Below are 72,089 nucleotides of genomic sequence, written 5' to 3'. Positions count from 1 at the left end.
GAATTCGGCGTCTCGGAGTTCGTCGACTTGCCGTTCATTCCACTATTGGAATTGATCGAGCGTCGGTCGGATCCGTTCATCGTAACCTCATTCTGCGACATGAACTTTGAGATGTTTTCACCGAAAAGCGACGACAGGACCGGAACTCCACTTCTCTCGGTTCCGCAACGTACTCCAGCGACCGGATTTATGTAAAACAGAAGACAAAACGCGTGAATTTGTTTTTTTTTTTCTACGGACGGTAAACAATGCCGACCATTCAGGTTGCAGTTGCTGCCGTTCTGCCCGGATGCTGCCAACTTGCTAAAGCCGGGCCGCTAGTGTCCTTCTAGATCGGCACAACGCGGCGGGAAACCTGCTTACTCCTGTCCGGGTGCCCCGTTTTTGATTTCAAATCGACGATCGAGTCCGGTGACGGAGAAAAAAATGGCAAAACAAACTGCTCGACTGATTTGACATCGAGAACTGTCATTTGCTCTTGACAGTTCTCGCTGTCAAAAATCGAGCAGTGTGATGCGAAAACGCAAGAAAAGGTAAACGAAAAAGCAAGTTAACGCGGTTATCGCAAGTTCCCACATTAACTCAGTGCGGACGTTACGCATCGGCGGCCGTTACTGATCGTGTGGTCCGCCCTAGAACCGCCCTGGCGGACCTAGGGCGGGCCGCCTGGGCGGTTGAAATTTGACATTTGAAATTTTTCAATTTCGTCCGCCCTCCATCCGCCTTGGTGTGCCATGGGCGCATCGCCTGGGCGGTTCAAACTTATCGCTGAAATGTTTCAATATCGTTCGCCCTCAATCGCCGCGGCGAGCCAAAGGCTGATTGCCGTGGCGGTTTGCATCTGAAGGAATTTATTTCAAATTTGACATTTCAGTCAGTTTTCAACGAGCTTCGGTGGGTGTTGTTATTTAATCGGCGGCTGCTGATTTTCGTTGTTAAGTTTGTGTTGGGAGAAGTGTTGTGTTGTTTAGATTGTTAACTTATGTAAACAAACAGTTGAAAGTGCGTTTGAAATAGTGATTGAAGGTTGTTTTGCAAGAATAATCGTTATTGTTGGTGTAATTTATGTGACACCCTTATAAATATTGTTGGCAGATGTGCAATCATTTGGAATACTTAGAATTTGATATGTTTCATTGTTGTTATGATTTGATTTATTCTTTTTGTATGTTTGTATGGAAATTTGGTGTACATTTTGGTAAAAGTATTTCTTTCCCAAGGAAACCTCTTGAAGAGTATCGAGGTGGCATTTACAAAGCGGATTTTGTGCCAATGTTTACTCAATTAATGTTAATGTTTTTTTGTGTGAATGTTAACACTCCAAAGGTTGCGGGTTCAGTGCCAGCAGTGGAGGCAATTAGTGGTGCAGAAGCGATTTTTGTCTTTCTTTTGTTTGACGTTTTTTATGTGTGCATGATGCAGGACGTGGGTAGGAAGTAATTTCAATTATTTTCAATTATCAGTTCAGCGGCAACAATATCATTTAAAATTGTGTTTAATTTTTTTTCAGCTTCCTGGATCATTTATAAATGAACTGCTTATATGTATTTATCTATTCTTCATTTGATTTATTTTAATGTTTATATCATTCCTATTCCTTGTCCTTTTTCTACCATTCCTCCATGCCATATATGATTAAATTTCATGAACTAACGACAGTTACTGAAATAGCAATGGAACCGTCTGAAGAATTTTTCTTTAAAATATATTTATCTTTCTTCCAGCTTCCGGGAATCTTCTTCAATTTTAATGCCTACATTTATCTATTCACTAGATGATTTATTTAAATGTTTATATCCTTCCTTATCCTATTCCTTTTCTTTCAGCAATGGAACCATCTGGAGCATTTGGCTTTTTAATTATAGTTGTTTGTTTTGCAGCTTCCCGGAATCATCTTTAAAATTACTGCTTATTTGTATTTATCTTTTCACTGTAAGATTTATTTTTATATTCATATCTACCATTCCCCATACAATATATGATCAAATTGAATGACAAGAAAGAACATGGGGTGTAATCTACTAGGATACTTTCTTCGGATTAGCTGCGCTTGTGTTTGATTATATTAGAGTATGAATTGTTAACATTCAATACGTTGCATGTTTATATGTAAGTACCCAAGTAACTGTCCAGCATTAAAATAAATCATAAATTGGCTGGTAACCAGCATTCAACAGCACATCAGTCATAAAATAGCTGTACTCAGAGCAAATCAGCTCTAAAAGAAGTGCTCTGGAAGTAGCTGAAATAGTGCTGATTAATTGCTGCTACTAGCAACACTGCTAATTTTTTTATTTCTACAAACTGGCAACACGAGATTGAGTTGCGTAAGAGCGAAAGAGAGAGCACTATAAAACAAAACCAAAAATAATTCTTGCTCTCTCATCTATTCAACATAAACAAACCAGCGGAGAAAAATGGCAAAAATTTGAGGATTTATGTTGTGCTTGACAAACAATCATTTTTGGATTTTTTCAACTGTTATTTTACCAAATAGGTAAGTTTAATTAATAGAAATAATAAAATAAATATTAAAAGAAACTTAATGGTTTATATTTATAGGATTACAAAAAGGCATATTTCCTCCTATCTAGACCGTTCCGGAGGCGAGCGGAAAGGGACAAATCCGAGGCAAAAATTTGTGTAATGAAGTTTTCCTTGATCATCCTGGAACATCCGGCTTGGTGTTTCTGCCCCCCAGAGGATGTGCTGACGGGAAGTGGCGATGTTTTGGCGGCGAAAATGACGGTGTACGGATGGAAGGATTTAAAGTTTTGGGCATCAAGACCAGCAGTAATGGAGTGTTCGCTAGGTTGCAGGTCCAGGAAAAGTATTGGGCGTAATAGGTTATGTATAAAGTGCATTAATTATCAAATAATAAATTGTTTCCAGTTGTACAAAGTGTATTTTCTTTGACGGTGGAAAATTTCATAACAATATTCAGCAACATGTAAGAAACATGGATTTAGAGCGTGTTCGTGATCGGGTGAAACATCACCTCTTGTTGTGCAATCACGTACGTAAAGCACTTCCCAAACAGGCGAGACGGCACGGGCTCAGGAACCAGCGAAATCTACTGAAAACTGCATGATCAATATCCCAAACAATGTTCCTCAGAACAAAAAAATCACGGTCCATCAGCTGTGTCGGCAACGTAGAATGAAAACAATCCGAAAATAGAATGACACGAAGGAGAAAGGAAGGAAGAGAGAGAGAGGAGCTACTTTTTTGCCTTTCTCTTTTGACATTTTGTAGGGGTGGGACACTAACAGTAGGGGCCCTGCACTAAAACAGAAATATAAAGTCCAAATCCAGCTGCAAATCCGCTGTAAAAGCGCTTTTGATGCAGATGTGAAAACACTTTAGCTTTTACCCGCAGCTGGAAATGCGCTGTTAGTGCTGTACAGTGACTATATTTAGTGCTGGATGGTTACTTGGATACCAATAATACATGAACATTTTAAATAATTAAGTTTTTAAGAATTATTTAAAGAATTATTTTTATTTGCAGGAAATGGAAAATCTTCGCAACAAGTTTGCTTATCAATATATTATTTTGTTTCTTTATTTTTTTTTCATCATTTCACCTCAGTGAACTAACAACGCACGTAAGATGTATTGAGAACAAAATTATTTTGAAAATTATGTTTTTTTCATATTTTTGTTTTATTTCTAAATTTCAGCACACAAGAATCTACAAAGATCTGCATTTCTTGTATATAAGGCACTTTGTGTTTTTTTTTCAGTTTTAGATGAACTTGAAAAACACTATCAGAATCCTGAAGGAACCTGAACGGGTATTCTGCTTGGGCGGATGAAATATGTGGGTAATTCTCCGCCAATTCACACAGCAGTTACCCCGACCCTCTTCGATTTGCGTGAAACTTTGTCCTAAGGGTAACTTTTGTCCCTGATCACGAATCCGAGGTCCGTTTTTGATATCTCGTGACGGAGGGCGGTACGACCCCTTCCATTTTGAACATGCGAAAAAGAGGTGTTTTTCAATAATTTGCAGCCTGAAACGGTGATGAGATAGAAATTTGGTGTCAAAGGGACTTTTATGTAAAATTAGACGCCCGATTTGATGGCGTACTCAGAATTCGAAAAACGTATTTTCATCGAAAAACACTAAAAAGTTTTAAAAATTCTCCCATTTTCCGTTACTCGACTGTAAAAATTTTGGAACATGTCATTTTATGGGAAATTTAATGTACTTTTCGAATCTACATTGACCCAGAAGGGTCATTTTTCATTAGAACAAAATTTTTCATTTTAAAATTTCGTGTTTTTCTAACTTTGCAGGGTTATTTTTTAGAGTGCAACAATGTTCTACAAAGTTGTAGAGCAGACAATTACAAAAATTTTGATATATAGACATAAGGGGTTTCCTTATAAACATCACGAGTTATCGCGATTTTACGAAAAAAAAGTTTTGAAAAAGTTGGTCGTCATCGATCATGGCCGTTCATGGTCACCCGCGACAGACACGGACGACGAAACAAAGAGAAACGCAAAAAGTAACTTTTTCAAAACTTTTTTTCGTAAAATCGCGATAACTCGTGATGTTTATAAGGAAACCCCTTATGTCTATATATTAACATTTTTGTAATTGTCTGCTCTACAACTTTGTAGAACATTGTTACACTCTAAAAAATAACCCTGCAAAGTTAGAAAAAACACGAAATTTTAAAATGAAAAATTTTGTTCTAAATGAAAAAATGACCCTTCTGGGTCAATGTAGATTCGAAAAGTACATTAAATTTCCCATAAAATGACATGTTCCAAAAATTTTTACAGTCGAGTAACGAAAAATGGGAGAATTTTAAAACTTTTTAGTGTTTTTCGATGAAAATACGTTTTTGAATTCTGAGTACGCCATCAAATCGGGCGTCTAATTTTACATAAAAGTCCCTTTGACACCAAATTTCTATCTCATCACCGTTTCAGGCTGCAAATTATTGAAAAATACCTCTTTTTCGCATGTTCAAAATGGAAGGGGTCGTACCGCCCCTCCGTCACGAGATATCAAAAACGGACCTCGGATTCGTGGTCACAAAAGTTACCCCTTAGGACAAAGTTTCACGCAAATCGAAGAGGGTCGGGGCAACTTTTCCCGATTTCGTGTGAGTTGGTAGAGAATTACCCATGTATGAATGGCGAATCGAGGGCGGGCCAAGGCGGTTGGGGCATTTTGGGCGGATGAACTTTATATAGGGGCGGATCGGGAGCGACCCGCTGGCGAACCAACCTATAGGGGCGGCCGAACCGTATATGAGAGGCGCATCAAGGGCGAGCCAAGGCGGATGGGGCTTTTTGGGCGGATGAATTTTATATGGGGGGCGTATCAAGGGCGACCCGCTGGCGGACCAACCTACAGGGGCGGCTGAACCGTATATGAGAGGCGTATCAAGGGCGAGCCAAGGCGGTTGGGGCTTTTGGGCGGATGAATTTTATATGGGGGGCGTATCAAGGGCGACCCGCTGGCGAACCAACCTACAGGGGCGGCTGTACCGTATATGAAAGGCGCATCAAGGGCGAGCCAAGGCGGTTGGGGCTTTTGGGCGGATGAACTTTATATAGGGGCGGATCGGGGCGACCCGCTGGCGGATCATCTTACAGGGGCGGACGAACCGTATATGAAAGGCGGGTCGAGGGCGAGCCACGGCGGTTGGGGCTTTTAGGCGGATGAACTTTCTATGGGAGGCGTATCGAGGGCGACCCGCTGGCGGACCATCCTATAGGGGCGGTTGAACCATACAAAACGGCGTATGTGGGGCGGATGAACGGCGGGTGAAACATTTCAAGGCAAACCTGGGCGACCCGGGGCGAGTCGCTGGCGGACCAACGTCACGATAAAAACTGATCGTGCGCCAAATTGTTGCAAATTTTATCCGCCAGCGGGTCGCCCGTGGTCCGCCAAATCAATCGCTGGCGGATCGCCAGAGCGGTTTGGCGGTCCGCCAGCGAACCGCCGGCGAGCTGCCCAGTCAATGTGGGTATCGCTCGGTCAACGCGGAAGTGTCATCCCCTCGATTTACCTCATTCATCTTTATAATGTGATGACTTTTGGTTTAAGAAAATCAGCCCTTGGTTTGTGAGGAAAATAATAAGTTGAGTTTTGCAGCATTTGGAGTAATTTCTCATTCTTTCAAATAAGAATTGAAATTATCCAAGCTTTTGTAATCTTCTTGTGATGGCACGAAGGCTTCTACCTTTGGCGGAGATGCTTGTATCATCAGCAAAAAGTGATTTCTGACATCCTGGGGGCAAATCAGGCAAGTCAGAAGTAAAAATATTGTATAAAATTGGACCCAAAATGCTTCCTTGAGGGACGCCGGCACGTGCAGGTAGTTGATCAGATTTGCTATTCTGATAACATACCTGCAGAGTACGATCCGTCAAATAATTTTGAATAATTTTCACGATATAAATCGGAAAATTAAACCTTTTCAATTTTGCAATCAAACCTTTATGCCAAACACTGTCAAATGCTTTTTCTATGTCTAGAAGAGCAGCGCCAGTAGAATAGCCCTCAGATTTGTTGCTTCGAATTAAATTTGAAACTCTCAACAACTGATGAGTAGTTGAATGCCCAAGGCGAAATCCAAACTGCTCATCAGCGAAAATTGATTTTTCATTAATGTGTGTCATCATTCTATTAAGAATTATTCTTTCGAATAATTTACTAATAGATTAAAGCAAACTAAAGGGCCGATAGCTTGAGGCTTCAGCAGGATTTTTATTCGGTTTCAAAATCGGAACAACTTTGGCATTTTTCGAACTACTGGGAAAATATGCCAAATCAAAACATTTGTTGCAAATTTTGACCAAGCTACTTAAAGTTGCTTCAGGTAATTTTTTAATTAAAATGTAAAAAATGCCATCCTTACCAGGGGCTTTCATATTTTTAAATTTTTTGATAATAGATTTTATTTCATTCAGATCCGTATTCAAAACTTCATCTGATGAAAATTCTTGTTCAGCAATATTCTGAAATTCTATTGAAATTTGATCTTGAATAGGACTCAAAACATTTAAGTTGAAATTATGAGCACTCTCAAACTGCTGAGCAAGTTTTTGAGCTTTCTCCCCATTAGTTAATAGAATATTATCACCATCTTTTAAAGAAGGGATTGGTTTTGAGGTTTCTTAAGAACCTTTGAAAGTTTCCAAAAGGTTTGGAATAAGGTTTAATTTGTTCGACATCTCTTGCGAACTTTTCATTTCGCAGGAGAGTGAATCTGTGGTCAATAACCTTTTGCAAATCTTTTGAATTCGCTTCAGTGCAGGATCACGAGAACGTTGATACTGTCTTCGGCGAACATTTTTCAGACGAATCAGAAGCTGAAGATCGTCATCAATAATGGGAGAATCAAATTTGACTTGGACTTTAGGAATAGCAATATTCCTAGCATCCAAAATTGCATTAGTTAAAGATTCCAAGGCTGAATCAATATCAGCTTTGGTTTCTAAAACAAAATCATGATTTAAATTGTTCTCAATATGATGCTGATACCTGTCCCAATTAGCTTTGTGGTAATTAAACACAGAACTATTGGGTCTGGTAACTGCTTCATGAGAAAGTGAAAAAGTTACTGGAAGGTGATCAGAATCAAAATCAGCATGAGTCACTAAAGGACCACAATACTGACTTTGATTTGTCAAAACCAAATCAATTGTTGATGGATTTCTAACAGAAGAAAAGCAAGTTGGTCCATTCGGGTATAAAACCGAATAAAGACCAGAAGTGCAATCTTTGAATAGAATTTTACCATTGGAATTTACTTTTGAATTATTCCAAGATTGGTGTTTGGCATTAAAATCATCGATGATCAAAAATCGAGATCTATGCCGAGTAAGTTTATTCAAATCCCCTTTGAAATAATTTTTATTTTCCCCAGTGCATTGGAAAGGCAAATATGCAGCTGCAATCATAATTTTCCCAAAAGAAGTTTCAAGTTCAATGCCCAAACTTTCAATAACTTTTAACTTAAAGTCACGTAACGTGCTATAAGTCATACTACAGTGGATAACTATTGCAACTCCACCGCCATTTCGATTCATTCTGTTGTTGTATATTGGTTGTTTATAACTTTATAATCTGGATCACTTTTCAAATAAGTGCCTGTTTTTTTAAATGTTTCGGTTATAACAGCAACATGCACGTTATGAACTCGTAAAAAGTTGAAAAATTCATTTTCTTTCGCTTTTAAAGAGCGAGCATTAAAATTCATAATATTGATGGAATTACTTAGATCCATGATTAAACTTCAGGGTAAGAACAACATCATTCGCAAATTTTAATCCAATCTGGATAGCTTCCATCATGGATGTAGCATTACTCATTGTTTGAATCAAACCAAACAGTGAGTTTTGCAAAAAAGTCATTTTTTCAAACGTAACATCGCCGAGATCAGAAGATCCCAAAGCGTTGCCAGCAGAAACATTTTCAAATAAAATTTGAGGTACCTGCCCAATTTCAGGAAGATTGGTAGAGGATTTAAAATTCGTGGATGAACCCGAACCCGAAACGACGTTGGCATAAGAAATACCATTGCTGTTACCTAACTTTTCCACGGTAGGGGTATTTCTAGCATTGTTCGAGTGAGACAGCACGAACGTTTGATTTAAAGATGCAGGTACAACCTGACTTTGAGAAAATTTCGGTTTGGATTTCGGCTGATGCTTAGCACGAGAATCCAAAACCTTTTTTCTGATGGGGCAATCCCAGAAATTTGATTTGTGATTTCCACCACAATTTGCACATTTCAATTGGGTGATTTCTTTCACGGGACAATTGTCCTTGTCGTGAGAAGAATCCCCGCAAACCATGCATTTTGGAACCATGGCGCAATGATCAGTACCGTGACAGAATGCCTGGCAACGCCGGCACTGGGTCAGATTCTGGCCATTACCGCCATGTTTCTTAAAATACTCCCACTTTACCCGTACATGGAACAAAAACTGAACTTTGTCCAAAAGTTTCAAATTGTTGATTTCATTTCTGTTGAAATGAATCAGATAAAATTGTGAAGTCAAACCAAAGCGAGAAATATTCCCGTTTGATTTTTTCTTCATTGGTATTACTTGGGATGGGACAAAGCCAAGCAACACCTTAAGTTCGTTTTTGATCTCATCCACCGACAAGTCGTTGGAGAGACCTTTCAGGACCGCCTTGAATGGACGAGCAATCTTGGTCTCATACGTGTAGAAATTGTGTTTGTGGTTTTTCAAATAACCAACAAAAGTTTGGTGATCTTGTAAAGATTCCGTCAACAAGCGACATTCTCCTCTTCGACCAAGCTTTCGAACGCAACTGAAGAATTGCAAGGAAACTTGCAATTTGAAGGTTTCGTTACCTTCAAATTGCAAGTTTCCTTGCAATTCTTCAGTTGCGTTCGAAAGCTGGCCAAATCGGAGACGGAAGTCACTACAATTGGCGGAGCCTTTACTCGTTTCTCGACGGCAGAAGGCTCAGTACGAGGAGAAGGATCTTGTCAACAGTTTCGGATAAAACACCGAAACTGTTTGCCAATGGAATTGGAGGATTGACCACACTTTCAGAATCAGAATCAGACCTCGGATGAGGCTGTTTTCTTTTTCTGTTTCCGTTAGCCGATTTAGCGTTCAAACGCTTCACCGACGTAACGACCAAATCTTCAGAAGATTTGCGTTTACCTTTGTTTTGACGCATTTTGCAAGCAAAGTTCTCTTAAAAAGATGGCTTCGTTTGTAAAATACAACAAAATTTCAGGTGGGGTTAGTCTTGAACAGACTGTTTAGAATTTGGGAAATTAACTCAGGTAGTCTTTAAAAAGACTGTGAATTTTGTTTGAAATAACTCTGAGCTTAGGTAGTAAAAATACCGCAGCTCTAGTGTCCGTTCACCTCGAAGGTTCGCAAGACACTGATATTTTGAGGTATTATTTTTCCCTTGGAATAACATGGTTTGGTATTGTTGTGCCCTTCTACATACAAGACTTTGGTATGATTTCATGGTATTTTACCATCTATTACTGGGCAACCAAAGGCACATTTTCCCGCATTCCCGTGTTATTTACCCCTGCTCGGGTCGTGAAGCGGAGGGTCAAGTTCACGGGTCCGGAGGGTGGTGCACGCGCGAAAGGGGGGGAAGTGGTCGATCCGAGCGAGGTATCACTGAGGAGTCTTTAACTCGGGGGCTGGCCAACAAGTTTGACGGTGTGCCACTTCCCGAGCAGGGGTAAATAACAAGGGAATACAAAATTTTGGTATTACTTGGGCAAATAACAGGGACCAAAATGTGCCCTTAGTTGCCCAGTAATAGAAGGTAAAATACCATGAAATCATACCAAAGTCTTGTATGTGGAAGGGCACAACAATATTAAACCATGTTATTCCAAGGGTAAAATAATACCTCAAAATAAAACCATTTCAATACCAAGTTGAGGTCTTCTTGATTTTGCAACATTGCTTGAATACCAAAACTTGGTATTGCCATGGTTTGATTTTTAGGTATTCCGCGCCCTTGGAAAATCAGATTTTGGTATACCTGTGGTCTTCCACATACATGATTTTGGTATGATTTCATGGTATTTTACCAACTATTACTGGACAACCAAGAGCACATTTTGGTCGCTGGTATTTGTACAAATCAAATCAAATCAAATTATTCGCTCTACAGCATTACCTTGGCGTTCTCGATTGCGAGATTCCTACTCGAAACTAGGTGTTCGAAGGCTTGATTGTTGAGGCAATTGCAAACCTCTTTTTACACTTTTGCTTCCATCCACCCCGGGATTCGAACTGACGACCTTTAAATTGTGAGTCCAACTGCCTACCAGCGACTCCACCGAGACAGGACCCAGGGAGACGACTCCTACACCTGGACTGAGCTAACGACCTAACCATTTAGGTTAGTCCGGGGCCAACATTTACTTCCCGTCCGACGGAAGGCGTGATAAAACAAATCTCGTCTCGAAAAATGCCACCGGGACCGTCTGGGATCGAACCCAGGCCGACTGGGTGAGAGGCAATCACGCTTACCCCTACACCACGGTCCCGTATGTATTTGTACAAGTAATACCAAAATTTGGTATTTTCATACCATTTTTAGTGCAACAGTTGCAGTTAGTGAAAAAACGGAAATGATCCATATGCAACAGCCAAATCTACTCACCAAAATGTGCCATGATTCCATGTTGTTCTTAGTGATATTCTTCACCACATCGAATGCATTTGTCATTGATGAACGGCCTGTGCTTGAAGTTCTTTAAGATTCTGAAAAATAACTAGATTGAAAAATAAGTGTTATTCAAATAAAACTGGATTGAAATTCACCAAAATTCTATAATCTGTCGATTAACTCGTTTTCAAAGTATTTGGTTATCCCAACTTAGAGAAATTTCAACGCTTTTAAAAAAATCTTTGTGGGTATATAAAAAAATTATATCAGCTTTAACATTTTTGGGTTTCAAGTCATTTTAGCGCAAAATTAATTATCTCGTCAAAATTAATAAAAAAAAATCCCATAGTTTCAGAGGAATTTGATGAAACCTCTCAATTCCAAAATAATACCAAAATGTGCCATCCTGACTTGGAAATTATTCCACAATTTCAAGTCATTTCTTTAGGGGGTATATCAAAAATGTTAAAAAATCAAGTTTGAAATTTCCAGTTTTCAATTAAAGCATTCGCTTTGAGACATCACTTTAGCGCAAAATTAATTATTTTGTCAAAATTGGTCAAAATTTTCCCATAGTATCAGAGGAATTTGATAAAATACTGTAATACCAAAAGAATACCGAAATGTGGTGTTCGACCATTGACAAATTCTGCAATTTTGCAATATCAAAACAATACCTTAAATTGGTATGATACCACATTTTGCTCTTGCATAATCCTTAAGACAAATTTTAAAGGGTCCAGGAATACCAAAATTTGGTATTAATACCAGAGAAAGGTATTCATACGCATTTCCCTTGTTATTTACCTATGCTCGGGTTGGCACTCAGCACCGCGGTGCTTCGTGCGGCCAGTCCCGACCACTTCACTACACTTCACTGCAGGTTCTTGTTCTTGCACCACGCTCGCTCGGATCCGTACGATGGTGACCGGAGGGACCTAACTCGGTTAGGAATTTTTAACGTGTTGTGGTGTCCCGAGCAAGTGTAAATAACACGGGAATACCAAATTTTGGTATTACTTGGGCAAATAACAGGGACCAAAATGTGCCCTTGGTTGCCCAGTAATAGATGGTAAAATACCATGAAATCATACCAAAGTCTAGTATGTGGAAGGGCACAACAATACCAAACCATGTTATTCCAAGGGTAATATAATATCTCAAAATAAAACTATTTCAATACCAAGTTGAGGTCTTCTGGATTTTTGAACATTGCTTGAATACCAAAACTTGGTATTGCCATGGTTTAATTTTTAGGTATTCCCGCGCCCTTGGAAAATCAGATTTTGGTATTCCTGTGGTCTTCCAAATACATGATTTTGGTATGATTTCATGTATTTTACCATCTATTACTGGGCAACCAAGACATTTTGGTCGCTGGTATTTGCACAAGAAATACCTAAATTTGCTATTTTCATACCATTTTTAGTGCAACAGTTGCAGTTAGTGAAAAAACGGAAATGATCCATATGCAAAAGCCAAATCTACTCACCTGATGATTCCATGTTGTTCTTAGTGATATTCTTCACCACATTGAATGCATTTGTCGTTGATGAACGGCCTGTGCTTGAAGTTCTTGAAGATTCTGAAAAATTACAAGATTGAAAAATAAGTGTTATTAAAATGAAAATGGATTGAAATTCACCAAAATTCTATAATCTTTCGATTAACTCGTTTTTCAAAGTATTTGGTTATCCTAACTTAGAGAAATTTCAACGTTTAAAAAAAATCTTAGTGGTTATATAAAAACAAATTGAAAATCAGCTTTAACATTTTTGGGTTTCAAGTCATTTTAGCGCAAAATTAGTTATGTCATCAAAATTTATAAAAAAATTGAGGAATTTGATGAAACCTTTCAATACCAAAATAAAACCAAAATGTGGCATCCTGACTTAGAAATTATTCCACAATGTCAAGTCATTTCTTTAGGGGGTATATCAAAAATGTTTGAAATTAAGTTTGAAATTTCCGGTTTTCAATGAAAGCATTCGCTTTGAGACATCATTTAGCGCAAAATTTATTATTTTGTCAAAATTGGTCAAAATTTTCCCATAGTTTCAGAGGAATTTGATAAAACACTTTAATACCAAAATAATACCAAAATGTGCCATCCTGACTTGAAAATTTTCCACAATTTCAAGTCATTTTTTCAGGGGGTAGGGGAACAGCATCTAATTCCAGCGTGCCTCTAATGTTGGCAGGTAAGAACTTTTACATTCAATTAAAGCTAATTAAAAGCGTTTTCAACTGAAATCGAGTGATAAATAGCTCAGTAAGAAGTGAGCAAGCAAGTTTCTATCAAAAATTTTGCAAAATTAGTTGTTTAAAACATGAAAATCAGTAAATGGGGTGGAGTTAGGAGCGAGTGCTTAACCTGCCAAACATACGAGAATTTCCCCTATATCAAAAATGTTTATAATCAAGTTTGAAATTTCCGGTTTTCAATGAAAGCATTCGCTTTGAGACATCATTTTAGCGCAAAATTAATTATTTTGTCAAAATTTGTCAAAATTTTCCCATAGTTTCAGAGGAATTTGATAATACACTGTAATACCAATATGTGGTGTTCGACCATTGACAAATTCTGCAATTTTGCAATATCAAAACAATTCCTTTAATTGGTATGATAGCACATTTTGCTCTTGCATAATCCTTATTACAAATTTTAAAGGGTCCAGGAATACCAAAATTTGGTATTGATACCAGAGAAAGGTATTATTACGCATTTCCCTTGTTATTTACCCATGCTCGGGGTACGTCTAACCGTCCGTGGTGCTGTCACACTCCGATCCGTACTATTTAGGCTTATTGGTTTTAATTTGTTTGTGGCACTTCACTGTTTCGTAACCAATTTTTAACGTGTAATTTTAATTAGGATTTTTCAAATACACTCGCGAACTTTCTTCCCGTGTCGTGTGGTGACGGACGATCAAGCGGGGCAATCACTGGTCTTCACCACTCCGGATCAAAATGCAAAAGAGGCCGACACCATCGTCTGCGCCCGTATTTATGCGCCGCCTAGCTGTTCCCTCCAGAACTGTTTCCTGTTTTGCCACAGGGATAGTCACCGATCGGTGACACTGACGTACGGTGATGATGATGGTGTTCGCAGGGGTGGGGATTAACAATATTCATATGGGTTGGTGTCCCAGATACAAAAGGCCTTTTCCCTAAAGTCGACTATTTTGGTAATTTAATTGCATGCTAATTTTGAATAATAAATAGATAATAAATAACAGATAACAAATAGATAAATAAATAATTTAATAAATAACAAAACTCCTAAATCTGAAAGACACCAACCTGAACGCTCAATAAACATAAAATATTGTATGTTCAAAGTGTTAACACAGAACAACAAATACTGCACATTTAAACATTTACTAACAATATTTTACAATCTTCTTTTTATCAAGCTGGTTTGGTGTGGTTCGAGTATGATTTTATTGAAACCGATTTTCAAAAGGTTACAATACAAAAAGTTGAGCTATCGAGAATATTTTTGTCCTCTGTTGTTGGATTTTCTTGAAATAATTTTTGATAACAAAATGAGCTATTTTTCAAACAAATCTCTATTTTTTATGTTATTAAATTATTATCGAAGAGTATTGTAGCGTACATTATTCCCGACTGTATTGTTCTTTTAAGAATCATTGCCAACTTTGAGCCAGGAATATCAGTTTCATTGATTAAACATCTTTTTTATAAAATCATTTCAATTATGGTTCCCTCGATTTGCAAAAAGGAGTATCAACAGATCTAATTTAATCCGCTTTTTTCCATTCAATCTCATTCAACTAATCATTCAATCATAATCTGAATAATTTTGAGCACAATTAAATGATTAACATAAAATTACACATCAAAATTTTAGAGGTTGTTGAGCTACTCTATTTAAAATTAAAATTTATTAGGGATAGGGTAATTTAACAAAAATTACAGGTTTGAATCAATTCAAAACAGCTACATTTTACAAATGTGTAAACAAATAAGGAAAGTTATATGTTTGAAAAATAAAATAAATCGTTTAGAATTTTAATAGCAATGTTTTGAACATTGTACAATAAAGAAATGCGTAATTTAAAAAAATGTATTGAAAATCGGTAAGCAATGTTTGTCAAGTAAAAAGAACACTTAGAACTGGGATTTTTAACTGGCAAAACAACGTCAAACATAAACCGATGTCTTATAAAAGTTTACTAATACCATTGCAATTTTAAATGCAGGTTTTTATCCCCCCTTAAAAATGTCCCAAACAAATTAGCCCTCTCCCCTTTCCTGGACTCGACCAGAGTTCAGGGACAAAAACTTTAATAAACATTTGTACCAGCCTAATATAGGTACCAAGATATCCAGAGTTTTTTTTTTAAAAAAAGGTCCTATAAACATATGAAAGACAATAGCTAATAGGACTTTTAAAAAAACTCTAGAACGCGTGTTTGAGTTACACTTAAATCTTAAAATTTATTATTCACCACCGTGATATTTCGACGTACACTAAAGCTTATTTATATGACCAAGTAACAGATAACAACAGCACCTTTAATAAATTAAATAAACAAAAAAACCTTTTTCAACAATTGTTTAAATTTTCACTCAAAATCAACTTATATTATATTCCAATACTTGAATTTAACAAATACATCTGATTTGTTATGCTTATGATTAGAGGGTGACGATTCTCGAGATTTTCAATTTCCCGGGAATCGAGAGTTGAATTTGGCCCTTTCCCGGGAATTCCCGCGACCCGGGAGATTTTTTACTATGCCAATAATGCCAAAAATTTGTAAATAATAAATAATATGTGTCTTTGAAACACAATTAAAAAACAATCCCCAAATTTATAGGCAATTTCAGTTGAACAAATTTCATGTAAAATGTGAAAACTTGTGATTCGTGCTTTGAATTCAGTATTAAATGCAATATAAATCGATAATTTTATAAACAAAACTAGTTTTAACAAATTTCAGGCAAAATTCCGACTTTTTGACAATTTTACCTGAAATTTATATGTATTTTGCTAAAAAGCTTATACACTTAGTAAACTAAATATAAAAAAAACATTGATTATTTTTTTTAACTATATTAGCTACTTTAGTGATGGTACATTTAGCGTACAAATAAAGTTTGAACATCTTGAATATGATTTTAACAAGCAAAACTATGACTATCAAAGTCACCCGGAATTAAAACTAAGAATTTTTAACGCAACTATTCTAAATCATTATTGAAAAAACTTTTTTTTCCGAAATAGTGCACGGACTTTGTGTGGTCTACCCCAGTACATGTTTTAAAAATAATAATCTTGACAAAAACCTTACCTGTTGGAAAATATTTTAAAAACAAATTGAAATCCTATCAAAGTCACCCCGGTTTACGGTACATACAGCAATTCCATTTGAAAAGAGCATAAACCGAAAAAAAAGTTCTCCAATCGGGCTCAAAATTTTTCTGGGGACCCGAATTATTTTGTTTGGCCATTAGGGTGACCTACATCTTGCTAGGGTGGTTCGAAAAATGGCAATTTTCGTCATTTTTCGCAAAAATCACTTTTTTCGAAAAATCATGTCTCCGCGCCATTTCATCCGATTTTAGCTGTCTTAGACGCAAAAGAAAGGTGATGAGGATGAGTTTGGCTATTTGAGAAAAATAGTAAGAAGTTCCAAAAATCTAGCTTAACTATTGAAAAAGTCGTATGAAAACTTAAAATGGCGTTTTGACCGTGTCTGGACCAAAGAGCCTATGTCTGAAAATATTTTTATCGGATTCCTCGGAAAATTTCACATAACATATCAAAAAATTGGCGATGTCGAACCGTACGTTTCCAAGATATGATTTTTTGAAAATAAAAACTGAATTTTTCAACGCGCCACGCGCAAAAACAGGAAAATGACGAAATTGGCAAAAAATCAACTTTTTTCACTAAAACTGCGATAACTTAAAAATTTTAGCGATGACCTATACATGTCTGGGAACCAAAAGTTGCAAAAGTTGCGTCTTTCAATAACGAAAATTTTGATACCCAGACATGTATAGGTCATCGCTGATTTTTTTAAGTTATCACAGTTTTAGTGAAAAAAGTTGATTTTTTGCCGATTTCGTCATTTTCCTGTTTTTGCGCGGCGCGTCAAATCGCGTAGTTTTATTTTCAAAAAATCATATCTCGAAACGTGCGGTTCGACATCGCCAATTTGATATGTGAAATTTTCCGAGAAATCCGATAAAATATTTTCGAACATAACTTTGGTCAGACGCAAAACGCCATTTAAATACGACTTTCAATGTTAAGCTAAATTTTGGAACTTCTTACTATTTTTCAAATAGCCAAACTCATCACCTTCTGTCTAAATTAAAATCGGATGAAATGAGTATTTTTCGAAAAAGTGGTTTTACGAAAATGACGAAATACCATTTCGAACCACCTAACTTACGATAAGTCACTATAACAAACAAAAAATACAGGTCTAATTATTTGGCCAAGTAACTTATATATATATACAGCAATTCCATTTGAAAAGAGCCTAAACCGAAAAAGGTTCTCCGATCGGGCTCAAAATTTTTCTGGGGGTTCCTTGGCCAAAATAATTAGACCCGTATTTTTGTTTGGCCATTAGTGACCTACATCGTGCTAGGGTGGTTCGAAAAATTGCAATTTTCGTCATTTTCGCAAAAACCACTTTTTCGAAAAATCATATCTCCGCGCCATTTCATCCGATTTTAGCTGTCTTAGACGCAAAGAAAGGTGATGAGTTTGGCTATTTGAGAAAAACAGTAAAGTTCCAAAATCTAGCTTAACTATTGAAAAAGTCGTATGAAAACTTAAAATGGCGTTTTGACCGTGTCTGGACCAAAGAGCCTATGTCTGAAAATATTTTTATCGGATTCCTCGGAAAATTTCACATAACATATCAAAAAATTGGCGATGTCGAACCGTACGTTTCCAAGATATGATTTTTTGAAAATAAAAACTACGTTTTTTGACGCACCGCGCGCAAAAACAGGAAAATGACGAAATTGGCAAAAAATCATCTTTTTTCACTAAAACTGCGATAACTTAAAAATTTCAGCGATGACCTATACATGTCTGGGTACCAAAAGTTGCGTCTTTCAATAACGAAATTTTGATACCCAACATGTATGGAGTCATCGCTAATTTTAAGTTATCACAGTTTTAGTGAAAAATTGTTTTGCCGATTTCGTCATTTCCTGTTTTGCGCGCGGTACGTCAAACAGTATTTTTCAAAAAAATCATATCTCAAACGTACGGTTCGACATCGCCAATTTTGATGTGTATTGAAATTTTCGAGGAATCTGATAAAAATATTTTCGGACATAAGCTCTGATCTTACAATCTTTACTCATACGACACAAATGTTAAGCTAGATTTTGAACTTCTTACTATTTTCTCAAATAGCCAAACTAATCACCTTTCTTTTGCGTGTAAAGCTCTGATGAAAATGGCGCGAGAATATTTTTCGAAAACGAAAAATGACGAAAATTACAATACCTGCCTAGACTGGAGGTCAACCTAATGGCCAAACAAAAAAATACGGGTCTAATTATTTGGCCAAGGAACCCCAGAAATGGAATGGAATGCTGTATATATATATATATATATATATATATATATATATATATATATATATATATATATATATATATATATATATATATATATATATATATATATATATATATATATATATATATATATATATATATATATATATATATATATATATATATATATATATATATATATATATATATATATATATATATATATATATATATACAGCAATTCCATTTGAAAAGAGCCTAAACCAAAAGTTCTCCGATCGGGCTCAAAATTTTTCTGGGGGTTCCTTGGCCAAAATAATTAGACCCGTATTTTTTTGTTTGGCCATTAGGGTGACCTACATCGTGCTAGGGTGGTTCAAAAAATGGCAATTTTCGTCATTTTTCACAAAAACCTCTTTTTTGAAAAAATCATATCTCCGCGCCATTTCATCCGATTTAAGCTGTCTTAGACGCAAAAGAAAGATGATGAGTTTGGCTATTTGGGAAAAATAGTAAAAAGTTTCAGAAATCTAGCCTAACATTTGAAAAAGTCGCATGAAAACTTAAAATTGCGTTTTGACCGTGTCTGGACCAAAGAGCCTATGTCTGAAAATATTTTTATCGGATTCCTCGGAAAATTTCACATAGTATAACAAAAAATTGGCGATGTCGAACCGTACGTTTCGGAGATATGATTTTTTGAAAATAAAAACTGAGTTTTTCGACGCGCCACGCGCAAAAACGAGAAAATGACGAAATCGGCAAAAAATCAACTTTTTCCACTAAAACTGCGATATCTTTAAAATTTCAGCGATGACCTATAGATGTTTGGGTATCAAAATTTGTGTAATTGAAAGACGCAACTTTTGGTACTATAACATCTATAGGTCATCGCTGAAATTTTAAAGTTATCGCAGTTTTAGTGGAAAAAGTTGATTTTTTGCCGATTTCGTCATTTTCTCGTTTTTTTTCGTAATTGAAATACGCAACTTTTGGTACCCTAACATTTATAGGTCATCGCTGAAATTTTCGAGTTATCGCAGTTTTAGTGAAAAAAGTTGATTTTTTGCCGATTTCGTCAATCTCCCGTTTTCGCGCGCGGCGCGTCGAAAAACCAGTTTTTATTTTCAAAAATCATATCTCTGAATCCTGTTAATGAACCTCGCCCAATTTTTGATATGTTATGTAAAATTGTCCGAGGAATCCGTTAAAAATATTTTCAGATATAGGCTCTTTGGTCCAGACACCGTCAAAACGGCATTTGATGTTTTCATTAGACTTTTCAAATGTTAGGCTAGATTTTGAAACTCCACATTATTTTTTCTTGGAAGTCCAACTTATCATCTTTCATTTGCACCCTAGACAGCTAAAATCGGTTGGAATGGAGCGAAGTATGATTTTTTTGAAAAAGTGGTTTTGAAAATCGACGAAAATGGCCATTTTCGGACCACCTAACACGACGTAGGCCACCTAATGGCCAAACAAATACGGGTCTAATTATTTTGCCAAGGAACCCCAGACAAATTTTGAGCCAAATCAGCACTTTTATTTTTTTCTTTAACTTTCATATGGAACTGCTGTATATATATATATATATATATATATACAGCAGTTCCATATGAAAGTTAAAGAAAAAAATAAAGTGCTTCGATTTGCTCAAATTTTTCTGGGGTTCCTTGGCCAAAATAATTAGACCCGTATTTTTTTGTTTGGTCATTAGGGTGGCCTACGTCGTGTTAGGGTGGTCCGAAAAATGGCCATTTTCGTCGATTTTCACAAAAACCACTTTTTTCAAAAAATCATAACTTCGCTCCATTTCAACCGATTTTAGCTGTCTAGGGCGCAAATGAAAGATGATAAGTTGGACTTTCAAGAAAAAATAATGTGGAGTTTCAAAAATCTAGCCTAACATTTGAAAAGTCTTATGAAAACATCAAATGCCGTTTTGACGGTGTCTGGACCAAGAGCCTATATCTGAAAATATTTTTAACGGATTCCTCGGACAATTTTACATAACATATCAAAAATTGGGCGAGGTTCATTAACAGGATTCAGAGATATGATTTTTGAAAATAAAATCCGGGTTTTCGACGCGCCGCGCGCGAAACGAAATTGGCGAAATCGGCAAAAAATCAACTTTTTCACTAAAACTGCGATAACTAGAAAATTTCAGCGATGACCTATAGATGTTAGGGTACCAAAATTTTCGCAATTGAAATACGCAACTTTTGGTACCTAACATTTATAGGTCATCGCTGAAATTTTCGAGTTATCGCAGTTTTAGTGAAAAAGTTGATTTTTGCCGATTTCGTCAATCTCCCGTTTTCGCGCGCGGCGCGTCGAAAACCCGGATTTTATTTTCAAAATCATATCTCTGAATCCTGTTAATGAACCTCGCCCAATTTTGATATGTTATGTAAAATTGTCCGAGAATCCGTTAAAAATATTTTCAGATCTCTTTGGTCCAGACACCGTCAAAACGGCATTTGATGTTTCATAAGACTTTTCAAATGTTAGGCTAGATTTTGAAACTCCACATAATTTTTTTGAAAGTCAACTTATCATCTTTCATTTGCGCCCTAGACAGCTAAAATCGGTTGAAATGGAGCGAAGTTATGATTTTTGAAAAAGTGGTTTTGTGAAAATCGACGTGTTTCGAACTGCGACCACTATTTTGAACAAAAAATACGGGTCTAATTATTTGGCCAAGCCCAGAAAAATGAGCCAAATCGAAGCACTTTTATTTTTCTTTAACTTTCATATGGAACTGCTGTATATATATATATATATATATATATATATATATATATATATATATATATATATATATATATATATATATATATATATATATATATATATATATATATATATATATATATATATATATATATATATATATATATATATATATATATATATATATATATATATATATATATATATATATATATATATATATATATTTTTGTTTATTTTTTGTTTGGCCATTAGGGTGACCTACGCTGTGTTAGGGTGGTCTGAAAATGGCCATTTTCGTCGATTTTCGCTAAAACCACTTTTTTTGAAAAATCATAACTCCTCGCCATTTTAACCGATTTCAATTGTCTTATACGCAAATGAAAGGTGATAAGTTGGCCTTTCAAAGAAAAATAGTAAGAAGTTTCAAAATCTAGCCTAACATATGAAAAGGGCGTATGAAACTTTAAAATGCCGTTTTGCGGTGTCTGGACCAAAGAGCCTATGTCTGGAAATATTTTTATCGGATTCCCCGGACATTTTTACATAACATACTAAAAAATGGGAGGAGTTCATTAACAGGATTCCGAGATATGATTTTTTGAAAATAAAATCCGTGTTTTTGACGCGCCGCGCGCAAAAACCGGAGAACTGCGATAACTTTAAAATTTCAGCAATGACCTATTGATGTTTGGGTACCAAAATTTTCGTAATTAAAAGACGCAACTTTTGATACCCAAACATCTATAGGTCATCGCTGAAATTTTAAAGTTATCGCAGTTTTAGTGAAAAAAGTTTATTTTTTGCCAATTTCGTCATTCTTCGGTTTTGCGCGCGGCGCGTCAAAACACGGATTTTATTTTCAAAATCATATCTCGGAATCCTGTTAATGAACTCCTCCCATTTTTTAGTATGTTATGTAAAAATGTCCGGGGAATCCGATAAAAATATTTCCAGACATAGGCTCTTTGGTCCAGACACCGCAAAAACGGCATTTTAAAGTTTCATACGCCCTTTTCATATGTTAGGCTAGATTTTTGAAACTTCTTACTATTTTTCTTTGAAAGGCCAACTTATCACCTTTCATTTGCGTATAAGACAATTGAAATCGGTTTTCCATGCTGTTTTCGTGGGGAATTGCTGTATATATGAAACGAAACTATTGGCACTACGCCCCCCGGGGCATGGCCTTCCTCTAACGTGGGATTTCTGCTCCAGCGCCTCTGACGAGACAGGAGAAACCGGGACCGACGTTTTACTTCACCATCCGATAGAAGCTCAGTGGATAAGGCGGGAATCGAACCCGCGTCTCATAGCATCATCGGGATCGGCAGCCGAAGCCGCTACCCCTGCGCCACGAGACCCTGTATATATATATATATATATATATATATATATATATATATATATATATATATATATATATATATATATATATATATATATATACAGCAATTCCAACAACATGATTCGAAAAAAGTTCTCCGATCGGGCTCAAATTTTTCTGGGGATCCTTGGCCGAAATAATTAGACCCGTATTTTTGTTTGGCCATTAGGGTGACCTACGCCGTGTTAGGGTGGTCCGAAAAATGGCAATTTTCGTCGATTTTCGCAAAAACCACTTTTTTCAAAAAATCATATCTCCGCGCCATATCATCCGATTTTAGCTGTCCTAGACGCAAAAGAAAGGTGATTAGTTTGGCTATTTGGGAAAAATAGTAAGAAGTTTCGAAAATCTAGCTTAACATTTGAAAAGGTCATATGAAAACTTAAAATGCTGTTTTGAAGGTCTCGGGACCAAAGAGCCTATGTCTGAAAATATTTTTATCGGATTCCTCGGAAAATTTCACATAACATATCAAAAAATGGTGAAGTTATGTTTTTGATACTCTGAGATACGATTTTTTGAAAATAAAAACTGTGTTTTTCGACGCGCCACGCGCAAAAATTGGAAAATGACGAAAACGGGAAAAAATCGACTTTTTTCACTAAAACTACGATAACTTTAAAATTTCAGCGATGACCTATACATGTTAGGGTACTAAAATTTTCGTAATTAAGACGCAACTTTTGGTACATAACATCTATAGGTCATCGCTGAGAAATCATTTTAGTGAAAAATCGATTTTCCCGTTTTCGTCATTTTCAATTTTGCGCGTGGCGCGTCGAAAAACAGGTTTTATTTTCAAAAATCGTATCTCAGAGTATCAAAACATAACTTCACCATTTTGATATGTTATGTGAAATTTTCGAGAAAATCAAAAAACACATAATTTTGTCAGACCTTCAAACAGCATTTTAAGTTTTCATATGACCTTTTCAAATGTTAAGCTAGATTTTCGAAACTTTACTATTTTTCCCAAATAGCCAAACTAATCACCTTTTTTTTAGCAAAGCTCGATGATATGGCATCAGATATTTTGAAAAAAATGGTTTTTGAAAAATCGACGAAAATTGCTCGGCCACTAACAACGTAGGTCTAATGTAAACAAAAATACGGGTCTAATTATTTCGAGGATCCCAGAATTGAGCCCGACTCCCTTTCGAATCATGCTGTTTTCGTGGGAATGCTGTATATATATATATATATATATATATATATATATATATATATATATATATATATATATATATATATATATACAGCAATTCCCACGAAAACAGCATGGAAAACCGATTTCAATTGTCTTATACGCAAATGAAAGGTGATAAGTTGGCCTTTCAAAGAAAAATAGTAAGAAGTTTCAAAAATCTAGCCTAACATATGAAAAGGGCGTATGAAACTTTAAAATGCCGTTTTTGCGGTGTCTGGACCAAAGAGCCTATGTCTGGAAATATTTTTATCGGATTCCCCGGACATTTTTACATAACATACTAAAAAATGGGAGGAGTTCATTAACAGGATTCCGAGATATGATTTTTTGAAAATAAAATCCGTGTTTTTTGACGCGCCGCGCGCAAAAACCGAAGAATGACGAAATTGGCAAAAAATAAACTTTTTTCACTAAAACTGCGATAACTTTAAAATTTCAGCGATGACCTATAGATGTTTGGGTATCAAAAGTTGCGTCTTTTAATTACGAAAATTTTGGTACCCAAACATCAATAGGTCATTGCTGAAATTTTAAAGTTATCGCAGTTCTACGGTTTTTGCGCGCGGCGCGTCAAAAACACGGATTTTATTTTCAAAAATCATATCTCGGAATCCTGTTAATGAACTCCTCCCATTTTTTAGTATGTTATGTAAAAATGTCCGAATCCGATAAAATATTTCCAGACATAGGCTCTTTGGTCCAGGCTGGCATTTTAAAGTTTCATACGCCCTTTTCATATGTTAGGCTAGATTTTGAAACTTCTTACTATTTTTCTTTGAAAGGCCAACATCACCTTTCATTTGCGTATAAGACAATTGAAATCGGTTAAATGGCGAGTTATGATTTTTCAAAAAAGTGGTTTTAGCGAAAATCGACGAAAATGGCCATTTTTCAGACCACCCTAACACAGCGTAGGTCACCCTAATGGCCAAACAAAAAAATACGGGTCTAATTATTTCGGCTAGGGAACCCCCAGAAAAATTTTGAGCCCGATTCGAGCACTTTTGTTTTTTTCCATGCTGTTTTCGTGGGGAATTGCTGTATATATATACAGCAGTTCCATATGAAAGTTAAAGAAAAAAAATAAAAGTGCTTCGATTTGGCTCAAATTTTTTCTGGGGGTTCCTTGGCCAAAATAATTAGACCCGTATTTTTTTGTTTGGTCATTAGGGTGGCCTACGTCGTGTTAGGGTGGTCCGAAAAATGGCCATTTTCGTCGATTTTCACAAAAACCACTTTTTTCAAAAAATCATAACTTCGCTCCATTTCAACCGATTTTAGCTGTCTAGGGCGCAAATGAAAGATGATAAGTTGGACTTTCAAGAAAAATAATGTGAAGTTTCAAAATCTAGCCTAACATTTGAAAAAGTCTTATGAAAACATCAAATGCCGTTTTGACGGTGTCTGGACAAAGAGCCTATATCTGAAAATATTTTTAACGGATTCCTCGGACAATTTTACATAACATATCAAAAATTGGGCGAGGTTCATTAACAGGATTCAGAGATATGATTTTGAAAATAAAATCCGGGTTTTCGACGCCGCGCGCGAAAACGAAAATTGGCGAAATCGGCAAAAAATCAACTTTTTTCACTAAAACTGCGATAACTAGAAAATTTCAGCGATGACCTATAGATGTTAGGGTACCAAAATTTTCGCAATTGAAATACGCAACTTTTGGTACCCTAACATTTATAGGTCATCGCTGAAATTTTCGAGTTATCGCAGTTTTAGTGAAAAAGTTGATTTTTGCCGATTTCGTCAATCTCCCGCGCGCGGCGCGTCGAAAACCCGGATTTTATTTTCAAAAATCATATCTCTGAATCCTGTTAATGAACCTCGCCCAATTTTGATATGTTATAAAATTGTCCGAGGAATCCGTTAAAAATATTTTCAGATATAGGCTCTTTGGTCCAGACACCGTCAAAACGGCATTTGATGTTTTCATAAGACTTTTTCAAATGTTAGGCTAGATTTTGAAACTCCACATTATTTTTCTTGAAAGTCCAACTTATCATCTTTCATTTGCGCCCTAGACAGCTAAAATCGGTTGAAATGGAGCGAAGTTATGATTTTTGAAAAAGTGGTTTTGTGAAAATCGACGAAAATGGCCATTTTTCGGACCACCTAACACGACGTAGGCCACCCTAATGACCAAACAAAAATACGGGTCTAATTATTTTGGCCAAGGAACCAGAAAAATTTTGAGCCAAATCGAAGCACTTTTATTTTTTTCTTTAACTATATATATATATATATATATATATATATATATATATATATATATATATATATATATATATATATATATATATATATATATATATATATATATATATATATATATATATATATATATATATATATATTTATATAAGTTATAAAGATCCCATTATGAAAGGGGGAAGTTTCGAAATAAATAACGCCGACGCGTTGTGTTAGACTGTCCAACACGTTCTGATTTTATTGTGATCGAAAAGTCCCCCAGAGCCTCACACACGAGGTACTGAGGTTTTGCTTGCAAAGCATTAATCGAGCTACTTGCTTCAATCGCGGCGAGGTAAACGAAGTTTAGCTTTGTTCGCAGTTTGGGTTACTGTTGCCGGCTGTGCTGACGATGTTGGTGGCGTCGATCAATTATGCGGAAAGCAATTTCCGTAACTGCTCCCTCACCAAGAAAGGATCGTCCCGATCCGTATCGACTGCACATAAATTTTCCATCGGAAAGAACTACCAAACAGGTCACTCAGCGAGTTTGAAATATCTCAAGCTTCTTTGGTGATGTTTGAAACATTATAGTTGTTGCTGTTTTGTAATTAAGTGTTACAAATATTTGTAATCAAAGATTACGTAATCCATAATTACATCTTCATTTATTACACTTTTGTAACTCTGAATTACAAATTGAGATTTGTAATTAGCTATTACAAACAAACTATTATTTCATTGTAATGTTTCCTCACAACAATTTCAAACACACTCGATTAACTGATTTTTTTTGGCTGCATAATTTTGAAATGGTTTTGTTTGTTTTTTTATCACTCACACACCTTCTTAAAAAAATAAATTTTGAATCGTGTTTTTTCCTTTTGTCAAATTAGTTAATCTGATCATGCTGAATTATTTAAATGATTTCCGAATTGCTGATTTTGTTTTTACTCACACACACACTCACTTAACTTATCAAATTTGGAAAAATATTTTTGAATTTTGAACTTAGATTTTTTTCACTTTAAATTTTGTTGCTTGTTGAAAATCCGGGTAACGCTGTTCCTTTGTCTCCCTCGTCGAAGGTGTTGAAATCCATGTCGTGCTGCGCTCCTGAACTCGGTTCTGAGTTTTTCGCGATGTGCACACGATGTTATCACGCCTCTTGCCGAAGTATCCAGCGGATAACGTTGGTTCATCTTCTTCGGTCGGTGGCTGCTTCACCAGGTAATTTCCTTGGCAGCTTCACTCCTGATCTCCAGAGCCGTTGGTGACGAATTTCTGCTGAATGAACAACTGCCGTGTTTTTCGCATTAACTTGCACTTTCGGTCTCACTACCGAGATTTTCGCGAACGACCACTTCAATCACTGGGCACAGCCACCTTCCGGCGAAGACTCGACTGCGCCAGTTATAAAGATCCTATTATGAAAGGGGGGAAGTTTCGAAATAAATAACGCCGACGCGTTGTGTTAGACTGTCCAAAACGTTCTGATTTTATTGTGATCGAAAAGTCCCCCAGAGCCTCACACGAGGTACTGAGGTTTTGCTTGCAAAGCATTAATCGAGCTACTTGCTTCAATCGCGGCGAGGTAAACGAAGTTTAGCTTTGTTCGCAGTTTGGGTTACTGTTGCCGGCTGTGCTGACGATGTTGGTGGCGTCGATCAATTATGCGGAAAGCAATTTCCGTAACTATATATATATATATATATATATATATATATATATATATATATATATATATATATATATATATATATATATATATATATATATATATATACAACAATTCCCAAAAACAGCATGATTCGAAAAAAGTTCTCGATCGGGCTCAAAATTTTCTGGGGATCCTTGGCCGAAATAATTAGACCCGTATTTTTTGTTTGGCCATTAGGGTGACCTACGCCGTGTTAGGGTGGTCGAAAAATGGCAATTTTCGTCGATTTTCGCAAAAACCACTTTTTCAAAAATCATATCTCCGCGCCATATCATCCGATTTTAGCTGTCCTAGACGCAAAGAAAGGTGATTAGTTTGGCTATTTGGGAAAAATAGTAAGTTTCGAAAATCTAGCTTAACATTTGGAAAGGTCATATGAAAACTTAAAATGCTGTTTTGAAGGTCTCGGGACCAAAGAGCCTATGTCTGAAAATATTTTTATCGGATTCCTCGGAAAATTTCACATAACATATCAAAATGGTGAAGTTATGTTTTGATACTCTGAGATACGATTTTTGAAAATAAAACTGTGTTTTCGACGCGCCACGCGCAAAATGGAAAATGACGAAAACGGGAAAAATCGACTTTTTCACTAAAACTGCGATAACTTTCAAATTTCAGCGATGACCTATAGATGTTATGGTACCAAAAGTTGCGTCTTTTAATTACGAAAATTTTAGTACCCTAACATGTATAGGTCATCGCTGAAATTTTAAAGTTATCGTAGTTTTAGTGAAAAAAGTCGATTTTTCCCGTTTTCGTCATTTTCCAATTTTTGCGCGTGGCGCGTCGAAAACACAGTTTTTATTTTCAAAAATCGTATCTCAGAGTATCAAAACATAACTTCACCATTTTTGATATGTTATGTGAAATTTTCCGAGGAATCCGATAAAAATATTTTCAGACATAGGCTCTTTGGTCCCGAGACCTTCAAAACAGCATTTTAAGTTTTCATATGACCTTTTCAAATGTTAAGCTAGATTTTCGAAACTTCTTACTATTTTTCCCAAATAGCCAAACTAATCACCTTTCTTTTGCGTCTAGGACAGCTAAAATCGGATGATATGGCGCGGAGATATGATTTTTGAAAAAGTGGTTTTGCGAAAATCGACGAAAATTGCCATTTTCGGACCACCTAACACGGCGTAGGTCACCCTAATGGCCAAACAAAAAATACGGGTCTAATTATTTCGGCCAAGGATCCCCAGAAAAATTTTGAGCCCGGAGAACTTTTTTCGAATCATGCTGTTTTCGTGGGAATGCTGTATATATATATATATATATATATATATATATATATATATATATATATATATATATATATATATATATATATATATATATATATATATATATATATATATATATATATATATATATATATATATATATATATATATATATATATATATATATATATATATATATATATATATATATATATATATATTATTTTAAACTACACCCAAAATTCAGAATCGAGATAATCGTTCTCTCAAAATTTATTGAGGGCTCAGTGCCAAAATCGATAGAATAATGGTACCAACTCACACCATCATAACAAATGAGTTCATTCGTTAGTTGAATCAATAAATCTCCAACAAGTGTCATACATCGACTTCTGACTTCTCCATGGTCACCAAGCTGTGGTGGCCGAGGCAGCTAAGTCATTGGATTGGTTTGTCAAAGGTCTCTGGTTCGATTCCCGTTGTCGACACTTTTGGTTTTTTGTTTGACGGATGAACTTTTTTTGCAAATGAACCTCGAGAGAATAGTTCTATCGCCCATCTCGAGCTGTGTTCTCTGCGTCCGTGAATGGTACCACTATTCTCTCGACTCGAGACCATCATTCTCTCGGACTAGCGCTGCCAGTTTTGGGTGTATATCATCTTGAATATGAACATCTTGAATATGATTTTAACAAGCAAAACTATGACTATCAAAGTCACCCCGGAATTAAAACTAACTTTATTAGTCAATACCGGCGCCCTCCCAAGAAGCCTGCAGTTCAACGAAAGGGAGGAATGTTAGTCCGATAGTTGAAGTTTCAGACTCATCAAGCACACAGTTTTTCGCTATATACTTGTTGATACCGCTTGAGACCGTTGAATCCACAGCATCTCCTTCAAGCATCACGTGATTGTTATTTTTTTTGGGTTAGTAGGATAAGGTATTGGCTTTTCGATGCCTCCCGAGCTACAATGCTATGGGGAGGACTTTCATAACAGACCCGTCGGCGAGCCTTCCGAGCAACGATGCTATGGGAAGGTCTTTCTGGTTAACACACAAAGTCACTCACACACAATTATTTCACTCCACTATTAATTAATCCAAAATGTCAGTGCGTCTTTCGATCATTATATAGAAATGGCTTTTTCACCATAAAAAATAAAACCTTATTCGAAAAAATTATACACAATTTACCCGACGCCGTGCCTTCCGATCAACGATGATATAGGAAGGGCTTTGAAAATCACAAAACAATTAATTGAGATCACAAAAAAAATCACAAAAAACACCAGTTACTCAACCAAAATTACGCTCAAGACACAAATAATTCAGTAAGTCATGCTATTATTCGATTACCACAATCACTCACCCCATACGTACAGCGACACAAAAGCACACAAAAAAAATTAACCTGAATAATCACGATTTCGCGTCCCCACTTCCAGCGCACCAATGATGCTATTATTCAATTACCACAATCACTCACCCCATACGAACAGCGACACAAAAGCACACACAAAAATAAACCTGAATAATCACGATTTCGTGTCCCCACTTCCAGCGCACCAATGATGGTATTATTCGATTACCACAAACACTCACCCCATACGAACAGCGACACAAAAGCACACAAAAAAAAATAACCTGCATAATCACGACTTCGCGTCCCCACTTCCAGCGCACCAATCTGTTCGAACGCGCATCAGTTGATAACGGAAAGTCGGATCAGAGTGCTCTTTGTTGCGTTGGGTTCGTATACACTCAAACCCCGATGGTTTGACACCAACTGTTGTCAAACGAACGGGGTCACGTTTTAGTTTGACACCCCTTTTACACGGAGTTCACTCACACTACTAAATGTTTGTTTTGATAGTGTGCGTGAGCGCCGTGTAAAAAGTGACAGTTCGTCACTTTTTAGTTTGACTTTTACCAACCAACGGGGTACAAACTAAAAAAGTGTCAAACGAAAAAGTGACCAACCACCGGGGGTTGAGTGTAAGTCCAAGGAAGGTTCTTACGCCAAAAAGTTACAACTTTGGCCATTCTGGAACCGATTCCGCAAAATCTGCAGATTGTATGGGAAAATTTACATAAAATCAAATTTTGATCACAGGAGGCTGAATGAGGAAAAAAGTTAAAAACGTCAACAAACGAAAACAAGGCAGAACGAAGTTTGTCGGGGAAGGCTTGTTTAACATAAAAACTCTCTATGAGCACTCTGTTATACTAGTTTTCACTTCAGACGATCTTTACACAAAAATGCTTCATATTACCTGTGCCTACGACGCGATCGCTTTGTGTTTGCCGCAAGCAGTATAAATAAAAATAGTTTTTATTTTTTATTTCGGTATCTATTGAAGATAAAGCTTTGGTTTCTTCGAGAGAGTTGTTAATTTTTGGTAGCTGAGCAATTTTGTTGAATACAAATTTATTCTATACCTTGTATCTTAGAAAATAAATATTTTTTTCTTGTTTTGCACAGCTAAAAATCAACAAAATTATAATGACGTCTGAGAGAATAATAAAGAATCTTTTGGTACCAGCAACTTTCAAGAACATGTCAACCTTAGCAAATATTTCTTAGGCTACAAAATTTGAGACTTACATTTAATAATCTGCATTGCTCGGCAGAGCTGTTAGGCATAATATTTTTTATGAATATTCCAGAAACCATTGTGTTATCCGAAACATTAACCTAAAAAAAAGTAATTATCAATAATAAACTTACATGATAATGAGAAGAAACAACATAGAAAGCATAAGCATAACGCCTGGAACATGAATATCCGTCGACCGCAACGTTGGACGCAGAACTTTGCTCAAGTCATCATAATCTACCTGACATTGGCCATTGAACAAAGCAACCTCTGTACAGGTGACAGGGACAGGTCTTGAAAAATCGAACTGGTGCAAATTTCTGCGAACAAGGTTTTAATCTCGTAGCACGGAAAATAAGAGCCAATAATCGGTTGCGAAGAAGGAGAGAAAAAATACAATGATATTTTGAGAATCTATGACATTTCCCCGAAACCCACATTCCCGAAAAGACATTTCCTCAAATGCCACATTCCCCGATATGTCATATATCCGAAAATCATTTCCCTGAGAGATCACATCCCCGAATGGCAACTTCCCCTAAAAACCATTTTCCCGAGTGAACACTTCCCAAATTTGCCAGCAACTTTTCCCATACAATCTGCCATATCCCTCTGAAAATCATTTTCCCTAATGACCATATCCCCGAAAGACAATTTCCCCGAACGCCACTTCTCAAAAATACAAAAATACAAAAATACAAAAATACAAAAATACAAAAATACAAAAATACAAAAATACAAAAATACAAAAATACAAAAATCCAAAAATACAAAAATACAAAAATACAAAAATACAAAAATACAAAAATACAAAAATACAAAAATAGAAAAATACAAAAATACAAAAATACAAAAATACAAAATAAAATAACAAAGTACGTAGAAAAATTCTATTTTCAAACTTCAAATACTAAAACATTAAAAATTAGAAATAAATAAAAATACAAAAATATGAAATTTCCAAAATTTAAATAACCAAAATAAAAAAATACAAAACAATAAAAAAAAAACTTTAAACAACCAAAAATACTCCCGAAAAACAGAAATACTTAAACAATAGATGAAATTTTTATTACTTCCACCATTAATATCTTAAAAAATGAGAAATTTATTGATCTTTGAAAACTTTCATATTGATTTTTTAATGACTGCTCAATGAACTCAAATACACCAAACACTTATTTTTTATAATTTACCAACAACTCAACCTTCTCGCAATATAAAATAGCAAGCACCTAGCTTTTAACCACTCTGACACCAACTCTGTTAAACACCCGATTCCGACTAACAACAACTCTCATACAAAGTTGTCGAAATTTAGCCGACCCCTCTCGTACTCCAACTTCCGAAGTATTAGCGACGCTGACTTCGACTCCAACTCTTAATCCGAGTCCTCGAAAATGTACTCCACATTCCCGCCATCATCATGCAAAATTTCTCACCTGAACAATTATAACATACCCTCAGAATCCCTGACTGCATCCTTGGTGCATCCACACCAATCACACATACACACTAGGGTGCCCAGAATATGGAACTTTTTCTCAAAACCTCGCTTAACAAGCTGAATATTGTACCTTGAGCTATTTTAGGACTCTGGGCCAAAAAAAAATCAAATCAAATCAAATCAAGATCAAATTATTCGCTCTACACTTCTACAGCATTGCCTTGGCGTTCTCGATTGCGAGATTCCTACTCGTAACTAGGTGTCCGAAGGCTTGATTGTTGAGGCAATTGCAAACCTCTTTTTACACCTTAGCTTCCATCCACCCCGGGATTCGAGCTGACGACCTTTAGATTGTAAGTCCAACTGCCTACTAGCGACTCCATCGAGACAGGACCCAGGGAGACGACTCCTACACCTGGACTGAGCTATCGACCTAACCTCTAGGTTGGACCGGGGCCAACATTTACTTCCCTGTCCGACGGAAGGCGTGATCAGACAAATCTCGTCTCAAAATTTGCTACCGGGACCTTCTGGGATCGAACCCGGCGACTGGGTGAGAGGCAATCACGCTTACCCCTACACCGAGGACTCTGGGCCAAATATGAGCTAAATCGGTCATCATTTACCCATTAATACTCGGAGGTGAAGTTTGTATGGAAAAATCGAAAAAAAAATGCATAGAAAACCCAAGTTTATTACGGTTTGGTCTGTACGGTGCGCTACTTCCATCCAAATATTTCCGATTCTTATTAAAAAATTTAATGCTCTCGGCACGGTGCTCAAAATACCGTTATTATGAAAAAAATATGCAATCCGAGATTTTGGTGTCTATCGATTCCTTACACCATAGGGCACCCCTCTTTGAGTTGCAGTTGAGTCTTTTTACCGGACGGACGCGTTTTTAACTTGCTATACACCTTATTGACAAAGGACTTTGTCTTAAAGCTCTATCTGCGGTGTCAATGCAAAATTTATCGAAAATGTAGCGTTACCGGTGAAGTGTGTGCAGTAGTGCGCGTTTGTTGTGCGTCGATACGACTCCGCGAAAGTATCCGCAAATCCACGGTTATTCGGTTTTATCGCGACCCGAAGTGATATTAATCAACGCGGGAGTGTGCCGGGAATCAGTGCAGTGTATTAGATTCCCCCTGCGGCCGGTGGATTAGCAGAAAAAGTGAAGATCATTCTGCTGCACAGCGGCGGCATCGTGGGGAGAAACAAAGGAAGCAAAACAAGTGATCGTTCGTGGCCTCTGCTAGTGTTTCGCTACGGGTGACGACACGCACACCATTAAGGGTCGATCGCGGTGTGTCGAAAGTGCAAAATTTTCAGGAAAAAAAAGTCGCAAAAGTTTTTGAAATTGTTGAAAATTTAAAAAGTGGTTTCGGTAGCGCAAAAGCACACAACTCCAAAGCAGCAAATTTATGTTTTGCTGCTACGTTCGCTTCCGGGTATGAAGACCGTTAGGCTTCGAGACAAAAGCCCCCGTTACGGTAGCGAGAGAAAACCGGAGCTAAGTTTCGGTAGCTCTTAGGCGAACTCGTCGCCCCGAGACTAGGTAGCGCGGCCCCGAAAAGGGAGGATCGCGAATGGCAAGAAGATTGGAGATCCGGAACAAACGGCAGAAGCCCATTAAAAAGCAGATCACCGATTGGCGACTCGGTTCTTGGAACTGCAGGTCTCTAAACTTTCTGGGTTTCGAATTCGCTTTGGCGAAAGAGTTGCAACCCCGCAACTTCGATGTTGTGGCACTGCAGGAGGTGTGCTTGGAGGAGGAGCAGGTGCTCGACTGGCCAGGTCGGCAGACCGATTCCCGTTTTTTTCTGAGCGGCGGCAAGGACAAGAAGCTGGGTACCGGCTTTATTGTGCGGGGCAAGATGCAGGATCGCGTGTTCGGCTTCACGGCGATCAGCGAGCGGATGTGCAAGTTGCGGATAAGAGGCCGTTTCTTCAACTATAGCATCATCAACGTGCACTGCTCCCACGAGGAAAAGTCCGATGATGAAAAGGAAGCATTTTACGCGACGCTGGAGGAGGTGTACGACGGCTATCCGCGGCAGGATGTGAAAGTCATCAGTTACGCGCAGCAGCTGGAAGCGAATCTGCCAGGTGAGGAGGAACTTGGCGCAGCCTCGCTCGAAGATGGTTGGAGTCACCAACGGACCTTAACGCAAATCGACCACGTCCTGTAACCGCTGGTAACCGCCGACAACGACACCAGCAAAGAGATCCGGACTCGTATTCTTGCTGGGAATCGTGCGTACTTCGGATTACGGAAGACCCTCACTTCGGATCGGGTGCAACGCCGCACGAAGCTGACGATGTACAAAACACTGATTAGACCGGTAGTCCTCTATGGCCACGAGACCTGGACGATGCGGCAGGAGGACGAACGTGCCCTTGGAGTTTTCGAACGGAAGGTGCTACGAACGATCTACGGTGGAGTGCAGGTGTCTGACGGAGTGTGGCGACGACGCATGAACCACGAACTGTACGCGCTTCTTGGAGAACCGACCATCGCCACCCAGGCGAAGATCGGGAGGCTCAGATGGGCCGGCCATGTCGCCCGAATGGACGAGAGCCAGCCTGTCAGACTGCTTTTTGAACGCGCTGAACCAGCTGGCGGTACAGGCAGAAGAGCAAAGAAACCGCGCGCACGGTGGGGAGATCAAGTGAATGGGGACATCCGGAAGATCTGTAACCTGGGAAATTGGAGAGTAGCAGCACAAAACCGAGAAAGATGGAAGCGTCTTCTTGCTACAGCACGCGTACCTGGTGCGCTATGCTGATTGGTATGGTATGTAGCGTTACCGTCGCATGCCCTCGGCGTGACATTCTGTTTCTGTTGCGTGGATGCCGTGCCAACTATTTAAGCTAAAAGTTAGCCTCTGGAGGATTTAGTGTCCATCAGACTTTCATCAAAGACGGACCTTAGTTGGGAATTTTATTGCTTACACACACGCACACGTTGAAAGAAACAGGTGGTGCACGAACTTGAGAGGAGGTCCAAGAAGTTATTGACGGTTGCCAGAACGGTCACCGGAATACCGAAATGATTGGGAACAATTTGGTAGGATATCGGCCACACCCGGAGTGGCCACTGCCCTGAGGGAAGGTTCTACCGGGAGGACATTTACGGAACCATACAAATTGGGGCAATATGGGTATCAAAATTCATAGTGTTTGATACTGGTAATGATACAGGATTGGCCACACCCGGAGTGGCCATTGCCCTGAGGGAAGGTTCTTCCGGGAGGACATTTACGGAACCATACAAATTGTGGCAGTGCGTGGCCGAATGGTTACGCTGTCCGCTTTGTAAGCGGATGATTCTTGTTTCGATTCCCATCTGCTCCAACCTTCCATCGGATGAGGAAGTAAAATGTCGGTCCCGGCCTTGGTTGTTAGGCCGTTAAGTCATTCCAGGTGTAGGAGTCGTTTCTATGCCATAAGTACAAACAACAACACACCAAACCAAGCCTACTCCGGTGGAATCGCTGGCGGCGGTTGGACTCGCAATCCAAAGGTCGTCAGTTCAAACACTGGGGTGGAAGGTTCCTTGGAGTAAAAAGAGGTTTGGGTGCTCTCCCCATTCATGCCTTCGGACTCCTAGGTTCGAGCAGAAACTTGCAATAGAGACCGCAAAAGACCCGGGGGTCGTTAATGTGGATGGTTTGATTTGATTTGAAATTGGGGCAATAGGAGTATCAAAATGCATGGTTTTTGATACTGGTAATGAAAATGGCCATTTTGACAGGATCGGCCACACCCGGAGTGGCCAGTGCCCTGGGAAAGGTTCTCCCGGGAGGACATTTATGGAACCATACAAATATGGGCAATATGGGTATTAGGGTGGGTACGGATTTTTAAAAGTTCTCAGATCAATTTCTGGTGTGGTTCCCCTTGTAGGGTATACCCATAGGGACTTTCACGCAAAATTTTAGCTCATTTGGTTGAAAACTGGCTTATCTCAAGCGAGTTCAAGTTTACATGGTATTAACTATGGGAAATTTTGAATTTTCGTTCATTCGCTCCTACAGGCCTGGGGAAAACATGTAGAAACTTCAACCCCCATCGAGCTCAACGGCAATACATCCGGGGTTTTCGGAACCAACGATTTTCCCCAGAAAAACATCAAATTTTCCTTAGCATGCTATGAATGCTTGATGAACACCGCGACGCCACATGTCAAACAGCTACCACGTGGACTAGCATCGCCTATAAAAATTACTTTTTATTACTTTTTGAACTATAGAATTATCATTTATGGTAATCCTGATACTATTTAGCTGTATTCTAATCCTCCGAATAAGAAAAAAAAACTGTTATGGTGCAAATTTTACAATCACGTGGTGTTTGACATGTGGCGTCGCGGTGTTCATAGCATGCTAAGGAAAATTTGATGTTTTTCTGGGGAAAATCGTTGGTTCCGAAAACCCCGGATGTATTGCCGTTGAGCTCGATGGGGGTTGAACGAATCGACCTGGTCTCTTAGGGTAAGTTGGTCTCCAGACAATTCCGCTCATGTCTGGCCATCCTAGAAGTTTCTACATGTTTTCCCCAGGCCTGTATGAGCGAACAAACGAAAATTCAAAATTTTCCATAGTAAATACCATGTAAACTTGAACTCGCTTGAGACAATCAGTTTTCAACCAAATGAGCTGAAATTTGGCGTGAGAGTCCCTATGAGTATGCCCTACAAGGGGAACCACACCAGAACTTGATCTGAAAACTTTTCAAAATCCGTACCCACCCTATGTGTATCAAAATGCATGGTTTCTGATACTGGTAATGAAAATGGCCATTTTGGCAGGATTGGCCAAACCCGGAGTGGCCAGTGCCCTGGGGAAGGTTCTACCGGGAGGACAGTTATCGAACCATACGACTTGAGGCAATATGGGTATCAAAATTCATGGTAAAGAAAATTGCCATTTTAACAGGATTGGCCACACCTGGAGTGGCCATTGCCCTGAGGGAAGGTTCTCCCGGGAGGACATTTACGGAACCATACAAATTGGGGCAATATGGGTATCAAAATTAATGGTTTTTGATACTGGTAATGAAAATGGCCATTTTGACAGGATTGGCCACACCCGGAGTTTTCCGAACCATACTTGTTTTGGCAATATTTTCGTTTTTTGGCAATTTATTTCCACAGAGGTGCCAATTATTGAAAACACCAAATTAGAATTAATTATTGATGATGAAATAAATTTGCAAAGAATTAAAAAATATAAATAAAAATGGATTTACTTTTTAGAGTTTTGTACAAAGTTCTTTGTTATATTGGTCATGTAGAACATAACCACCTGCACCTTTTTTTATTTACCTTCACTGACCCAGTCCACAAACGAAAACTTATTTATTTTTTTTTGTCGCGCGTCGCGTGTGCCCTCATTAATAAACGTAAATGAAATGCAGTGCTATGCGGCCTGTATTGGGGTCAAGCGTGGCTCCGAAGACGACTTGCAACTACATGTACTTCCAATATGCAGCCTTTGTCGAAACGACCTACATATGGAAATCGACATTAGAAAAATAATGCAGCATCATTTAGAAGGCAGTCATATGATCTTGACTCACATCAAGACAAATGACAAGGCAAATCAAGAAGCCCTAAATGAACTGCACAGTAAAATCATAGGCCTGCAAGAAGAAATTAAGAAATCCGCAGAAATTGCAAGTCGAATCCATACGGCAGTATTAACAAAGACACCGGCAATGGACTTCCCCTTGAACGAAGTCAGGAAAGCATTTGAAGACACCACCACGGACCAGAATCGAAAACTCGCTGAATCATTCGGCCGTATCCAGGAAATTACGTCATCGCACCGGGATGACATAATTAAAACAATTGTCTCAGCAGAAAAATGTCTCTCAGACATTATTCTAGCAGTACACGATGAAGTGATGGCCCTCACTTCATCCATCAATATCCTGCAAGACAAAGAAATTGAAGTCCGGCAAAAATCACTTGCAGAAGAATTAAACGAACAAACCGTACTGGAATCTCCTGAAATTGAAATCGAATCTGGCTGGCGACTAATCAGCAGCAAAAAAAATCTGGAAGCCAGACTGGACCGACTTCGACGCCAGACAGCGGACTCGCCGTATTCAGGAAAAGGAAGCCGAAAAAGCACGTCGCCGCAACCGAAAACATCGTCAACAAATGCAGCACCAGCAACAACAACAATCACAACAACATCATTAGCAACACCGGCAACAGCAACACCAGCAGCAACAAGACCAACTGCAACTCTGACGCAGGCCGAAACCCAAGTACGCCACATTTTAACTTAAAGGACACTCAATTCGACCAGGACAACGCAAGTAGCAGCATTTTTTTTTTTACTCATTCGTCAACCAAATTTTCCGACAAGGAACTTCTAGACCAGGCAAGGGTCTAATTTTCTGGCCAACCTCCAACTACATCGAATCCAAACTTCATCAACTTCAGGAAAGGGGAAACCATCAACCCCTACCAGAAAGAAAAAACGCCAATCACCGCAGCCATCATCAACTCCTGAAATCACAGACAGCATGTTCTGTATTGACCCAATGAAGCCGCCCATCGTACGCCTTACGGAACAGTCAGCATGTGGAGACGGCAAATTTATGCCTGCCAGGCTCCGCGAATCAAACATTTACCAGAACCTCAGACTGTATTTGACACATCTGAAGGACCAGCCACTGATCTACTGTCTCGAAGGAATGACACCGACCAGCATGCAGGCTTATCTGTACTCCCAATGCCTCCCAAAATCAGACGAACAACTACTCGACACCCTCCACAAATACCACGCAACAATGGGCCTCACCGAAAAGCAGACCCTCGCCGACTTGGAAGGCTACAGAAAATACATGGCCAGCAAAAAAAATCAACACCTGCAGCACTCGCGTGAAAGCGCAAACAAATTTTACCAGCCAACCTCGTCGAATTTTTACAAGCATTGACGCCTTCTAACACGGAGGAAGAAATGACACCCTCGCAAGATGCAGTAAGTACTATTAATAATTTAAGTATGTCTCCAAAAATTTCTTCAACGGAACAAAAAAATCAAAAAATCAAACCATCCACATTAACGACCCCCGGGTCTTTTGTGGTCTCTATTGCAAGTTTCTGCTCGAACCTAGGAGTCCGAAGGCCACCCCACTGTTTGAACTGACGACCTTTGGATTGCGAGTCCAACCACCGCCAGCGATTCCACCGGAGTAGGCTTGGTTTGGTGTGTTGTTTGTACTTATGGCATGGAGACGACTCCTACACCTGGAATGACTTAACGGCCTAACAACCAAGGCCGGGACTTACTTTTTAGTTTCTCATCCGATGGAAGGTTGGAGCAGATGGGAATCAAACCCAGAATCATCCGCTTACAAAGCGGACAGCGTAACCATTCGGCCACGCACTGCTCCACCAACAGAATGCGAATGAAATTCTAATTTATTGTCAGAATTTCAATCGCATGAAAAGCCCAGGCAAAATGAGGGGAATTTATTTAAACATTCTCTCACATTCTTTCGACATTATTCTTGGAACTGAAACTAACTGAGACGAAAGCGTCCACCCTGAAGAAATTTTTGGAAACAATTATTTTGTATTCCTAGGCAATAGAAATCAAAATCTCAGTCAGAAACATTCCGTATAGTATACTTTCCGCCAGACCATGCCAATAAACAGTCGTATGAACTATTCTTTAAAACAGTAGAAATCATAACATCAAAAATGGAACCGGAAGTAAAACTTCACATTTATGGCAACTTTAATCAAAGCAAAGTCGAATTTATATCTGACCAAGAAAATGAAGCAATTCTTCTCCCAGTCATTGGGGAAAATAAAACTTTGCATTTTCTCTTTGACAACATTGCAAATTATGGACTTTTCCAAATCAATCATGTAAAAAACCAAAGAAATTCATTTCTAGACCTTTTATTCACTAACTGTATTGAAGACTTTCATGTACAAGAATCTGTAACCCCCCTTTGGAAGAATGAAGTCTTCCATACAGCAATTGAATATTCTATTTATGTCCATAAAAACACTTTGCCCATTGACTGGGATTATGAAGAAGTCCTGGAATACAATAAAACAAACTTTGTAGAAGGCAAACGTAAACTACTTGCAATTGACTGGCAAAATTTATTTAATAATGAAGGAAATGTCGACGAATTAGTAGGAATATTCTATACGGAAATTAACACAATAACATCTGAAACCGTACCTACTAGAAGAAGACGACGTTATAACACAGGCAATAAATACCCAGTGTGGTTCACTCCTGGGTGCTGAATAGTGGTTCGCAAAACGGCCTCAATTTTGAACTGTCAAGGTGGAACCAATTTACTGTTCGCCAAAAGTAGAGAGTATTGTTATCGATCATTAAAAATTGTGGCTTTTGAGGACCTGAAGTTGAAGTCAAGAAATCTTAAGAAAGTTGAGAGCGAGATCTTCATTTTTTTAATTATGATTGGAAGTTGTTTATGGAGTCGTTGTGGTTGTATTCAACTAGAAGCTGTCTGAATTGTTTGATTCCGATTAAAAATGTGCTGGTTTAGTGAAAATCTTCTCTGTTTGTTGGATCAGCTTCAACCAGGGAATTTATCTGCGACATTGCAGAATGATACTCTTGCCGCAGTTCTTCGTCACCCGTAAAAAAGAAAAACCTCTTCTAACCGATCGAAGCATGAAAACATACACAATTTTTCAGGGAAAATGTCAAAAACTAGACAAAATAAAACACATACCACTGAATAAAAAACAGCTAATTTACCAGTAAGAAATAAGTCATGCTTGTGGTTGAACAGCCTCCTACTTTGTAGCTGTAAACAAAGTGGGATCATTCGAAAATCACGTTACGCATTCTCTCTATTCATCACCCAGGTTCACTCCACAACTAAGAAATTTAAAAAATAGAAAACAAAAAGCCTACAAATTATACAGAAATAATACAAATGACACAAATCTTCTGAATTATCTGAATATTTCCGACCAATTTTTTTCGGCACTCAATTCTGCCAACGAAGAATATAATAGTAAAGTCGAATCTGAAGTTCAATCATGCCCGAAAAATTTCTTTTATTACGTAAAATACAAATCCAGAAGTAGTAACTTTCCATCGCAAATGCAACTAGACGAAAATGTAGGCAGTAACTCAAAAGTAATTTGCAATCTCTTTTCAAAATTTTTCAAAGAAGTATACACCTCATTTTCCGAAGAAGACCGCGACCGCGACTACTTTTCATATATACCAGAATTTCCAAATGACGTCACAGTCAATTCTTTGTCAGAAACGGAAGTGTGCCAGGCATTGAAGGACTTAGACTCATCAAAAGGACCAGGACCCGACGGAATAGCACCTGCATTCCTAAAGAAACTTGCAGAAGAATTGACATTTCCACTGCATCATCTTTTCAACATGTCAATAAATACTGGAAAATTCCTACAAACATGGAAAAGGTCTTTTTGGTGCCTATTTTCAAGTCAGGCTCAAAATCAGACATACGTTATTATCGCGGAATTGCCCTTTTGTCTTGCATTCCAAAACTTTTCGAATCTATTATAAATGAAAAAATCTTTCAGCAAGTAAAAAACCGCATCACATGTAAACAGAATGGCTTTTTAAAGGCCACTCTACTAGCACCAACCTTTTAGAATTTGTAAATTTTACACTGAATGCAATGCATAATCGCAATTTCGTAGAAGCAATTTACACAGACTTTAGTAAGGCATTTGACAGAATCGACATACTATTATTAATCTTCAAACTGCAGAAAATTGGAATTCAACCGAATCTTTTGGAATGGCTTAAGTCATATTTGACTAAGCGCGAACAAATTGTTCGCTTCCAAAATGTACTATCGGAATCAATTCATTCGTTCCGCAAGGATCCCATTTAGGACCTCTTCTTTTCATCTTGTATGTAAACGACATTTCCTTCATTATTAAAAAAATTAACGAACTTGTATATGCAGACGACATGAAATTGTATGTGGAAATAGGAAATGCCAATGACAGTGAATTGAATGTAAAGAAATGTAATTCCATTGCCTTTAGCAGAAAACATGAAACACCAAACATAACAGTATATTATTAGAACTAAAATGGTGAATCGCATTTAAAGAACCTGCATGTAAATTGAGATTCAACTTAATGCATGAATCTCATCTAGATGAAAAATTTGTTTCAGAGAAATCATAAATTGTAAATATGAAAAGCATGTAAATGTACTTTTGATGTAATTTTTGGAAACGTAAACTCCTTGAAATTTGTTTTTGCGAATGACAACTCAAGTGAATGACAAAAACAAACCAGTTCAATTTGTGATGCGCAGTGGAATGGAAGTGGAGTTGTTTTGAAGTTTGCTGAAAGTGCTTGCAAATGAGTCGAATCATCAATTCAGAACTCAGGTAATGTAAACAAACATTATTTTGACTCTTATGTGAACGAACAACGTACTTTGATTTGTTCAATAGATTCAAATTAGGTAAAAGAAATTGATGTTTACATTGCAGCTGGTCTCACCGGAATGGTCTACACTCTATCAAGACGTTCTGGGAGATTGACTGGGCCACTTCGGAGCGGCAAACGATGCCCGGATAGAAGGCCGCCAGTAGACCAGTGATTTTTGCTGACACTAACCTAATCAAATACTAACAAACGCAGCAGCAGCCACCAGCCACCGATGCTGTAGGTTTAAGGCTTACAGTATTCATCATCTTTGAAGTGCTTCCGGAACCGCAACCGTACTTTTCACCTGGAGCCGACCTGCCGCTGCGTGCCGTGTGTTAAACTTGGACTGGGAGTAGCACTTGCTATCCGTGGAGGCGATTTGAAAAGATTCGTGTCCTGTTCCCTCCGATGTTGGCCGATTCGGTGATGAAAAAGGAAAACATACACGGCCCTCTTGTTTCCCACAGAAGATTGCTGCTCGAACTCGGTTAGGTAGCACTCGCTTGACTATGTAGCATGTTCTCAGTGTTTTTTATTAATTTTATATTTTTTTATCTTCAGAACTAAAACCAAAACAATAACAAACGAACAATGGACCGTGCCAGGAACACCAAAACATAAACAATGTCAATGTCAGTGGAGTGAGAGAGTCAGAGATAACGATTTTGACAACCGCACTACTACACACTCAATCGCGAGTACCATGGTACGTTCGTTTGAGGGCTAGTTCCGCACTGAGTGCCGCACTCAGAGCTGTCAAAGTGTTTGTTTGAAGAAACTAGCGCTGGTGCCGCACGAGTTTTGCCGCCATCTTGGAACTGAAAGTGCGAGTGCCGCACTCGATTATTTTCTAGTTTCGTGCGAGTTTCTCGCACACCAACAAACGAGGGTTTTTGTTAATTTGAGTGCGGTTAATCGCGGTGGATTTTCTTGAAATACTTCATGCGACGCGCGGTTGTCGCATGACACATTTCAGAATATTTCAAATGAAACATTTCACTGCTGAAATTCCACCAAAACATTGACCAGGCTCACCACACAAAAAGCTTGGTGCAGCAGCTCCCCAAAGCGGTAGATTTTTGACAGCTGTTTGTTTTGTTATTTTTTGGTAGTGTTAGCAAGAGAATTTTAAGCGAGTCATTCCGTTGCTCGCAAAGTTTGCTTGGCGCAGGTTACGCAGGGTACCAAGGAAACCGGTTCCAAGGTTAACGGCCGCCTTCCCATCTTCGCCGCCAGCTTGGAATTCTCACCCAACCTGGCGGAAGTGCCTCGTTCCAGCGCAAGGAGCAGGAAAAGTTGCAGCTCAAGACGCGAACGCCGACGGTGGACAGCGCGTCGGTGGAATTTTTGAACCCGTTCAATGCAGGCAATAAGGCACTCAAGACGGTGGAGATTCCGATGGAGGACCGGCTGGAGAGGGGGAAGTCTTCCGGGATGAGTCAGAAGAATATGGCCCATTTGCTGCTGCAGGGACTTCGCAGCAAGGATGCAGAAATTCGGCGCAGCGTGTTCAGCATGAACGAGCAGGAGCTGATTCAGCAGACAGCATTTCGGTGCTGCTGCGGGAGATATCCACGCTGATGAAGCAGGACAGTCTGCAGTAAGTTTTTAATTTTGTTCGTTTGAAAAGATGCCGCCATACAGGAAAACTTCGGTTTTGTTTACAGTGTCGTAACGGCTGTTTGCTGGCTCAAAGCCCTCATCCACAGTGACACGAGCCAGCTGATGGCGCTGGCTCGGAGAATCTGCTGGCCAACTTCAGCACCTGTTTGGCCATCATCGAATACCGGGTGCAGCATGCCAACTCGCTGTCCAAGTAGGTGTTTGTTCGAGCCAAAATCGATCCGGTTGTCCCTGTAGTTGTCTGTTCCTCGCAAAATTTACTTGGCGATCGGTGTTGTGCGGTCATCCACTTGTCCAGGAATGGCTCCAGTTGCACGTCAACCCTTCGTGGCCGCTGTCTTCAGGCTCATTCTTGGTCGATTCGATGACGTTTCCAACTTCTGTCCAGCTTGAAATCAAATATGTGCGTGCTGAACAGTAGGTTGTTTTTTTTGTAAAATTTTGCTCAGAATTGAAGATTTCCATTTTGCTTTTAGATTTACGGAATATCGAATCGGCCATGCGCGATCGAACTATAAAAAGATGGAGCAGAACATCTACAAGATCAACAAGGTGGGCTGATTGATACAGCACAACTAAATGGCGGCGATCATGAAAAATTGTTCTTGCGCCGGGCCGCTTCCAGGTCAAGTCGCTCATGGAACAAACACTTCATCAGCGCTACCCGCCAGGCAACTCAGTGCTGATTTCGCTTGACGCCAACGCCAGCGGCCCACTACTCACCCGGAAGATGACTTCGCCTGTCGTCAGACCGAACTGGTCAAGCAGGAGTAATAATTTGAGCAACGGCTCTAAAAAATAATTGAAACGTTCATCTGCTCTGCTTTATACATTACTATTACAGTTAATCTACTATCAAAATGTGCAAAAACAACAATGAATAATTATTCATGAAAAAAAAAATCCCAAAACTGTAGTTCAAAAATTCAAAATTCGTTAACTGACCAAAAGCGAAAAAAAAAAATTAAATTAAATTTTGAGCTGTGTGTAATTATTTTTATTGTCTCCAATTATGATCTTCAACAAGCATTGGAAAGAAGAACTATTTGAAGTTTGACTTGTTTTATTAGACTTTTCCAATATTTTTTTAATGTATTGATTTTCAGGAGTTATTTTTGACTTTTACAACCATTTCCTATATTTTAGGCAAAAATAAGTATTTTTGTTGTGTACCAGACTCTACGTAATTTTTACAATTTTAGGTTGATACGGAGCTCGAAAGGAACGCAAGACTTCTTATAAAAAAAAACAAAAGCGGAAGGGTCACGAAAAGATTTTTTTAAGCAATATACGCACTTCGGAAGGAACCGGTCAAGAAAAAATTCAAATGGGCAGCAGCGGCAGCGAAAGCAAGCCAGAGAGGGTGAAGAAAAGCCCCAAGAAATCATTCCCTCTCCTTTGTTCTGCTGTTCGTAAAGCTGTTTCTTGACCCCTTTCCTTCCGATCTGCATACCAGCCTTTAAGCGGTACATACGCAGCTGATAAAAAAACAGAAACGAAAAATGGCGTTTGACATTTCTTTGTACTATGCTTGTTTGCAATATGTTTTAATAGAAAAAAAAATCAAATAATTTGAATTTGCTTATTTGAATGCGATTGAAATTTACAAATGAATGAATAATTTTGTATTTGATATAATAATATATAATAAAGCCAACACTCAAATGCATCTTGATTAAAAGGATGGAAGTTAAGTAAATCAAAGGAAAAGTCCAAATTTTCTGGTAGATTTTTTCTTCAAATTGAGTGGATTACCAACTCTAAAATTTGGCAACACAGAATCTAATCTAATCTAACCCTAGCGCAGCTAGTCTTTCGAGGGCATCCTGGAGAATGCCTTAGGTTGATTGACGACTCTAAAATTTGGCAACACAGAAATATAGAAACTCAGAAATGGAATAAGAAGTTCAAAAATAAAAATACATATTTAAAAAAAACCATTATTTTAAATTAAAAAAAATAAGAGTAAATAAACAGTAACTAACAAAAAATTAATAAATTATAAATTCGAAGCATCAGACATCTAAATAATCAAAATATTAAAATTTGTAATTATTTTACAAATTCGAAAATTTAAAAGTAAAATATCAAAAATTATATTAAAACAAAACGTCAAAAATTTAAAAATTTGAAATTTCAAGAACATCAAAAAATTAAATATTTAACAATTCTATAATTTAAAAATTCTCATCAACTATAATTCCAAAAATAATTCAAATGTAAAAATTTAGTAAATCATCATTTTTAAACCATCATCAAAAATTGAATTATTTAACAATTGAACAGTTGAAAAATTCATAGAAATTATAATTTTTAAATACATAAACAATTAAACATTTAAAAATCAAAAATAAAAAAAAACTGTGGAAGGGACCATCAATAAACCACGTGGGCACTTTTTTTGGAAATGTGGACAAATTTTCATACAAAAAAAAATCTTTTTTATATTGAGCGTGGACAATCGCCGAAACCGAATTTAAGAATTTAATAATATTAGAATACAAGAATACAAGAATACAAGAATACAAGAATACAAGAATACAAGAATACAAGAATACAAGAATACAAGAATACAAGAATACAAGAATACAAGAATACAAGAATACAAGAATACAAGAATACAAGAATACAAGAATACAAGAATACAAGAATACAAGAATACAAGAATACAAGAATACAAGAATACAAGAATACAAGAATACAAGAATACAAGAATACAAGAATACAAGAATACAAGAATACAAGAATACAAGAATACAAGAATACAAGAATACAAGAATACAAGAATACAAGAATACAAGAATACAAGAATACAAGAATACAAGAATACAAGAATACAAGAATACAAGAATACAAGAATACAAGAATACAAGAATACAAGAATACAAGAATACAAGAATACAAGAATACAAGAATACAAGAATACAAGAATACAAGAATACAAGAATACAAGAATATAAGAATATAAGAATATAAGAATATAAGAATATCAGAATATAAGAATATAAGAATATTAGAATATAAGAATATAAGAATATAAGAATATAAGAATATAAGAAAATAAAAATATAAGAATATAAGAATATAAGAATATAAGAATATAAGAATATAAGAATTTAAGAATTTAAGAATTTAAGAATTTAAGAATTTAAGAATTTAAGAATTTAAGAATTTAAGAATTTAAGAATTTAAGAATTTAAGAATTTAAGAATTTAAGAATTTAAGAATTTAAGAATTTAAGAATTTAAGAATTTAAGAATTTAAAATTTAAGAATTTAAGAATTTAAGAATTTAAGAATTTAAAATTTAAGAATTTAAGAATTTAAGAATTTAAGAATTTAAAATTTAAGAATTTAAGAATTTAAGAATTTAAAATTTAAAATTTAAAATTTAAGAATTTAAGAATTTAAGAATTTAAGAATTTAGAATTTAAATTTAAGAATTTAAGAATTTAAATTTAAGAATTTAAGAATTTAAGAATTTAAGAATTTAAGAATTTAAGAATTTAAGAATTTAAATTTAAGAATTTAAGAATTTAAATTTAAGAATTTAAGAATTTAAGAATTTAAGAATTTAAGAATTTAAAATTTAAAATTTAAGAATTTAAGAATTTAAGAATTTAAGAATTTAAGAATTTAAATTTAAAATTTAAGAATTTAAGAATTTAAGAATTTAAGAATTTAAGAATTTAAGAATTTAAGAATTTAAGAATTTAAATTTAAGAATTTAAGAATTTAAGAATTTAAAATTTAAGAATTTAAGAATTTAAGAATTTAAGAATTTAAGAATTTAAGAATTTAAGAATTTAAGAATTTAAATTTAAGAATTTAAGAATTTAAGAATTTAAGAATTTAAGAATTTAAGAATTTAAGAATTTAAAATTTAAATTTAAGAATTTAAGAATTTAAGAATTTAAGAATTTAAGAATTTAAAATTTAAATTTAAGAATTTAAGAATTTAAGAATTTAAGAATTTAAGAATTTATTTAGAATTTAAGAATTTAAGAATTTAGAATTTAAGAATTTAAGAATTTAAGAATTTAAGAATTTAAGAATTTAAGAATTTAAAATTTAAGAATTTAAGAATTTAAGAATTTAAGAATTTAAGAATTTAAGAATTTAAGAATTTAAGAATTTAAGAATTTAAGAATTTAAAATTTAAGAATTTAAGAATTTAAGAATTTAAGAATTTAAGAATTTAAGAATTTAAGAATTTAAGAATTTAAGAATTTAAGAATTTAAGAATTTAAGAATTTAAGAATTTAAGAATTTAAGAATTTAAGAATTTAAGAATTTAAGAATTTAAGAATTTAAGAATTTAAGAATTTAAGAATTTAAGAATTTAAGAATTTAAGAATTTAAGAATTTAAGAATTTAAGAATTTAAGAATTTAAGAATTTAAATTTAAGAATTTAAGAATTTAAGAATTTAAGAATTTAAGAATTTAAGAATTTAAGAATTTAAGAATTTAAGAATTTAAGAATTTAAGAATTTAAGAATTTAAGAATTTAAGAATTTAAGAATTTAAGAATTTAAGAATTTAAGAATTTAAGAATTTAAAATTTAAATTTAAGAATTTAAGAATTTAAGAATTTAAGAATTTAAGAATTTAAGAATTTAAGAATTTAAGAATTTAAGAATTTAAATTTAAGAATTTAAGAATTTAAGAATTTAAGAATTTAAGAATTTAAGAATTTAAGAATTTAAGAATTTAAGAATTTAAGAATTTAAGAATTTAAGAATTTAAGAATTTAAGAATTTAAGAATTTAAGAATTTAAGAATTTAAGAATTTAAGAATTTAAGAATTTAAGAATTTAAGAATTTAAGAATTTAAGAATTTAAGAATTTAAGAATTTAAGAATTCAAGAATTTAAGAATTTAAGAATTTAAGAATTTAAGAATTTAAGAATTTCAGAATTTCAGAATTTCAGAATTTAAGAATTTAAGAATTTAAAATTTTTTGAATTTTTGGATTTTTTGAATTTTTGAATTTTTGAATTTTTGAATTTTTGAATTTTTGAATTTATTATATTTATGTGTGTGTTTTGTTTTCTGCTTTTAGTTCCTTGTTTTGTTTTTTTCTGGTTTTTGTTTTGTTTTCTGTATTCTGTTAATGTTTTCTGATTTGGTTTTTTGTTTGTTGTTTTCTTTGTTTTTTATTGTTTTGGGTTTTTGTTCTTTTTTTGTGTGTTTGTGCTTTGAATTTTTTTTTATTTTTGTTTTCTGTTTTTGGTATTTTGTTTTTTTTTTAATTTCTAGGGTTTGTGTTCTGTTTTTAGATTTTTGTTTGTCGTTTCTTTTTTGTTTGTCGTTTTGTTTTTTTTGGCACTTATTTTTTTTTTTTTGATTTTGTTGTGTGTTTTCGAAAATAATTTGTATTTTTTTTTGAGAAACAAGAACATCATAGAACCTTTATTTTTATATGATTGGATTGTTTAAAATATATAAGATACAATTTTTTTCAAGCTTTTCACATATCATTTGTATTATTTGTACTGCTCCTATATTTGTATGAAAACAGAGATAGAGAAAACATAAAAAATCAAACTTTAACAAATAACCAAGATCTTAATAAGACTATTGTAATACTCATGGTTTATTTTTTTTAAATTACCAAACATAAACTTTTTAATCTAACTAAACTTAAATATTTTTTATAAGTACCTAATAATAGTTTTTATAACAGAAATGCTTGTTATAAGAACTTGAAATTAAAAAAGCTGTTGAAAATTGGTTTTAGTGTTCGGTTATCGTAAACTGGGGAAAAAATGATGAAATTGTCATTTTTTAATTTTTGAACCAGCAAAGCTTGTTCTTTGAATTAGGTCTTAAGTTTGTACGATTCTTTTTGTAAGGAAAATAACTAATGCTCAGCGGAATTTGAATTGCGTTATTTATTTTGTTCAAAATATATAGGTTTGTTTCGTTTGTGGTTTGTCTTCCAGTACCCCCTGAGAAAGCTCTTGGCGTGACATGCCTTCCTGCTTCTGTTGAAAGTGATGACGGAGTACGCGGGATCGGAACTGTCCGCGTCTTGCTAGATGATCTTCACTTTTTTCTTGGTGGTAACTTTTCGCCTCAACGCTCTTGAAATCGTGGTTATCCTTGCAGTCTTCCTTGAACAGTTCCTCCGTACCAAACCGCATAATATCGTCCAACTTTTGTTTGGTAAAGTTGGCGCCCTTACTACCCATTCCGGATAGTGGTCAACATTATTTTTTGCTTGACGATCATTAGAACACGCTCTTCGATTGAGTCTGAATATCGTGCGAATTCTAATTCGATGCTAAGATGGTGATTGCTTCTGTCGTGGCCAAACTTCTACTCCTACCATGATCGACAGCAGGAAGCAAAACTGCAGCGCTCCAAGTGTGGTAGACTGGTCGAAGGTCCCCTGAAGCAGCATTCTGGTAATTTCTCCACGCTTGTATTTGGACCAGATCCCTCCCGAAAGCCTTTCATCGTAGTTTGGGACGTCATTACACAATCACTGCATCACAACCGGAAGCGGCTTCTTCGCGTTGACCACCATGTTGTTCTTCCTATTCCGTAAAGCTTCGTCAATCTGCAACACTCTGGTTCACTTTGTCCGCATCGCCTCGATTCGAAGGTCCCTCACACCCGAAACGTTCACTTCCTGCCGGAAGTTGATGCGATGCCTTTGCACCGGAACCTGAAAAATTCCAATCAAACTATAAGTACTCGCAGAAAACATCCACAATTCGACGCTAATAATACCACGATTTAAAAACCATTTTCTGCTGGACCGCTTTCTAAAAGCAAAATTTACGCAGAACTTAAATCTCTGTGGTATAAAATATTCCGAGACATTTATTTTGCGAAACATCAAGAGCAAGGAAAACATCAACAACTTCAAAAGTCAAATGTCAGACTGACAGATTTTTGGGATGCGTTCACAGAGTGCTGCGACATCAACAACGTTGAACACGCCCCATGTGCGACATCAAGAGCGGTGAACACGCCCCAAACATGCTACACAAAAATGTATCTGGAAATGTCAAAGTGAAGTATTTCATTTACCGCGGTAGACACCGGTGGATAATAATCAAATTAACAAAAGCCCTACGATGTTTGTAAACATCGAAATCAGCTGTTCGTTCAAAACATGATACGAGAAGCAGATTTTGTTTTTGTTTTCGATTTATTCGCTCGTAAATGGTGGACAAATTGGAAAATAACTGTATTTGGGTAAGTTTTACATTACTTCATAAAAATTCTGTTTTGTTTTAAGCTTTTCATCATTATTTTCAGGTGGCCGAGCTCTCTGTACGAAGCGGAATCCCATAGAACCAACTTCGGGCCATGTAAAAGAAGGAGTACAAGCGAGTACGTTTCGAGGAAGGATTCTATCCAGATGGACGATAACCGATCAAGTCGCAAGGAGGGCAACTACCATCGCGATCGCTGTTTCGGTCGTTCCTTCCCGCAGCTTGCAGGACTAAACTACGAACTGGAACCTGGTGGTGAACGTGCTGCCGAACGAGAGCATGTTGTTGCTGAACGAGACCCAAAACCTGCAGAGATTGCCGATATCTGATGTTGGTACTAACCTGGCAAGCTCCGATCTGGAAACTGTTAACGAACATGCTGCCGATCTGGCCTAGTGCGAAATCGCGAGCTCCAGGCACCGGGTGCGATCGCCATGCGGCGCGCCAGGTTCCTGATCAAAGGATAATCACGAACATTCGCGGCGATTCTAACGAATCAGTGAATCAATAACACCAGAGAAACTTTTTGTGTATTTTGTTAACTTTAACTTTTGAGATCATTAAACAAATTAAGAAAGTAAACAAATCGACTGGATACTTGAAATAATTTGCGATAAGAAAGCCATCTTTCCCGCTGTGGACACAATCGGGTTGGACCAGCCAAGCTTGGTCCCGGGACAAAGCAGTAGGATAAACGGAATGAATTTGTCTTAACTCAATTGAACAAAGTGTCTATAATTTTAAAATTCAGGCAAAAATGCCAAGAATTACTGAAATTCCAAAAAAAAAACAATATTTAAATAAACAAAATTCAAAAACTACAATTTAAAATAATTAAGGAAATCCAACTAATTACAAATTCCAAAAAACGCAAAAAAAAATCCAAATTTACTCATTAAAATCCAAACATTCCTATACGTACTTCCTAAAACTATTGAAACTAAAAAAATGAGAACTGTTCTAACTCTGAAATTTCTGATTGTTCTAAAATTCCTAATATTTATAAAATTTATGAAATTTCTAAAACCCTTAACATTTCTCAAATTCTAAAGATATCTAGAATTAAAAAAAAATAATTATACTATAAATAAATCTAAAATGTCTTTAATAATATATTATAAAACTTTAATAATTAAAAAAAATCCAGAAATTGTTCAAAAAAAATTAATTCAACAGAAATTTCCAAAACATTCCTAAAATTCCATAATTTTCAAAAATTCGAAAAAATCCTCAAATTATTTAGGTTTTTAAAATTCCTACAGTATCTAAAATTTTTAAGTTCTTAAAATTCCTTGAATTAAAAAAAAACCTTAAGCTTCTGATTATTTAAAAATCCTACTATTTCTTGAATAATTCCAAAAAATATTTAAAAAATCAGAAATTCTAAAATAACAGAAATTATTCCAATTCCCAAGCCAATAAAAAATCCTGTATAAGAAAATAAATGAAGTTCTATAAATTTCTAAAATGTCTATATTTCCTAAAACTCCTAGGATTTCAAAAATTCAATAAATTTATAAAATTCTATGATTCTAGAAATTCCTAAAATTCTCAAACTCTACAAATTTCTGTAAATTTTATAGGTTCTTAATATTCCCAAAAATTCCAAACATTCAACAAGATCTTAAATATCCTGAATTTCTATTATTTCCTATAATTCATGATATTCCAGAAATAATCAAAATGTTAAAATTCATGAAATTTTAAAAAAATCTTTGATTCCACAAATTCTTAAAATTACTTACACAAAAATCTTTGAAATTCTTCAAAAAACAATCATAAATTTGTTAAATTACAGAAATCTCTAAAATAACCAAAACTCTTAAAACTCCTGAACTTCATTAAAAAAAAAACAAATGCGTAATTCTTTACATTTATTTTATTAAAAAAAATACAGTGAAGTGTTCGGAATTTCAAGCAGATTTTTTTGGGGTTTTTTTTTAGAATATTAGAATTCAAGAGATTTCTGTAATCAAAGAATTTCAGATTTTTATAGATTTTTTTTTATCTTATGGAGCTTTGATATTCTATAACAATTATTAAATGATTTTAGAAAATTTAGAAATTATGAATTCAAAAAATTTGTGTGCATAAGGATTTTAATGGATTTTTTGAGTTAGAGTTTTTCTTAATTTTAGGGTTTTTATGAATGTTTGAAATTCAAAAATCTTCAGGAATTTAAACCTTTTGAAAATTTCAAAAGTTTTTGGATTTTTAAAATGAAAAAAAAACCAGCGATTCAAAAAAAATGGAGTTTAGATATTTTATAAATTTCGGATTATCTTCAATTATTGGAAATTTAAGTTTTTAATACATTTTAAAAGTTTTTAAAAAAATTTAAATTTGATAATTTTGAGAATTTGTGGATTTTAAAAATATTGGGAATTTCTCGAATCTTCAAATTCCAAAATTACTTAAGTTCCAGGAATTCCAGAAAATCCTAAAATTCCATGAATTCTTAAATTTTTGAAAATAACAAAAATTTCGAGACTATTTTGAAACTTCTTATACTTTTAAAATTCCTAAAACCCCGGATTCTTTTCAAAAAAATCTAAATTTAAAAAAAAATCTTAAAAAATATGAATTTTAGAAAAAAAATTGAATTTCCACTGTTGAAGTTTAATAAAATTCTAAAATTACAGAAATTCCACAAATTTTAAAATTACTAATTACCTATATTTCCTTAAAAAAAACCAATCATTTATAAATATATATTTTATAAAATTCTATAATACTTATTTTTTAATTTTATTATTTGGAATTTCAGAATTAATTTTTTTTTTAAATTTGTGGATTTTTTAATAGTTTTAGGAATCTTAGTGATTTTAGGATATTTAGAAATTATGGAATTTGTGGGAATTAAGAACATAAAAAATCTGGAATTTTAGGATTTTTGAACATTTCTGAAACTTTTTTGATATTCAGTAATAGAAGTAATTTTAGGAATGTCTGTAGTTTTTTTTATTTTACAAGTTTCTGAATGTTTTTAGTATTTTAAGATTTTTAGGAATTTAAGAGATTAAAAAAAAATTATGGAATTTTAAAAACTTATGCAATATTGAAATTTTAAAAATTATCTGTACTTTCTGGGATTTTGAGAGTTTTTTTTTAAATTTAAATGATTTAAGGAACTCCTGGTTTATTGAATTTAAGAATTGAAAAAAAATTATAAATTTTTTTTAATTTGTGGAGTTTTTAATAGTTTAAGGAATTTTAGTGATTTTAGGATATTAAAATATTATGGAATTTGTGGGAATTTCGAACTTAAAAAAATGGAATTTGAGGATTCTTGAACATTTCTAAAACTTTTGGGATATTCAGTAATAAAAATAATTTTAGGAATGTCTGCAGTTTTTTTTTAATTTTACAAGTTTCTGAATGTTTTTATAAATTTGAGATTTTTAGGAATTTAAGAGATTAAAAAAAAAAAATTCTGGAATTTTAAAAACTTATGCAATATTGAAATTTTAAAAATTATCTGGACTTTCTGGGATTTTAAGAGTTTTTTAATTTGAATGATTTAAGGAATTATTGAACTTGGTTCAATTATTAGAATGAATTGAATTTTATGAAGAGAATTAAACAATTTAAGGAATTTTACTTTACTGGAATCTTTAAAATTAAAATTCAATAAATGCTGTAACACCAGAAATTCCAATTTTTAAAAATTACAAAAAAATTTACAAATCTCTGAAATTTCATGTTTTAATATGTTTAAATATATTTGGAAATATAATGCAGTTTAAATATTTGATATACAACAAATGCTTGGATAAAAACTGCCTCAAAATTGGACAAAATCTTACTGATTTCAATTTTGTTTCTATTGAACTCAGTTATGCAAAAAATAGATAGCACTTGTGACATTGTATGTAACATGTTATCAGGATTTTTAGTAGTATGTAGAGAAAAAATAATGAACAAATTTATGCAATTTTTATAATTTTTTAAAAAGTTTTTAGCATGCCTATTAATTTTTTTTTAAACGTCCGGGCATATTGATGGCCTGCTTATATCTAGTCTAGTCTGGTACACCGTCAGGGTAGACGTCTTTGAGTTTAGTCGCGGCCGTGGTTCCGCGCAGGTTGAGCTTGATTAATCTCGGTCAACGTTTTCGTCGATTTCGTTGGTCACTATCAGTGACTCTTGCTAGAGAACCTCGAGCTTATTATGCTTCGATTGGTTCTTTTGGTTTGAGATGACCATTCTCTAATAAGCTCCAGGTTCGCTAACTCTGCTGTGTTAAGTACAAAGAACCGCTTTCCGGGTTCCATTGACCGTTCCTGAGACAGGATACGACATACGCTATTAACACCAGCGCGGAGGTACGTCCAATCCGCAACGATCTCATTTTGACTGACGTTTTTTGAACCAAAACAAAACACCACGCACGCACACAAGCATAAAAACTGAGAGCAAAACTAGACCGTTCGTTTGAACCAAAACTGACACTCGACGAGTGCGGCACTCAGTGCCGCACCGGCTCTTCAAACGAACGTACCATTATTAGGTAGAAAGCTATGTTGACAACTAGGACGCCAACGCGAGAGTTGTCAAAAGTGTTGGAGTTAGCACGTTTATCTTAAAACACCAAGAATGGTGATTAATTTAAACTCCGATAAAAATGTAAGGCCGAGGGTAAGGCTCATTTTTAACCCAATGTGGGTAAACTAAAATTAAGCGCATGAAAGGTGGAAAACTACTCGGGAAATTATTGAAAAGTAGCGGGTTTTCGTGTATTAAATAACGTTTTACTCAAGATAAATAAATTAAATTTTCAAAATCAATTTAACTAAAATTAAGCATTAATTCCCGGTCGGAAATGGCGGGCGCATTTCTGGTGAGCGTCTGGGGGCTTGCGCCAGCCATTTGGCAGATTTCTGCCATTATTTCTGGCGAATATGCAAACAACTGGTCGTGCCCGCTTCAACAACTGATTTAACCGATTGATTTTTGTCCAGACAGCTGTAAGATAGTCCCCCCGATTTTTGCCAGATTCATCTGGCGTCTGTTAAAACCAAGGTTAAAACAGATTATTTTCAAACTGGGTTTTTGAAATTATTGTTCACAATTATTAAGCTTATTTTTATAAGCACAATGATATTGGTACGACAAAAAAAGTTTTAAATCTAGAGTTTTTTTAAAGGTCCTTTACCCTATTGTATTTCATATGTTGTCATATGCTTTTTAATAAAAACGCTTGAAATGGATTTTCAAATCAATTTCACTTCTTTTCTTTACAGAAGGCGTCATCCATAAAGTACGTACGCTCTTAGGGGGGGGGGGAGAGGGGTTACCGTAAGTGTGACAAGATGTGACGAAGAGGGTGTCGTGTCCTGCTGCTGCACGTTTGCTCGCCATCTTGGGCGACGGCGGAGCTCAACAGCAACTCAACTGTTCGCTTCAGAAATACGATGTAGAATGACTCGGTTGCTGCGGTTCTCCTTCGGCTGTAGTGAAGAGAGTTCCATTCGTGCTTCTCTCACACTCGCCTTGCCGATCTCTCTCGTGCTCACCAACTCTCGCTCGAAATGATTCTCTCTCACTCACTCCACTTCAAAAGCATACCCATCACACCGTTCTCACATATAATCTCTCTCTCTCTCAACACACAATCTCTCATGCTCAATTACTCTCGCACAGTATCGGATCGTGATCCCGTCTTCGGGCTCGTTCGTATTTTCAACCAGTTTCCGGTGCGAGTCTGCGTTTGTCTAGGGGCGCGTTCTTTGCGTTTGTTGAACACGCTGACGAGATTCTAGTAAGACGATTGAAATTAGCCCAAACAGGGGTTTGTTTACACGTTCGTCATGGTTCAACTAAATATTCAAATTTAGTCGGCAACTTGAGAAATGAACACTTTTTTTTATTATTATTATTAACTAGGTATATATCCCACAATATTCTCCTCCTGTACTCTTTCAAGAAATAAGACCAACCCTGTTTAATGTTTAGTACGATTTATTGGACTTCATTTCACGTATGTGTAATAATCGCAGTTATTCGAAGATTTGATAAACGTAATCGTCGTTATACCTCGATGGTTTCCTCACCAACCCTCTATTGCGCAAACCTATGCGGCTTCCGGAATTTTCGTCTCGTGTCGCTACATCGATCTGCTCGTCGTCTGAATCATGATCAACAACCGGACTAGAATTAACCAACGAGCCGTCGGCTTGGTCTTGAGCTACCTGAACCTTCTTCAAGTCGTTGACACTCCTGGTATACTGAACACCGTTTCCGCTGCAAATCACCACCTTTGACCCATCCTGAGCCACCACTGTATACTTTTCAGAACCAAACGTGGCATCCGATTTAGATTTTTTCTGCTGCTTCAGGAAAACGCTATCGCCAACTCGAACATCCGAAGGCATGGCACGACGTACCCGATCTGCCAGTTTGGAACTGGTCAGCTTTTGCTCTGCATCAGCTTCTCGTACGTCGATTCTATCGAGGTCTTTTGTCGCACTCCATAGACTCGGGAACGTACCGCGGAATTTCCAACCGACGAGCAACTCAAAAGGTGTCACATTAAGCCTGGAGTGCGGCACCAACGTGTTGTGATGGTGCACAAATGTTTCCAGGGCCAATCGCCAGCTTCGTCCTTCCAACTTTGCAGCCGACAACGTTTTGATCACGGGCTGGTTGTATCTCTCGATCATCCCATTCGATTGTGGGCTCAGCGGTATTGCAGGTCTCACAGGACTTGACAAACTTTTCAGCTTGCTTGCTCATCTGCGGCCACCAAAAGAAATCTCGCAGCACACGTTTCATCGCCACCACTCCGATATGTCCACCATGTGCCGATTCCATAGCTCGCTGTCTCAGGTCCTTCGGGAGGATAATCCGGTCGTCCTTGCACAGCAAAGCACCAAGCTTGTGGATCTGGTTCCGTTGGGCTTCGTAACCGCGTAGTTCCGCTGGCCACGATCCACTATCCAAAGCGGCACGTAGCAACTCCATTTCTTGATCGCGTTCAGAGCTAGATTCGATTTCACTCATAGTAATCTCCATGCAACCTATATCAAAGTAACGTGTCATAAAGCAACTATTATGGAAGTTAATTATGCGTTTATTGTTATTACCTGCGTCCAACGAGCAAAGAACGTGGTTTGAACAGTCCTCTTCAAATGGTACAGCCGGTTGCGTAACGTGAATCAGTCTGGAGAGAGCATCCGCTACATTTTCATCGCCCTTCACTCGTTCAATCCGGAACTTGTAGGGTAAGAGTCGCAATGCGTAACCTTCGGCTCGACTGAAGGCTCGTTTCCCGATGCGGTAGTTGGTGTGGAAAATGAACTCATTTGAAGAGGCGTCCGAACGTATCACGAAGGGTCTTCCGATGAGGTAGAACGAAAACCGTTCGACTCCCCATACAACGGCCAATGCCTCTCTGTGTGACTGGGGGTAATTTGCTTCAGCATTTGTAAGGGATTTGGACGCGCATGCGATGATCCTTGGAGTTCCATCAGAGTCATGCTGAACCAGCACTGCGCCCAGGCCGACGGCAGATGCATCAACGTACAGCTCGGTAAAATCTGAGCAGCTATAATATCCGAGAACCTTGATGGCATGGACCGTGTGGTTCTTCAACGACTCGAACTCGGTTTCTTCCGCTTCCGTCCAGTAGAATGTGTCCGCATTGGCCAAAGCTCTCAAGAATTCCGTTTTCGTGGCTCGGTGAACAAGGAATTTGTCCACGAACGTGATTAGACCAAGAAAGCTCTTTACTTCAGCGCATGATGATGGACGTCGGAAATTCTTGATCGCACTGAGCTTCCCGTGTTCGATTCTCCATCCTTTGTCCGTCAGTTCAAATCCCAGAAATTTAACTTCCTTCCTCCCGAAAACACACTTGGACGTATTAATCCGCACGTTGTGGTCTTTCAGCCTGTCCATTACGGCAGCTAAATTCTTGTCGTGCTCTTCCTTTGACCTGCCGAACACCAGTATGTCGTCCAAATAGTTCAGAACTCCTTCGCAATCGGTCAGTACTTTCCGCTCCATAACCTCTTGAAACACGTCAGGTGCGTTGCTCAATCCAAAGGGAAGGCGTATGTATCGGTACATACCGAACTCGGTCATGAAGTTGGTCAGGTGTCGAGAATCTTCTTCCAATTCAATGTGAAAGAACGCACTCTGTAGATCTATTGTGCTGAACCATTGAGCGCCTTCCAGTTGAACCAGAATCTTTTCCAGGGTCGGCATGGAGTACGGGCTGCGAAGGATGTAACGATTTGGACCCCGCAGGTCGATCACGAGTCGGAAATCGTCATTACCTTTCGGTACAACGAGCATAGACGAGCAGAATGCCGCGTCCATCGCGTCAGTCACTCGTTCAATGATTCCCGCTGATACTTGCTCTTCGAGTCTCCGTTGAACTGCTTGCTTCATAGCGGCGGGTATGTTCGTAAATATATTACGACAAGCCGGCATCGTTTTATCATAGGGAATCTTGATCGGAGGGATGTTAAATTTCGGGAACTGTACTGACACCTCCGAAACTAGGTTGATGAATCCGATATTCATCCAGCTGTCGTCCGCCGTCCAGCCAGTATTCACGGGAACTTTCAAGCCGAGTTGGAGCACACTGTAACGGGTCGACGTTGCTCTGCTGAGAAGCGATCGCTGTTCCTTGACCACATAAAATTTCTCGAGCAGTATTGGCCGGTCGTCAGAAATTTCCAGGAAAGCTTCGAAAGTGCATATCACGTGAATATCGTCAGACTTAGCGTACGCCTTCAGTTTACGATCGGTACCATGCCGGACTTTGTGTAATCCTTCGTTATACGATGCGTTGGCGCGAAGTTGTTCAAATGTCGTGTGAGTTATGGTGTTCACTTGTGAATCCGAATCAATCAGAAACTGACAAACCATTCCGGAGACTTTGGCATTGATGATTCCGTCATTGAAAAGTTCAACCTCTACAGCTAATGCAACGCCAGAGGTAGGCTCAGCGTCTTGTTTCTGCATTCCAGTGACCTATCAAGTTTAGAATATATCGTAAATTATTTCAATCATCAGCTAGCATTGTTATCAATGAGTCTGATTCGATGAGTGAATGCATAGATGTTGAAAGTAAATAAAACCTCGTTACTTCAAACTGATTCATTTTCTTTATTTTGTATTTTGAGAATTAATTCAATAACAATAAATCCACATTCGAACATAACAAGATTATTTCAACATTGTTCGATTAAATCCACTCTCAGACTCACCGTAAACATCAAACTTCACTTACAGACTTGTCAGGCTTTTCACCCTCAGGCTCCTTCTCCTCCGGTTTAGCGTCCATTAGCGCCAGCACCGGTTCAGCGCGACTATTAGTAAATTATTCGAAAGAATAATTCTTAATAGAATGATGACACACATTAATGAAAATTCAATTTTCGCTGATGAGCAGTTTGGATTTCGCCTTGGGCATTCAACTACTCATCAGTTGTTGAGAGTTTCAAATTTAATTCGAAGCAACAAATCTGAGGGCTATTCTACTGGCGCTGCTCTTCTAGACATAGAAAAAGCATTTGACAGTGTTTGGCATCAAGGTTTGATTGCGAAATTAAAAAGGTTTAATTTTCCGATTTATATCGTGAAAATTATTCAAAATTATTTGACGGATCGTACTCTGCAGGTATGTTATCAGAACAGCAAATCTGATCAACTACCTGTACGTGCCGGCGTCCCTCAAGGAAGCATTTTGGGTCCAATTTTATACAATATTTTTACTTCTGACTTGCCTGATTTGCCCCCAGGATGTCAGAAATCACTTTTTGCTGATGATACAAGCATCTCCGCCAAAGGTAGAAGCCTTCGTGTCATCACAAGAAGATTACAAAGCTTGGATATTTTCAATTCTTATTTGAAAGAATGGAAAATTACTCCAAATGCTACAAAAACTCAACTTATTATTTTCCCTCACAAACCAAGGGCTGATTTTCTTAAACCAAAAAGTCATCACATTATAAAGATGAATGAGGTAAATTTAAAGTGGGAGGATCAAGTGAAATATCTTGGACTTGCTTTTGACAAAAACCTTACTTACAAGGATCACATTGAAAGTATACAGGTTAAATGTAACAAATATATTAAATGTTTGTATCCCCTTATAAACAGGAATTCTAGACTTTGTCTCAAGAATAAACTGTTAATTTATAAACAAATTTTCAGACCTGCCATGCTTTATGCTGTGCTGATCTGGACAAGCTGTTGCCTAACCAGGAAGAAAAACTTCAGAGGATTCAGAACAAAATTCTGAAAATGATTCTGAAACTTCCTCCTGGTTCAGCACCAGTGAACTTCATCAATTAGCCGAAGTTGACACTTTGGATGTTATGTCCAATAAGATAATTGATGCATTTCGACAAAAATCATTGCAGTCTTCAGCTGCATTGATCCGCTCTTTATATAGTTTATAAGTTAGTTAGTTTTAAGGTATCCCTTTTCCTTTTGTACATGTAGGACCTCCTACATTTGAAATCACTGAATAGCGAAAGCTAAATATTTCATGAATAAATGAAAGTTGCTAGTATTTAAAATTGAGGTGAAAAGTCATCGATTGTGATTGGACACTCAATAATATTTTAACTGAATGAATGTACATGGAAAAGAAAAACTGAATAAATATAAATCAAAAAAAAAAAAAAAAACCGGTTCAGCGCGCCGGTTCTGGTCTGGCGAAGTGCGTGTGTTTCCCGGTGCAAATGAAAACGGACACGCTCTGAACATGTGGCCCACGCGGCCGCATGTGTAACAGGTCAGGCGAGTGGCATAGCAGTTTTGCTCCGAATGAGATATGCTGTTGCAGCGCGGACAACGATCGGGATCCCGCGCGTCCGGTTCGTTCAGTATCTGAAGGTTCCTGCCACCGCGATTGTTGGACGGCTGGAACGGCTTCCTCCCGTTGCCTTGGCTGTACGGTTTTTGGTACGGCATCCTTGCATAGACTTGATTGTTCGGCTTTTGGTACGCCGACTTGCCGTATGCCGAACGCATCTTGTATGCGCTGGAACGAGACGTGCCGGCGACAGTTCGATCGTCACCATATCGCGATGGTCCTGCGATCTCCGGTGATGGGCGTGAGACTGCACGAATCGCATTCACTGGTGCTGCATTAAGTTCCGCTTGCCTCTTGGTCACGTAGTCTTCATTGAGACGGATTGTCTCGATTTCCTTGATCTTCTCGATGAACTCCTGGAGAGTCACTCCTTCTTGCTTCGGGTTCTTTGCTCTACGGTTCATCCACTTAACTGCTTCTGCCCGCACCTTGTGATGCGATGCTCGAACGGCCACCGTGTTCAAAATCTCGTCGAATCGCTGGTCCTCGGAATATCCGCACTGCTGCGCCTCCGTGGCGACTCGTTGGATGAAAGCTTTATCACCTTCCGTCTCGGTTTGGACCATTGTAGCGAGTTTTCTGCGATGAATCATCACGTCCGAAATGGACTCGAAGTGCTTCTTGAGGCGAAACATGGCATTCGCAAAGGGATGCGTGCTTTCATCCGGCGCCTCGTTTGTCGATTCGGTCCCTTTAAGGACCTCCAGAAGTTTCCGGCCGGCCTTCACCTTGAGCACCACCATTTTCATTGCTTCGTCCGTGATGCCAGCGAGCGTGAGCGAATTGACCAGCAGATCTTCCCAGTACTCATAATCTAGCCGTGAAATGTCCTCACCTTCCACACTAGCTTTGCACTCCGGCACGCTGATCGATGAGGCTGACATTTGGTTCATCGAAGTAACAAACTGGGAAGTATCGCACGGCAGACTGTTGTTGATCCTGGACAAGCGTTTTGTGCTACATCGTCCGGGTTGTATGTCGAACTCCTCGCTGTTCACCTCTTCCGATTCGTTCCGGGCCGAGGACAGGCTGGACTGGAGCGCGCGAATGGTTTCTTGGGCCCTTTCCAGTTCCTTTTCGAGCTCAGCGTTGCTCGAGTTTGGGACCATCCATAAACCACGTGGACACTTTTTTGGGAATTTCCCCCCCCCCCTTCGTGGACAATTGTCCATACAAAAAAAATCTTTTTTGTATGGATCGTGGACAATCGCCATACCCCCTAAAGTGTCCACGTGGTTTATGGATGGTCCCTTTGCAGCCTTCAACTCCTTTTCGAAAGCACTAATTTTGCTGCTTTTCTTCCTGCAATTCAGTTTCAACCGTTTTAGTTACAATCCTTTTTTTTTACAGGAATTATTTAAGGCGATAACAGTGATTGGCGATCAGCGGTTCTCAATAGTTGCAAAATCATTCATTTACTTTAGATTTTCCTTTTTTTTTACGCGTCAACTAAGCTGGATTTTCCTTTTTTTTTTACGCGTCAACTAAGCTGGCTTTTACTGTCCATTTTTCCACGTGTTAGGCTTTAGGAATCCATTATCATCCAGCTTTTCATACTTTTTTACTGGGAAATTTCCTCGTTTTACTTTTGCCAGCTTTTCATTCTTTTTTGCTGGTCTTTGGCTGAAACACTTATTTCCATCCAGCTTTTCATCCTTTTTTGCTGGGAATTTCATTTTCATCCAGCTTTTCATTCTTTTTTGTTGGGAATCACACGTGTAGATTAAACACATATTAATTTAATTTTTTTTTTCCACAATCACTGATATCGCCCCGGCTATTAAAATCGCTATCACTTTTCACTTTTCTTCATTTTTTTTACCACACTATACTTACTTGGAGGCTACTCCTGCGCCATTGTCGTGTCCTGCTGCTGCACGTTTGCTCGCCATCTTGGGCGACGGCGGAGCTCAACAGCAACTCAACTGTTCGCTTCAGAAATACGATGTAGAATGACTCGGTTGCTGCGGTTCTCCTTCGGCCAGGGTTGCCACATTTGATTCTGTATTTTTGAGGGTCAACTATCTGTATATCTGTATCAGGGGGACGAAAATCTGTATTTGGAATCTGTATTGACATTTTCAAACAATTTTTCAAAAATAAACATTCTTTATCATTTTTTTAAATGCGTTAAAATGCCATACAATCTAAAATTTAATGTTTGGGCTCATTCAGCAATTAAAAAAAAAAAAATACTTGAAAAATTAAAATTAATTAAATTTAATTAAAATTCGGGAAAATCTGTATATCTGTATGTATTCCTTAAAATCTGTATTTCTGTACATACAGATTCTGTATGATCTAATCCCTCAAAAAATCTGTAAAATACAGATAAATCTGTATTTGTGGCAACCCTGCCTTCGGCTGTAGTGAAGAGAGTTCCATTCGTGCTTCTCTCACACTCGCCTTGCCGATCTCTCTCGTGCTCACCAACTCTCGCTCGAAATGATTCTCTCTCACTCACTCCACTTCAAAAGCATACCCATCACACCGTTCTCACATATAATCTCTCTCTCTCTCTCAACACACAATCTCTCATGCTCAATTACTCTCGCACAGTATCGGATCGTGATCCCGTCTTCGGGCTCGTTCGTATTTTCAACCAGTTTCCGGTGCGAGTCTGCGTTTGTCTAGGGGCGCGTTCTTTGCGTTTGTTGAACACGCTGACGAGATTCTAGTAAGATGATTGAAATTAGCCCAAACAGGGGTTTGTTTACACGTTCGTCATGGTTCAGCTAAATATTCAAATTTAGTCGGCAACTTGAGAAATGAACACTTTTTTTTATTATTATTATTAACTAGGTATGGGTCATTCCACCTGAAGTGTGCAAGAAAAAATGCAAATTTGAAAATTACCATCTCCGATTCTGCTCAAATTTGGCAGAGCTGTTGAGACTATCAAAACATGCAGAAATCCCGAATTTCATCCAAATCGGACCACCCCCTCCATTTTTGTACCCTCCCAAAAAAACGACTTTTTGGCGATTTTTGAGCGAAACCCCTATCTTCAAACGACGGTAACTCAGGAACCACAAATCTTAGAGGGTCGGTCTTAGACTCAATTTTGAAGGAAATTGGACGTAGAATCCGTTTCCGTGATCAAAATTTAGATTAAAATTTGTTTTCTACCTGTATTGCGCAATTGAAAACTTTAAATGGCCGTATCTCAAAACAGCCCTATTTATTTTTTAAATTTGACCTCACCATCGTATTCCCCGTCCGATTTTACATAAGAATCACTTATCGACAGAAAGGAATATGTTTCGTTCCAGAGATATCGAATTTTAAAGTTTTTAGTTTTTGAGATTACCTACATTAGCTTCATTCGCCGCATATGCTAGAAGCGCTGTTCAATAACTGCTACCAGGTTATTTATTGAATTAAGATTTCAACCCAAATAATCATTAGCAAATTAGGCAAAAATGTAATGTACACCACTGTAGGAAACTGCTGTATACGGTGAATTTGTGTGCTAGCCCACAGTACAAAGCAAGAACGACACGCAATACAGGGCAGAATGGAATTCCCGCAGAGCTAGCAGGAAATTGTAATTGATCTTGTAACTTAAGAAAAGTGTACGATACATTATCGTGTTAAAAATGATGAATTAATATGAATAAAACTCTCGTGAAGCATGATTAAGGAGGAGGATTTCTGGAAAGTATAAAACTGGAAAAGGTTAGAAAATCACAACGATTAATCTGATTTATTATCTAGTTGTGTTATTATTCAGTTGTGTTCATTCGACACCGTCCGAACAATAATCTTTTTTTTTGTTTGTCAATCATTTCGAAATCTTGGAAGACGATACAGCTGCTATCCACATGTATCAGAAGTATATGGTATTGCTTTTGAAATTAAATGTACCATAATTGAGAAATCATCAATTATTCTGATGAAACACATTATAAAAATCGGTTTAATATGATCAATCTTTCAAACCCTAAGGCAGAATTTGGGGTTTTTGCTGAATGGCACTATTTTGATACCGCACATGGCAAAAGCTCTAGAACCCATGAGAATTATTTCATCTACTACAGCCAGCTCTACATTTGTTCTCGTTTCAAATAAAAGAAGAAATAAAAGAAATAATTTGATAAAGTGGGAAGAAATGAGGAATTAGGAAAAATATGAAAATAATAGAATAATGATGAATTTTCGAAAATTGTATTGCAAATAAATATTAAAAGTTCAAATTTTACTTAATATGGTTCAATGACACTGAGATCAGGAAAAATAGTGCATTAAAAATTACCCAATAAATATTCCTTAAACAAAAAATAGATTGTTCAAGGTATTGATTATCTCAAAATCGTATAAAATTGAAAAAATAATTCATCTTACAGAATACCAGGTAGTTATTATTGATCAGCACGACTGAGTGCTTCAAGCAGATGCGGCGAGTGTAGATATTATAGGTAATTTCAAATACTTAAAACTTTAAAATTCGATATCTCTGGAACGAAAAATATTCCTTTCTGTCGATAAGTGATTCTTATGTAAAATCGGACGGGGAATACGATGGTGAGGTCAAATTTAAAAAATAAATAGGGCTGTTTTGAGATACGGCCATTTAAAGTTTTCAATTGCGCAATACAGGTAGAAAACATATTTTAATCTAAATTTTGATCGCGGAAACGGATTCTACGTCCAATTTCCTTCAAAATTGAGTCTAAGACCGACCCTCTAAGATTTGTGGTTCCTGAGTTATCGTCGTTTGGCGATAGGGGTTTCGCTCAAAAATCGCCAAAAAGTCGATTTTTTGGGAGGGTACAAAAATGGAGGGGGTGGTCCGATTTGGATGAAATTCGGGATTTTTGCATGTTTTGATAGTCTCAACAGCTCTGCCAAATTTGAGCAGAATCGGAGATGGTAATTTTCAAATGGTGTTCCGCTTCTGGAGGAATGACCCGTATATATCCCACAGAGGGGAGAGGGGTTTCGAGACTGTGACGTCACGTTAGGTTTTTTATGATTGCATAATAATTCGAAATGTACACAATTAAATGAAATCCTCTTTTCTACAATTGTTTGCTTACTATATTATTTAGAAGTATCATAATCAGGGCTGCGGAGTCGGGTCATATTTCAAGCGACTCCGACTCCGACTCCGGCTTTCTGAGTTAAGCCGACTCAAACTCCGACTCCGGCTCCAACTTTCCACAAATTGATGACTCCGGCTCCGACTCCGACTCCGACTCCAGCCTTCCAACTCTAGCCGACTCCAGCTTTCCACAAATTGTTGACTCCGGCTCCGACTCCAACTCCGACACCTAATCTTTATTTAAAATATTTTAAAAATTTGAATTAATCACATCACTCACATTTCAGTTCACACTTGCGCGAATACTGTAAACCGGAATTATTCATACAAACAGTATGGAACCATACTAAGCTTGATAGATAAGTGTTCGTTGTTCTATGTTACATGTTTTCAGCGTTATATAAACAAAAATCATAAATATCTTCAGATTTAAACGCATTTTCAGCACAACAATTTTCTAAATATTCTAAATTTTCTAAATGAGCAATTCTCTACGGAATCGGTCTTTTTTCTTTAATTTTAATTTTTGTATTTTTTTAATCCGGCTGAAACTTTTTTGGTGTCTTCGGTATGCCCAAAGAAGCCATTTTGCATCATTAGTTTGTCCATATAATTTTCCATACAAATTTGGCAGCTGTCCATACAAAAATGATGTATGAAAATTTAAAAATCTGTATCTTTTGAAGGAATTTTTTGATCGATTTGGTGTCTTGGGCAAAGTTGTAGGTATGGATACGGACTACACTGGAAAAAATGATACACGGTAAAAAAATTGGTGATTTTTTATTTAACTTTTTATCACTAAAACTTGATTTGCAAAAAAACACTATTTTTATTTTTTTTTATTTTTTGATATGTTTTAGAGGACATAAAATGCCAACTTTTCAGAAATTTCCAGGTTGTGCAAAAAATCATTGACCGAGTTATGAATTTTTTAATCAATACTGATTTTTTCAAAAAATCGAAATTTTGGTCGCAAAAATTGTTTAACTTAATTTTTTTATGTAAAATCAAATTTGCAATCAAAAAGTACTTTAATGAAATTTTGATAAAGTGCACCGTTTTCAAGTTAAATCCATATTTAAGTGACTTTTTTTTTAAAAAGTCGGCCAAACATTCATTATTACGCCCTTTTAAAATGTTAGTCTTGATTTGAAAATTTTGAAAATATTGTTTTCGAAAAGTTCGGAAAATTTCTCAAATGTTTCATATTTTAACATTGGAAATCGGACCATTAGTTGTTGAGATATCGACATTGAAAAATGGTGGGCTGTTTGAGTGAGACTTAGAAAACATCAATTTTCCTGTTTTTAAACCTTTGCATTGCAATATCTCAGCAACTAAAGGTCGTATCGACAAAGTCCGAAGAAGCAAAATAAAGAGAATTTTCTCAGCTTTTCAAAAATATTTTTTTCAAAAGTGGGCAAACATGTGCACTAATTTAAAAAAATTAAAAACGGCGGCTATTTTCAAAAAAGTCACTTAAATATGAATTTAACTTGAAAACGGTGCACTTTATCAAAATTTCACTAAAGTACTTTTTGATTGCAAATTTGATTTTACATCGAAAAATGAAGTTGAAAAATTTTTGCGACCAAAATTTCGATTTTTTGAAAAAATCAGTATTGATTGAAAAATTTATAACTCGGTCAATGATTTTTTTGCACAACCTGGAAATTTCTGAAAAGTTGGCATTTGATGTTCTCTAAAACATATCAAAAAATAAAAAAAAAATCACCAAATTTTTTTACCGTGTATCATTTTTTTCCAGTGTAGTCCCTATTCATACTTACAACTTTGTCGAAGACTCCAAATCGATCAAAAAATTCCTTCAAAAGATTCAGATTTTTGAATTTTCACATATCATTTTTGTATGGACAGCTGCCAAATTTGTATGGAAAATTATATGGACAAACTAATGATGCAAAATGGCTTCTTTGGGCATACCGAAGGCAACAAAAAAGTTTCAGTCGGATTGAAAAATTAAAAAAAAATCGAATGACCGAAATCCTAGAGAACTGCTCAAATTTTAGGCTGAAATTTCGAAGCAACACAGTAACTATCAAAGATACCCTGGTTTTTGAATAGTCAATTTTCAAAGTCACTATTTTTTAAAGCTCTTTTGAATTTATTTCAGAGGACGTACATGGAAATTGTATGATCCAACCCAGTACACACTTTAAAGATATAAATAATGAGGAAATTCTATAATTTAAAAAATAAATTAAAATTATAGCATTTATATCACCCCGATTTAAGGTGTTTAAAAACAATAGACTTGTTCAAAGATAATATTTAAGGATCCACTACACGCAAACATTTTTTGCATCGATTTTTTACTGAAATTGTCATATTTCTGAATAGAAAACAGTTAGAGTGCAAAGTTAACAAGACCTGAACTGATCTAATTGTTACATTAGTTTCTTCAAATAACAAAAAAAAAACTTGTTGAAAATCTAGTTAACTTTGCATAACATTTCTACAAGACCTAATGCAAAAAGTGGGACTCTAACTGTTTTCTTTTCAGAGTTATGACAATTTCTGAAAAAAAATCGAAGCAAAAAATGTTCCTATAAAAAAAGGATCTACTTAAAATCTTAGCAATTCTATGGTAATATATTTACATTTAGTTGTATTAAAAGTTTGCAAAATTAAGTTTAGATAAGTTTTATATAGAATTTCCAGAGTTATATAAACTTTTATACTAAGTAGTCAGTAAACTTTATATTCAATCCCAATTATTTTTTTAATCAGTCAAGGATGCCTATTTGGAGTTGGGAGACTGGATTTATGGTGATTTGTCAACAAATAACTTTATTTATGTTAATTTTTTGAAAGGTGTACAAACATTTTCACTGGCATGAGTTTCTGAACAAAACGTAGTATAAGGTTTCTGTAAAATTTCAAATTGTTTACATGTTTCATCAAAAAATGTGCATAGGGCCCATGGGGTGTAAATATTTTTTTAACATACTGTTAATACTTTTTTTAAATACTGTAAATACAAGCAAAAAGAGACAGTAAAAAATTACTTAAATATGTTTTAATTTTTTGACTACACAGCCACAATTGTTTACTATTGTATGAGTTATGAAACTATAGTTTAGTGTATACAAACATTGACAAGAGAGGATTAACAGATTATCATGCTGTGATCTTAGTGAAACAACACAATAAGAGCATTCCAATCACAATAAAAATGCTTCGAAAACAACATAACAACTGATAATTATCTTGATCCAAAAAATAAATTGATTAAAAAAAATGTCAACGCAGTGAACGCGATTTAATAAATAAATTTAAAAATTGGTAATAAACCTCAATTATAACAAATTTTGAACAATAAATAAGTTCATAAATTATATAAAATATATTGATAACTCCGACTCCAGCTCCGACTCCGGGTCTATCAGAAATTTACGACTCCGGCTCCGACTCCGACTCCAGCTCATCAAATTTAGCCAGCTCCGACTTCAACTCCGACTCCAGCTATTCCAGTTTTGACGACTCCGACTCCGACTCCGACTCCGACTCCAGGTCCCCAAAAAGACCCGACTCCACCGACTCCGGCTCCGACTCCGACTCCGACTCCACAGCCCTGATAGTAGACAGCGCGTTCTAAGGGGACCACAGTTGATCACATTGGCATTTATGTA

The 72,089-nt window shown here is 36.6% G+C and overlaps 1 long non-coding RNA gene across 1 annotated transcript; it reads right to left on the bottom strand.

Moving 5' to 3' along the window:
- Positions 1 to 51,196: 51,196 nt before the first annotated feature.
- On the bottom strand, positions 51,197 to 52,136 carry LOC119767585. The gene is made up of 2 exons (XR_005277598.1): positions 52,065 to 52,136; positions 51,197 to 51,999 (listed from the first exon to the last, which is right to left on the bottom strand). It is a non-coding gene; the product is annotated as an uncharacterized LOC119767585 (long non-coding RNA).
- Between the last annotated feature and the right edge of the window lie 19,953 nt (positions 52,137 to 72,089).

Source organism: Culex quinquefasciatus, chromosome 2, assembly GCF_015732765.1.
Source record: "Culex quinquefasciatus strain JHB chromosome 2, VPISU_Cqui_1.0_pri_paternal, whole genome shotgun sequence".
NCBI lineage: Eukaryota > Metazoa > Arthropoda > Insecta > Diptera > Culicidae > Culex > Culex quinquefasciatus.
Note: the sequence above shows the minus strand (reverse complement) of the source record. Positions and strands in the feature narration are given on the sequence as shown.